Source organism: Nelumbo lutea, chromosome 4 (assembly GCF_056320005.1).
Source record: "Nelumbo lutea isolate HS-2025 chromosome 4, American lotus-T2T, whole genome shotgun sequence".
Taxonomy (NCBI): domain Eukaryota; kingdom Viridiplantae; phylum Streptophyta; class Magnoliopsida; order Proteales; family Nelumbonaceae; genus Nelumbo; species Nelumbo lutea.
The window spans coordinates 36,849,873-36,921,961 of NC_142687.1; the positions used below are offsets into that span (position 1 = coordinate 36,849,873).

Here is a 72,089-nt window from a genome sequence, read left to right on the forward strand (position 1 = left end):
TTTGAATTTTCAAATACTATTAACACCCCTAACGAGGAGGTTTAGAGCCGTTGCACTGATATCTTGACCGTTGATTAAGGCTTAATCAATGTTCACCACATGTCCTGTTCCATGTAGGCGGTTCCTAGCACTAACTTGCTGGTTACGTCATCAACCGGTGGTTTCACAAGGCACCATGTCATCACTCCTCAGCTTGGACGAGCTTGTAACCACGTTTCAATCCTTGATTCAACCACTAGTTGGCTTTCAATTCATCTACTGTCTAATTAATAGGACCGGATCCTTATATTTTGAAAATTATTAAAAGTTGGTTCAAAGATAGGTTGGGGATATTTAAAAGGATAGGTGTTAAAAAAAATTTGAAATTTCTCATTTACGTATTTACAATGACGTAACAGAACCTGATTTATGACATCATCAATATCATATTGATATTTGAAGACAACACGTACGAGACATAGGGAATGATCCTTGTGTCATTGAGGACCTATCACTACACTACTTGTCTTGCCTACCACTAAAAGTTAAAGTTATGGTGCATTCACTGTTAACATTCTTTGCCACCAGCATTGGTCAATAAATTGCTATTCTTCGGAATCGTTTAATAGTTTTTATAGGTTGTCCCAATGCTTTGGACTACTAACATATATCTAATTAGCTTTTTCTCTTGGAAATTTTCAAAAAGTTGTGAATAAATATTTTTTTTATGTTTTAAATAATTTTCATTGCAAAAAAAGAATTCTAATATGGATCTATTAAACTCGTTGATCTAAGAACAATATATGTTAATAATGATTTTTCTTTGAAAAAAAATCAAATTTGAAAAATAATTTATTTGATACAATGTTCTAAATATCAATCCAGGCCGAAATGTTTGATGGGGCATTCAGTCTCTATCATTGGATGCCTTGTTTTTAGGTTTTTTTTTTTTTTTCAAACCTGTTAAAGGGAATTGGAATAAGGCTTGTCTATCCCCTGAAACGAAGCTTAAAGTGGCATATTGGTGGGTTATCAATACAATACATATCGACCAATACATTGCGAAATTTCGATCCTTGATTTTATATATTTTAAATGACTTTCATGTTAAGGAAGAACTATAGTATAGATATTTCGATGATCTATAAAACTTATTCATCTTACAACAATTTAATGTTCTTGTAATGAGGTTTTAGTATATTGGCAATTCAAACGTTGTTTGATGTATTATTAGTAAAATTATTGTATATAATATCTACATGTTCTAGAGTAGAATCATTGTAATGTATCTTTTCATATAAACCATTAGAGTGTACATTTCTTACATGTTTATACCTTATTCATAATTGTCTCAACCTTAGATTTTAGTATTAACAACGCATTTGTGGGTTTTGTAAGAATTTATCCAATGTATCCAAACCAAGCTAGTATTTATATCCAATGTTTAGAAAAATGAGGCAATTGAGTCGTGACCTAGACCCTTGGCCAGTTTGGTCATACTCTAAAAACCACAACTTGTGAAAAACTTGCCAGTTTAACTAGAGAACTACTTTAATACTCATGTGAAACTTGAACCTTAGTCATATGTTTTAAAAAGCAAGGACCCCATCATCTATCCATCACATTCAAGTATAATGATAACAATTATAGAATATATTATAGGATAAATTTTTGAAACCTCCCCTGAAGTTTCGGACCATTGCTAAAACCTCCCCTAAGGTTTGGTAATTGCAATCACCTCTCCTGAACTTTGTGACACATTTGCAAGTACACCCCTTCTATTAGAATACTCTAAAAAGAAACATGAAAATGTCCAAAATACTCATAAAAGTACTATTAAGGCTAGTTTCTATAGAAAAAACAAAACAAGTTTAAAGTTGTAGATTTACCTTTGAGTGATTAATATAAAAGGCAAATTTGAAAAATAAATCAATTTCAAAAAAAGAGATCGGAAAGATGTAACTAACAATTCATATGTAGAGAAAATAAATGAAAGTAATTGTATGGATATTGTTTAAAGGATTCTGTCAAAAGAGTCTACTTATAACTATGTCTTGAAAATCATGAAAATTGATTGAAATTACTAAATTTCAAAAATTATCCATTTTATATATTATTTATTGACCTATAATGTATATATATACATCTTACCTTGTTTACTCCCATCCCTTTAAAAAGTTTTAAAGAAGGAAAAAAAAAAAAAAAAAAAAAAGGGATGTAGAAGGAGAAATAATGGACGTAAGACAAATTCATGCAGCCAGCAAGATAGTGGAATCTGCTGACATGCGCACGTGGGCTCCCGATGATCATGACATGGTTGACAACTTTTATATACTGCTTCTAATCTATTGGGCTATTGTGCGCCACTACCCCCACCAATTCCGTGTGGCCCTTTCTCTACACAATGGCTTCTACACAATGGCCCTTTCTGTTAAAATACAAAATCATTTTTTAACCAAATTAACACTATTATCCATTCATTTCCGCACGCCGCTACTACGAAGTTATCCTGGACTCATCTCCACCCTCCATGTGGCATACTGCCATTCATATTCATGGCCATCAACATGTTAACCGTCTGATCACTTTGAATATGGAAGATATCAAATGCGAAGCCCTTTAAACGGACGACCCACATTTGAGCTTTTGGTTGACGCCGAAACAGTTAGAAAACCGAAATACCGGTTATAACTGCCGTTATTTTCCCGCTTGTATTGTTAATTTTGTGCAATAAAAACCCAAAATTTTCATAAACACGGTTTGTACTGTTTATGAGTTTAACCAAAAGAGTTGCTTTCATAGGCCTCTGAGTGAAGACAATGAGAGCTAGATCCGTCTGCACGGGGCAGAGAAGGAGATATACAAAGCCAGAGAGAAGGCCCAAGGGAAACCCTAGCCCTTACTGGGACCTCGAATTTCTGCTGTAATGGACTCTAAACTGCTTCGGTTGATTTCTCATCAGTCCTTCTTCTCCACCGTGAACTCCGGCGATCTCGAGGCACTGAAGTTAACAGTAGAAGGGTCGGGTGGAAATGAAGGAGACGATCGAGCGGCCTGGATTTCCGCTTTAATGGCGTTGCGAAACGACGCGGGAGAAACAGCTATTTATATCGCGGCTGACAATAATTTAGTGGATATATTTAATTACTTGATCAAGTTCTGTGATCTCCAGACGGTGATGATCAGGTCAAAGTCGGATATGAATGCATTTCATGCTGCTGCTTGGCGGGGGAACTTGGGTACGTTACTTTTCTGAAAATTTGGTTCAATTGCTACGACTTGTGGATATGTTAATTCTTCGATTAATCAATTAATGATGTTCTGGTTAATGCGGCAAAGATTTAGAAAATTCAAACTTTTCCTTTTTTTTTTTTTTTGTCTTTTTGATTACCAAATTTAAATGTTTGATGTGAGACTGTTCGGAAATTTTGTATTTGATTTCTTAATGTGAGATTGTCTAACGCATATCTTTCTTCTCCTGATCTATTGGTTTTATGGGTCCTGAATTCCAATCTTACAATTGGATATCCTTGGATAGATTGCTATTTCCTAGAGTACCCTGTTTCCTAGAATTAGGATCCTCTTTGTTGCTTCACGATAGGAAGCCTGTTCATGATGCATGTATCAGCTAACTACACTAACAGCATATGATATATTCAGCCTAGTAAAACATGGGTGTGACTCTTCATTTATCAAAAAAAAAAAAAACATGGGTGTGACAATTCCCAACAAGCTGTTAGTACATACTCGTCTTTAAGAAATTCTCCCTGTTCAGCATTTAACTTGTGCTCTGGATTAATTGGAGTACAAAAAGATTAAGGAATAGAAGGAATTGCAGTTGGTTCGTTTGTCTTGTTTCAATAATCTTCCAAGAGAAATAAAGTCTACTAAGGTTAAGCCTAGTAGACTGAGAGGTCTATCTATTAGTGATCAGCATAAGTTACCCAGGATTAATGGAATTAGGTAGCACATACTAGCCTAATTTCTGTATATTATGTAAATTACACTGTACTTTATCTTCATTAATGAATAAATTTAATATTACATATCAAAAAAAAGAAAGAAAAACAAGTTATCCGTACAGCACTTCCCATGGGACCCATGTGATCACTCTGAATCCTATTTACAATTATTGTCTAGTATGTATGTGCATGGCTTCATAACAATAAAAAGGATTAAAAAAAAAAAACTATCAAAAGAAAAGGATTACAAAAACAACTTTTGTGCAACCTTGCAATGCACCAAATATCCTGTTACTATGCAAATCTAAGCACTCATTTGGGACATCTGACCCATTTCTCTAACAAAATTTTCTCCTTTTGACTTGACATTTATCAATCATCAAACTATGGTTGGATTGGACAGGAAACCATCTCCTAGAGAAACCATGCATGGGTACAAGTTCATGCCTTACCTACTCATTTTTGTGTATTCAAATATTCCTTTCTCCGCAAGTTCAGGCTCCTACCACAATATGAATCTGGCCTTCTTCAATAGGTTCCTAGTTTGTATGGTGACCTTACCATTCAAGAACCAAACTTATTGTTGTCAGGTAGTGTATCTAGATATCATAGAACACATACATGATTTCACATCAATAAGTTAAAACATTTAATAAAAAGAGCAATTACCCAATGTTTGAGCTGGCCATAGAGGTGTGTACTGGAACTTTATTTGTTTTTAATTTACGGAACTTAATTGGTTGGTACTCTGAAATCATGTAATTTCATGTAGTTTAAGAATTTTAAGGGACTTTTGGGAATTTGAAATTTTCTAGAATTTCTGGGAAGTTTGGAATTTTCAACATTTATAAATTTAGACCAGTTTCAGTTATTCCCTTTTGAAATTAACATTGTATTTCCATGAAATTATTGCATTTTGCTGAGTGTGCTGATATTCTGTAATTTTTAATTATGTTCTATTGGCTTATTAATTTTGATTGCTCAATGAAACATATGTTTACCATTGTTTGCCCCAGCAATTGTGAAAGAATTATTGAGCATGTGGCCAGAGCTTTGTAGATCATGCGATTCTTCAGACACTAGCCCTCTTTATTCAGCTGCCAAAAAGAACCACCTGGATGTAGTGAATGTCATACTTGATGCAGATGCAAGCTCAATAAGGATTGTGAGAAAAAATGGGAAAACCTCACTGCACAATGCTGCACGTTATGGTCCTCCCCAAATAGTAAAAACACTTATAGATAAAGATCCAGGAATTGTGTCTATTCAAGATAAGAAAGGACAGACTGCACTTCATATGGCTGTAAAAGGTCAGGATCCTTCTATAGTGGAAGAGATATTGTTTGCTGATCTTTCAATACTAAATGCACGTGACAAGAAGGGAAATACAGCTGTGCATATAGCCACAAGGAAATGCCGTCCTGAGGTATCCCTTTGCTTCTTTTTGTGAAAGATATATGCATTGCAAACCTAAGACGCATATGCATGGATATTTGAGATAGATATTGCAAACAAGGATATGACTTGATTTATAGATATCCAAGATTTGGATATGGATACATGTCTCATACTATTATGATGATACCTCACTTTTAGTTTTTTGTCCTTTTTCTAAGGCCAAGTAAAACTTTACATGCTTTTGTGAAGTTTTTTTATAGTATGTTTTCTTTTTCTGTTTATCATTTTGCAACTGTCCTTTGAATAAAATTGCCCTATAAATTCACGGGGTGCCTGGTGTCAATATCAATGTTGTATAAGCCTGCTTAGGTTTTGATGTGGGCATCAAAATGGTTCTAAAGTTGACTGTAGGAATTTTCTATTTTTTTCTTATCCTTTAAATTGTCATACGGATGATTTCATCATTTTACATTTTGATGTGGATTTGAATAATTGTAAGTCATTAATTAGGAAATTGGTAGTGTTGTTTCAAAATTTTCAAGTCATTGATCAATGGGTAAAAAGTTAAAATTGCTATATTTCCCTTATTTGGGTGTGCATTGGTAATTTCATAATTATAATGAACTGGTAGCCCAAACACACTAGTTACCTATATATGTATATGTTACCTTAACTCTTTAAGGCACAATAGAATAAGAAATTGGAATTTTTCTCAGATTGTGTTGTTTTCTTTTTCTAAATTGTTGCATTCATGAAGCTGAATTTTGATGGCAATAGTTTAAGGAACCCAGGGCTCTCTGGTATAGGGGGAGTGTTCAGGAATGAAGAAGGACTTGTTATTGGAGGAGACTCTCTTAGGGCTGAGATCCTTGCGTCTCTGGAAGGTGCACAAAGAGCAAGGGAATTGAACCTAAAAATTGGTTTTTGAAGGTGACTCAAAGGTGGTGGTGAGATGACTAAAGGAAGATAACTCTAGTATCTGGAACTAAAGCAATGAAAAGAAAAAATTTAAGTGGCTGACTAGGGACATTGAGGTGAAATACAGTTGAGTAAAGAGAACTGCTATCTCACTTGCTGATGGGTTAACCAAGCAAGGGGTGAATAGGGGATCTTTCTTTGGGCTCATTTCTAATTGTGTATCCTTTGTTTTGCTAAAATAGGGGGCTTAAGAAAGTTTACCTCCCCCTTTCTTGTAATTAAAGTTTCTTATTCTTAATAAATTCTGCCATTACTGATCAAAAAAATATTTATTGGAGTTTTAGATCTATCTATTAGGGATGCCAATTTTCTCTAATTTGATCTGTCTTCAACATCTAGAAGTTTCTTCTACTCATTTACTTCTATCGAGTTCCTAGAAAACCCTAGATTAGAACTTTAGTCTAGAATTCATCCACCTTAGGAATTTTAGAAAACACCGTGAAAATCTCTCTTTGTATCAAAATCCCTCTCTCGTTCACACACTCCCTTCAAGCCATTTTGTTTAACTGATCATATTTTTTAAAATATAAAAATATTTTTCTATCCCACATGATTCTGTGTATGTAGGATTTTTGTCAGTTTCTCTCTCTCTAAAATCTTTTTTTAAGTCTTAACCTTACCTCTCAATTCTAAACCATTCCTTAGACCTATCCCCATATTCCTAACCCCAAACCCTAGCTTTAAACCCTATCATTTCATTAGTTCTCTTCACCTTCTTCTTTTCTTTTTTACAATAGTCCCCTATTTTAAGCACCTGTCAAGTGTTTGAAGGAATCTGACATCAGATTCCCAGGTATTACAGTTATAAACTCCATGAATGTTTGATTCATGTATCATGTTAAGAATCACTTGCGTGGAATTGGTTAAGGTGCAACAGATAGACCATTCTGTAATCATTTGAGCAATCCTGTCACTTTGTATTAACACCTGTTAGTTGATTACCTTTTCAACATGCAAAATGATGCCTGATTTTATATTTATTATACCTTACTCGGAAACCTAAAATCACTTGATAATGCAACCCTGAAGATGGGTACCTTTGGTTCTATATATTGTGAAATCTTTCTATTATTTCAAGGATTTCATGTTTATTTCCATCTACATAAATCACCCTTTAATTGCATGATTGAAATACACTCTGTCAGATGCTGTATAGATCAAGTTATTAGGGGCATTGAAAATTCCCTATCACCATAGGGCCTTAGATTAAGGGTGCAAGTTGGGTCAGGTTAGGTTGGGTTGAGATCAATCCTAACCCAACCTGAGTTGTTGAACCCTTAATCCTAATCCTTACCCAATTCGATGACTGGGTTGGGTTGGGTTCAGGTTATCCCAATTTCTTTACTTATTTTTGCTCTTAAAAAAATCTCATTGCTTAGAATTGGGATTGACTTTTTGGGATGGGTTCAGGCTAATCCAGTCCAAGTTGCATCCCTACCTTAAGACTGTCTTTTTCCATTGGTATTTTGGGGGCTGATTATGCAAAGTAGTGTTTAATGTATTCCTTGAGGGTAAGCGAGGCATAACCTATTAAGAGGATGGAATACTTATCTTTCAGGTGAACTCCTAATCTTTCTGAGCCCCAAGATTGACCAACTTGGTTGCTGATTGACTACTTAAATAGGGTCTGGGGAGACCTTTTTAATGGCGCGCTACTTTAATAGCATAGGGTCCATTATTGTCCTTCCCTTTTTTTCTCATTTTTATCATTGATATTGTCTTTCCCAAATTTTGGTTTTATCCTTCCTTTTTTGGAGATTTTTTTAATTCTCTTTGTATTCTGGCTCTTTCTTTGAGACTCTGGCTTTTGATTCTTAGTTTCATTGACAAATCCTATATTATATTGATTTAAAAAGCCATCTGAGGTAACCCCTCTTCTAAAATCGTGAATGACTAGTCATTTGATTGACATGAATACCCCAGCACTGGTGATGGGCATTATGTAAATTGGTCTTTTTCTTGAACCGAACAATTTTCCTCTTACAATGTGGATTAACTGGAATGCTGATTATTTATGTATACAATTTTTCAACTAGATCATTGTCATCATGTAACTCTTGCCTGAATGATTTAACTTAACTGTTACATAACATATGTTGTTCTCCAATGATATTCTATCTATCGTGCATGTTTCCTGTAAATGGGGCTTGCAGCCGTTGTAAATTCAATTTGAACTTCAATATTTTGTAGGCCTCATTTTGATCTATCCTTTATACTAAGTAGGTGTTCTCTTTCAGATATTAAGCCTTCTCTTGAGCTATGACTCCATTGAGGTCAATGCCATTAATAAGCAGAACGAAACTGCACTGGATTTGGCAGAAAAACTCCAGTATGGAGAACCTTCATTGGCAATTAGGGAGGTTCTAGTAGAGGTTGGGGCTAAAAATGCCAGGAACGTAGGCCGAGTTGATGAAACTATGGAGCTGAAAAGAACTGTAAGTGATATAAAGCATGAGGTGCAGTCACAATTTATACAGAATGCAAAGACCAACAAAAGAGTGTCTGGAATTGCCAAAAAGCTGCGGAAGCTGCACAGAGAAGCAGTTCAGAACACCACCAATTCTGTGACAGTTGTTGCTGTTCTTTTTGCCTCCATTGCTTTCGTGGCTATATTCAATTTGCCTGGTCAATATTTTCGGGATGGATCAGATGTTGGGAAAGCTCGTATAGCTGACACTGTTGGATTTCGTGTATTTTGCCTGTTGAATGCTACATCTCTGTTCATTTCTCTAGCTGTTGTTGTGGTTCAGATTACTTTGATTGCCTGGGATACGCGATCTCAGAAGCAGGTTGTTTCAGTAGTAAACAAGCTAATGTGGGCAGCCTGTCTTACCACTTGTGGGTCTTTTCTCTCTCTGGCTTTTGTGGTTGTGGGGAAGAAACGCTCTTGGATGGCTATTACCATAACCTTGATAGGCGCTCCAATTCTTCTGGTAACTCTTGCTTTCATGTGCTACTTCGTTTTACGACAACATTTCAATATATTTGGCGACGACTCTCATAGACGAATTAGGAGGGCAAGTTTTAGTAAATCTTTCTCGTGGTCTCCGTTCTCTCCCTTTTCAGATCCTGATGCATTTAATTCTGACCATGAAAAGATCTATGCTTTGTAACTTTGTCTTGGCCGATTCAAGCACGTCAAAGGCTGGTCTCAGATGTTGTAAATATGTAGTATCTAGTGTTCCTCAGCGGCAGTGTCATTGGCTGATAACTAGCGCTTTTTACCTTAACCACATACCGAATTTTGGGTTTGAAGTTGTATAATGTAAGTCAGCCGGATGCGCTACAATCAGTTTGCTAGAAAGACAAATAAACAGTAGCATTGTGTAGATATTGTATATGCAAGTAATTTTAAATAAATATTCTAGTACTTGATCTTATGCGCTTCAGCTTGTAAATATTACACAGTTTCCCACTAATAGATTGTTTGCTGCAATAAATTTATAAATCAGTTCCCGACGCTTAATTTTTTACTGCATGTGAGATATAACAGTCGGTAGATATAGTTTACATTAACCTGGTATTGAATACTGTGTTGTTCCTTCCCAGCCCCCTTTCCCATCTCTTGGGTGCATCTTAGGGTTTGGTTTGGTGCTTGTTTTCTGTTTTCTGGAAATATCTATTACCAAAAACAAGATTGGCCCACTTGATTATGAATTAGTAACAAATGAACCATTGGCAGCGAATAATAATCGCTTGTAAGTTTTTCCCCTACTTATCAACCTTTTAAACTTTCATAATAACATGAATGCCTGTCGCACACATTCAAAGAGAAGAAAACCACAAATTATAGATAATAATGAATACTTTTAGATACATTTGTTAGGTGATGCGTGGGGAAGTAGTTCTCCCCCACGCATCACCTAACAAATGTATCTAAAAGTATTCATTGTGAAAATTGGTGCTTGCTACTTAGTAAAGTGACCAAATTTGCCAGCCAATCAGCCATGAAGTTGGCTTCTCTAAATACATGCATGAACGTGACTATGATCCCAAACATGAAACACCTAGCACACCTCATTGCACTCTTCTACAATTGGCTTAACATTCCTAGGGGATCTTCTCTTCCTCTTAAAACCACTAATTATAATACTGGAATCCCTCTCAACGATAATCCTGTAGCAAGAGAATTTTACAGCAACATGCACCTAATCCAATGCCGCCCAAACTTCAGCCGTGTTGATTGAGCAGGGCCCGATGTCCTTGCTTACCACAAATAGCACCTTGCATTCATCGTCTTGTTACAACTATTGAACATCTTCCATGGGAGGGTCTTCTGATCGACAATCTATTACTTATTTTGCAACTTCCCTCAAAATATGAAAATCTTAAATGACTGTACACTTCGCAATTGATTCCATTCACGTCATGTTTAAGTAGACTCCATTTGTTTTCTACCCTCCCCATTTTCTATCTCGTCTCCTTTTCCCTCGTAGTATCTTTTCCCATGCCTATATTATGTTTTGCATACTATTGCCAATAGAAATGACGGGGTAAGGACCCAAATGAAGAAACCAATAAAGGATGTAGGAAACCCATTATAGGACGTCTAAACCTAACCCTCCAAGACGATGCTACAAGGATATCCAAAGCAATCAGGGTTTGAAGAGAAAAAAGAAGTAATAGAACAAATCACAGATAAGACACCAAAATCAAAATTTCAGGATGAACAATGTACACAATTCCCTGAATGCTTTACTTTTTTTTTTTTTTTTTTTGAGATTGCTGTCAATGATAACAATACAACGAACTGCATACTCTACATTCAATTTTTCCTTCTTGCCCATATGGTCTCCAATAAAAAAAATAACAGAACCACACGAGCATACCGTCTGCAAAAGCAAAAGAATAGCCTGCCCAAGCTTTATCTTCAGTAATCCCAATTCCTACCAATCCCAACCTCCACAAATTCATCACAACAAACCACTAAGATATACAATTTTACAATTATACCAGACCTTGTCTGATTTGTGAACATAAAAATAATATGTGTAATTGCGTATTCCTCAAAAACGAGCTTGGTAGAATAACAAACTATAATCAGAGCAAAGATGAAGCATCGAGTCAATGTTGTAATTGTCCTGGCCCTCTCCATGATGATCTTGGAGGGTGGGTCATCTCTGGCATGGGTGAAGGTCGGTGAGTTTCTTCCAGAGACAATCTTTGCACCTCCTGCACATCAAATTGTTGTATCCCTTTATGTTCCAGACAAGAAAATGGCAAATCTATATAGGACAAACGAAAATTTGAACATTTGAAAAGTTCAGGTTGAAAGGATATTATCACGAATATCATAAAATACATGACTAAGATATACAATGTGCTGACGTAATTTGTCCAACCTGTGATAAGTTGGATGAAGAGGAATTATGAGACTGCAATCGTGGTTTTGTGTTTATGCGGTGTTGGTGTTGCATGTGTTCAAACTGCTGTAACCGTGATGGAAAATTGATTCCATTATGAATATTACTTGAATCCTGATTCTTGTCCCCATCCTCCATTATATGCGATCCACTCGGCATGTGATGTAAAATCTGTGAATATGGGTTTCCTGAAGATGTTCGCTTCAATTGCTCATCACTGAAGGAGTATAAAGGCACAGTTCTTAATCTAGTTCGCAGTATCTTGAAGGCTGAACTTTGCTGCAACGAATGAAGTTACGATTGAACAGAAGATTCCAAAAACTCAAACAATAAGGTCCAATGACAAGAAATATGCATATTAGTTGGTGTATGGGCAAAAATCAGGGCTTTGAAATTAATCTCTAAATAATTTTGCAAGCAGTATGGCAACACTGGTGAGAGAACCTATCACAATTAATGATATTTCAATAAGTTCACCTTCTCCATTCAAAGTAGCTTCGGTATTCAGAGGGTTACAAAATCATCTAAGTTTATACTTACAAGCAGGATATCCAGTTCCTCTCTACATAGGGAAATTAACCAAAAAACCCCTATCTTAATGTGCAGAAAAAATAATAATAATGTCCACCCCAGTTTCCTCAAGTTTTAGGCATACCTGGGGTAGCAACATAATAAGGCCATACAGGGCCTTCAACAACCATATGTGTCTTCCAGGTTCAAGAAGCTGCAACATCAAAAATTGGATGAAATAAGCTCCACCTTGTTTGGATAAAGAGAAAACAAAGGAAGAAGGAGAGGTTCCTTCAGAGCAGCCAAAGCAAGTACATAAATAAGACTGAGAAACAAAGGCAACATAACAGATAAATCAGATTCATCAATTAAACAACAAAAGATGGATCAAAATGATCAGGCTTTAATAGGAAATAGGGAATCTGGTATTAAACTGGATTTTGGTGCTAGCAGAATTTGTTAAAATTGAAGAGAGATTTGTTTGGATTAGATTTTTGGACTAATTTGGAGTTGTCGGTGGTGCTTCGTCACACAATCGATATTGTAAGACTGCTTTTTCTATTTAATAAAATTTCTTTTTATTTACTATCAGAAAAACAAGTTCTGAAGCCACTTGTCCCTAAAGTGTTCCCTTTAAAGACCTTCAAAGGCTGCGAGAATGCTTCCCATCTCTTTTTTGTGCCTTCTATTTTACCACTAAGTTCTGCAACTAAAGACTGTTTGCCAAAGATTTTCCCATTCCTCTCCTTCCTAATGGATAGCAAACAACAAAAGGTGTGAGATTCCAATAAATTCTGCCCCTACTGCTGAATCATAATTCAGATAAGCTAAACATTATAAAATCCTAATTGAGAAAAGCTATACTAACCAATAAGACTGGAACTGAAGCTTTCCCAATTTTGGGAAAAGAATTAATATCTTTTTCCTTTTTTCAATGATGACAAGTAAGCATTGGTAGTTATAAATTTTACAGTTTTCCAAATTCTAAAGAAACATTAATTACTTTAGTTGCAGATCCCACCTGCAATAATCTGAAATAAAGAAAAGAAAAACAGAAGAGAAGAAGATGGAAGAAGATGGAAGAGAGAAAAGTAGAGGAAGAAGAAGGGAAGGAAGAAAAGTGAGAGTTTTGACCCCTCTTCAGACCCCAATGATCTCTCTTATTCTTTTGTTGTAAAAAATATGGACAATTACATGAGTGCTCTTAGTAAGGCGTCCAACAATAAAGACAGCAATAAAAAACAATAAAAAAGAGAAACAGGCCCATAATTAAGGCCCACTACCTAACACGAGTCATAAACACAACTTAAAGAAAAAAAAAAGAAACTAAGGCCCATTCGGCCCATCATCTCTACAACTTTGTAAGAATCAGGCAGGAAATAGTTGTTGGAATTGCAGTTAATCAATTAATCATTAAATAGAGAATGCAACCAGACTTGGACAATATATTCCTTTAGCACTAAAAACTTGTACTGAATTGGAGGCAATACATCTGCTACACCAATAAGGAAGAAAATGTGGATTGAATAATGCAATAATAACATCTGATTAGGGCTATATCTCAATCTTGGCCCTAAGTTTTTGGTGTGGTGATGGTCTATCTTGTCTTTGGAGTATGGAGCCTTCTGGAATTGGTTGGTGTATCTAAAAAAATGCCAATTTTGATGGGGCCTCAAGAGACTTCTCTGCATTTAAGGAGGGACTAGAAGAGACCTGTGTAATGCACAAGCTGGTGTTAAAAAGATATCCTTGTTCTACAGGGGAATGAGTACATTCAGTTTCCTAATGAAAAAGAATATGAATTAGTTGTCGGTGAGTTTAAATAGACTCATTTTTTATTTTTGAAATTTTCCAAAAACTACAAAATTATAAAAGGGTTTGGAAGCAATGTGAGAATTCTGACATGGACAACTGTATCTTAAGTATATAGAATAGATTTTGTGTCGATTTGTTTTAGGTTTAGGTGGAACCAGGAATTTGTTGGGGGGGGGGGGGGGGGGGGGGGTGTGCTCAGTTTCCTCCCTGTTCCCATATATCTCCCTATATAAAATAGTCCTTTTTCTACATATTTCTATATCTTGTCACATTTTATTATTTGAAACAAGAATTCTCATTAAGTTAGACATCATGCATCAAGGCATACCTTATGCTCACCTCACTCAACTTCCACTTTAAAAAAAAATAGGTTACACATAATGGTGAAGATATTGCACTTTCAAACTAAGACTTCTGAACTTTTGAATTAGAGAAACAATTAGTAGCCCACCACAAACCTGCAATCTTAGATAAGCAAAGACTGGAGTCTCCAGCAAGCGGATCAGTTTGTCCAGCTGAACTAAGAATTTGACATTGATATCTTCCTCCACCAATGACTGAATCACACAACTCGCGTGCTGGTATGCCTGTCAATAAATATCATAAACATTTATGAAAAAGCAACAAGGTACTCAATGATTGGAGAGAATAGCCATGAGATCATACATACCTGAGCTAATAAGCAAAGACTTATTGTTGCCATTGGTGAATGACACCAAGAAGAATACAAAGAAACAAATAAATCTTTTCCAGCAGCATTCACCAGTGATTGCTTCAGAAGATCCCGCAAACCAGACAATTCAGATGAAGTAAGCAAAATCAAATTCAGAGCCTGAAAAGGCAAAGAAAATGTGTTATAAATGAACCATAAGAACCATTTTGTAGACTCCAACAGGGATACAAGAATAACCAAAAAAAAATTAAAACCTGAACCATGACAGAGGCAAAATCCAAGTCAGCTTCTCCCTCAAGAATTCTGGAGAGTTCCCTGTAGACTCTTTCAGCATCCAAAAGCACACAAAGTCGACGGATTATCAAAGCACCACGCCTGGAAAACAGAAACATGAAGCTTTCATAAAAGACCAGGATGTATGTTTAAATTTTCAAAACAGAATAAATAAAAAAAACAAAGCTGAAATCTCAAACTTCAGTAAAGAAATTTACCTCTCAAGAAGTGAAAGGTTGACCCGGAAGTTATGCATTAGAAAAACAACAAGTTGGCGGAAATGAGGTTCATCTCTTGCTATACATGCATGCACCTCAAGCACCAGGAGCACAACCTACACAATGGAAACAATTTAGATTTAAAGAGCAGGTGAAGACAAAACAAGTTCCAATACCCGCAACTCAAATTCATGAAATAATGGCAATGGACCACTTGAGTTTTTGAGTATATATTTCATGATACCAGAATGAAATGCACAAAATCAAAAAACAATGTTAAACAATGGCAAGGTAGTGTGCATCTTTACCTCTTTTATATTTTATAATAAAGCAAAGATTCATTTAAAACTGCATTAGCCAAGAAAATAATCATAGGTAGAAAAAAACAGTAAATGGATTAAATTTTGGTTAATAATTACTAATTCCACTTAAAGTTTGTCATTAATTTCAGAATGACAAATACTTAGAATTGGACCACAAAGACACCTAAATTTTCCCCACTGCTTCTATATTAAGCATCCAACTGCCCTCAAAATCCGCAAAAGATCAAATTGCTATTCTGTAACAATCTTAACAAAACAATAAAATCTGCAAAGGCCACTCCTGACTATCATGTCAATTTTACCAAAAGAAAACTTGTCAATCCTTACCAAAATAAGGGCAAAACAAACCAAAAAATAAAAGAAAAAAAAAACGTAATCAGATTTTAAATCAAAACTGCTGTTAAAATATATGCTTCTTTGAAATGTTGAACAACAATCAGTAACCATTGTGGAACATTGGAAACATCTGACACTCTGGACATTCTGGTCAAATGTCATGTATATTTGTGTTAAGCGAAAAATTCCTCCCTTCTAATAATGTCTCTGCTGTTGTGTTAGCTATTTGCACTCTTCTCAAGTTGTTTAGGTTTTCTGTATTAATTGGTTCCATCATTGCTAAAGGTGACACCTCCAGTACCTCATCCTCTCTCTGTTCATGGTTCCTCCACTCCATCTAAGCTCTAAACTAAGTTTTCTCTGTTCCTCCGGGATTTTGGACAGTTGGACTCATATTCCATGCTGCCATCACCATTAGTCTTTGATACCTCCCTGGCCACCTCCACTCCCCTCCATCAATGATCAGTTTCTTGTGGGATAGAACTTATTAGTATCTTATCTTTAGACCAGTTGGCCATGAATTGGTTCACCCATTAAACCATTTTCACCCTGGTTCAGCCAAGGTGAGCAGCAAGCCAATGAGTACAAAGCAGCTTACATCAATAGCATCCTAAAAAGCAGAAAAACATAGTTATAATCTGTTACAGATTACAACCCGGCCTTGGGCAGCCCCATTCAAGTACATCCCTCTCCACCCCAACTAATGGAATAGCTGACTCGTTAGCTAAGCAAGGGATGCATAGGGATCATCTTTTCTGGGCTCAGTTGTAATGTGGTGTTGTTTGGGAGGCTGCATCTCGCACCTCCCCTTGGGAAGTCTTTTGTATAACTTGATTATGATGTCCTATTAATAAAATATTTTTCTACTATTCATCAAAAAAAAAATTGAAACCTAGAGAATGAGTCAATCTCACCATAAGCCTGAATTGCCATGGGGTCTGATCCAGAGTCCTCATCCAGCAGATAATTGTTTGGAAATCACCCTCAATCTCCACACTCTTCAATTCCTACAGTACGCCAGTGCCATTAGCTTTAACACTTGCATTAGGGCTATCAATTCTTCCCTTAGGGAGTTCCCATGGCCAGCTAGACCCCAGTAACTAAGATTTATGTTGCCCTCATGGTCCCTCACCACTCCTCCCACTCCTGTCTCTCCCATATTACCAAGACAGCACCCATCAAAGTTTAGTTTATAACCCCAACTGTGGGGACCATTCCACTACCCTCTGAGGCCTGCTACTTTGAAACCTTGCAAAAATTTGCCACTCCCTCAACATATCATATCATTTAGATTGACACCTTTAAACTCATTACAAATCAATGCCCAATTTGCGGCACTTATCATTGTGAGTTCAATCAATTTCTCTTCAAAGATTCTAGCATTTATTTCACACCAAAGTCCCCATAAAGCTGCACCACACTTTTTTTAAGAGGCAACATCTATGATTCATTAATAACAAAAAGAGGGGGGATACACCACACATACACATTGCCACGGTATTTTCTGTCTTCAGATAGAGCAGCTTAGAGGCGATCACGGGCCAGTTCAGGCCAAGCCGGGCTTTGGGCCCAAGTCACAAATTAAATTTTATAAAATACACATAACATTTTATTATGACATATAACACCATCATCATCACTCATGCCTTATCCCAACTATATAGGATTGGCTACATGGCGTATAACATGTATAAAAATACAAGACAAATTTTATAATATTATATATTATATATTATATGTGGTATTTTATAATATTTATATATAAACATATATTTATAAAAAATAACATATATACAAGTATATATTTAATATATAAATAATATATTGCAGGCCCAGGCCAGGCTAGGCCTGAACACAAAAACCTAGGCCCAAACCCAGAAATTCCCAGACTGAAAATGATCACCCCCCTACTTATCAAAGAAAAATGATCACCCCTAGAGCAGCTCATCACATCTCAGTCAAACAAATCCACAACTTTAAAGGGTGCCACCCCAAGCTCTTCCAACCAAAGGGAGAATGTTGCCACTTACCACACCTAAGAGGCATGGGGACAATGCAAAAGGAGTAGTTTGCAGTTTCCCCACACGTCAAGCAAAGGGCGCACACACATGTGGTGAGAGAGATCAATTTTTCCACTTCCTTTTGGAGTCTTCCATAGGTGCTTATGATTTGATTGGCTGCCTCCCAACAAAACATCTTAATTTTGGGGGAATTACCAAATTAGGCTAAACTAAAACCCTTTAACAAGAAAGAAAGTGTCCTCATTTGGTGTGTAAAATGTCCTAAAAAAAGGCACAGGTGAAACTATCTTTAACAGTAGGGGTGACACCCTCTCATCAATACTCAAAGGATACGAGTTGACATCCTAAAGCATGCAAAGCAAAGGAACCAGCTCACCTATTTGATGGTCGTTTTAAGGGAGGGAACTCAGTTGACTATCCTAGTTGTCTATGTTGCTGATATAGTCGTGACTGATAATAACATGGCTAAAATTGATTCACTGAAGCTTCTTCTCAATATAGAGTTTGAGGTGAAAGATTTGGGTAAACTAAGATATTTTTGCACACTAAAGTTACTAGGTCACAACATGGTATCTTTATTTCCCAGAGGAAATATGTTCTTGACCTCCATAAGGAAATTGGAGAGTTGGGGGTTAAACCAACTGATACACCAACTGAATAGAATCACCAAGGTTCAAATATCGATATGGCCAATACGCCGGTAGGGGCGTATTGGCCTGTATATAAGCTGATTTCTCCTTTTTTTTTTTTGTTTTTTTTAACCTGGTTCAGAGGGGTCAGTTTAAGACCTGTCTACCCTCTGAACCGGGTTAAACCCCAAAACACCCCCTGTAGGGGCATATTGGGAAGCCCCCGATACGATATGTATCAGCCGATACAGCTCGATACATATTTAAATTTCAAACCTTGAGAATCACAGGATTAATGCAAAGAATGGAGAGTTTCTAAGAATAAGGTCATGTATCAAAGACTTGTGGGTAAACTACCTATGTATGACTCAACCTGGCATCTCACATGCAATCAGTGTTGTTACTCAATATATGCATGCTCCTAGGATTACAAAACGTGCAGCTATTGATAAGACACTTGCTTATTTGAAAAAGCATCATAGCAGAGGGATATTGTGAAGTAGTTACGGTCATGTTAAGATAAAAGTGTACACAGATGTAGATTGAGCTGTGTGTATCAATATTGAATTACATCTTGATAGTATCCTCTTATTGGTGGCAATCTTGCTTCTTAGAAGAACAAGAATTGAATTGTTGTTGCTCGTTCTAGTGTTGAAGTAGAATATAAATCTATAGCCCATGATGTATCTAAAGCATTATGGTTCAGTCTCTTCTTAAGGAGTTAGGTGTTGATTATGAAAGGCCACTAATGTTATATTATGATAATTAAGCAGCCATCAACATAACACATAATCCAATACAACATGACAGGACTAAAAATATTTTTTTTCAATCAATAACAAATTCATTATATTCATTGAAACATCAAACTAATTACAGCATGGAAGACAAACACTCTTACCTTCCGAATACAACTTAAACCCTCCAAAGAGGGAAAAGGAAAAAAGAAACAGTTAAGTTACAACGTAGCCCAAAACATTGCTTCCCTTTCTATTCCTTGTTTAGCAAACCCATCAGCTAAAGAATTAGCTGATCTCTTAACCCAGCCCATCCTGATTTCCATCCCCCACACCAGCCACCTGAATTTCCTCTTCTCATTTCTGTAGTTCCATAAGCCGCAGTTGTCTTTAATCAGCCACCCTATCACCAGCTCCATGTCCCCTTCAATTAAGAGTCTTCTAACATTCGTCTCTTTGGCTTTCTGAACTCCTTCCATAACTGCCAAGATCTCAGCTCTAAGGGAATCCCCGACACCAATTGGGCCTGAGAACAGGGCAGAGATGATCCCGTTCTCATCCCTAAAAACACCTCCAATCCCTGATTGTCCAGGATTCCCCCTACAGCTCCCATCAAAATTTAATTTTAAGAATCCAGCAGGTGGGGGAGTCCAAGACACCCTTATCATTGGTTTGATCTGTGTGCAATTTGCAATCTCCCCCCACTTTCTCAACATGTCTTCCATTGTGTAGTCTGTAAATAGCTCTAGTGATTTCAGCCACTGTACAGCCCTTATATGGATCACGGCAATCAATTCTTCAGCTCCTCTCCTTTTCCGAGAAGATCCTAGAATTTCTTTCTTCCCATAATGACCAGCATATTGCAGCCCTCAGCCCTCTCCACATAGTCCTTCCCCTTTTCATGTGCCACCTGAAAAAAGAAGGGGAAAAAAGGCTCAGCAAGTCTGATGGAGGGTTCCACCTGCCCCCAAAGAGAGAAAAAGCCCACTCCCAAATTGACTTCGAAACTAGCAAGACACCAGAAAGTGAAAACCAGTCTCCTCATTCGCTTTGCAAATAACACACTAGTGAGGTGACAAGCAAGTATTGGGTCTCTTCTTTTGGAGCAAATCCCCAATGTTGAATCTTTCCAAATAGATTTCCCAACAAAAATCACTAACCCTAGGAGGAATTGGTCTGCACCAAATCTCATTAACTGGGAAAGGGGAGGTTGCAGGACTGGTGGACTGGCAAAGGACTTTGAAGGAAGCACAGGAAAAAGAGCCCATGGGGGTAGGGGTCCAAATTCTAGAGTCCACCTTAGAAGGGTCTAAGAACACATTATCAAGAAGTTCAAGGAGGCTCGAAATACTATCAAGGTCTGAATCCCTCACAACCCTCCTCAGACCCAGGTTCCACCTAAACCCCGAACTGGAAGAGGAATGGGTGATGAAAGAAGAAACTGGCTCATGTTTAAGATCAGAAAGAGTATAAAAAGAAGGAAACTGGTCCTTAAGAGGAGCATTCCCGCCCAAATTTGTTCCCAAAATTTTATGGAATTACCTGAATTCAAATCATACCCGACAAGAGGGGAGAAAGCTGGAAGCAGATCATGAATGGCTTTCCAAGGTGAAGTGCTTGTGGTCCTTGCTCTGATTCCAGCATCCCATCCATTTTGCTCCAGCCCATGTATGCTTGCCACTATTCTAGCCCATAGCTTCTCCCGCTCCAAAGGAAACCTCCACAACCACTTCCCCAAAAGGGCTGAATTCCTTTTCCCAATGTTCCCAAGCCCCAAACCCCCAAAATTTTTACTCCTAGTCACCACCTTCCAGTTAGCTCTATTGTCCCTGTTCTCCTCTCCTGGCTCCCAAAGGAAATCTCTCATCAACCTCTCCAGCCTACTACAAACCTTCCCTGGAATCTTAAACACTAAAAGGAAGTAAATGGGTATATTTGCTAACATGGCCTTGATCAGTGTAATCCTACCACCCAAAGAAAGGTAATTCTTTTTCCAAGAGACAAGTCTTTTTTCAAATCTTTCCACCACCGGATTCCAAAAGCTCTCTCTCTTAGGATTATCACCTAGAGGCAACCTAGATAACTCAACGGCCACCCTGAGACTTCACACCCAAGTACTTCTACACTCTCCTACAGATTCACACCCACTACATAGCTCTTCCCAAAGTTCACCTTCAAATTTGACATTTGCTCAAATAGATGGATCACAATTTTTAGATTCCTGATGAAGCTCACGTTACCTCCTTCAGAAAACAGAATCGTATCATTAACAAACTATAAGTGAGTGAGTGGGATTTCCTCCCTTCCAACCCTCCAGCCTCGAATGAGAACAAAAAAGGAGATAAGGGGTCTCCCTATCTTATATCCCTAGTGGATGGGAAGAAATCTACCATTGTCCCATTCACTAGCACTGAATAATGACAATTCCGATCATAGCCCATGATCCATTTGCACCATCTAGCAAAGAACCCCATTTTGGACATAACTTTCCTTAAGAATTCCCAATCCACCATGTCATAAGCCTTCTCCATAGCCATCTTACAAACCACTCCCTTCCTTTTATCCTTCTTAAAACTCTCCACACTCTCATTAGCAATGAGGATTTGATCTCTAATCTGTCTTCCACTTACAAAGGCACCTTGATTGTGTTCAATTATGTCTGGCAATACCTTCTTCAGCCTCAAAGATAACACCTTTGTTATAATCTTGTACAGGTTGTTTACCAGACTGATTGGTCTGAAGTCCCTTGGATGTGAAGCTTCTTTCTTTTTGGGAATCAAAGCTATAAAAGTGGAATTCACCCCCGGATTAACAATTCCTCCCCTATGAAATTCCTCAACAACAATCAGAAGGTCCTCTTTCAAAATATCCCAACAGTCCTGATGAAAAAGCCATGGTGAACCCATCCGGCCCTGGAGCTTTTGTTCTGTCCATAGAAAACACAGCCTCCTTAATCTCTTCCAAGTCAAAGTTCCTTTCCAAACTCCTCCTATTATCCCCCCCCTACATCTGGCCAATCCAAACCTTCTACCCACACCCTTCCATTTACAGGCCTTCTTAGAATGGATTTAAAGTGTTCTACACATGCCCCAGCTATCTCCTCTTGTTGAGTTAACTCGATTCCATCCATAACCAATTTAGAGATGAAATTTCTCCTTCTTCCATCTACCCAAGAATGAAAGTACCTGGTATTCCTATCTCCCTCTTACAACCATTTACATCTAGATTTTTGCCTCCAACTTATTTCCTCCTAATGCAGGCAATCCTCTAACTGTCTTCTCAAGCCCTTTCTTAGTTCATTGTCTTCCTCTCCAAATTCTCCCCTTTCTTCTTTAGAGTCAAGGCTTTCAAGTTGGTCCATCAAATCTCTCTTTTTTCTTCTAACCTCCCAAACTCCAGGATATTCCACTCCTTGATCTTTATTTTCAAAAATTGTAGTTTCTTATGAAATCTCATCCCCTCCCATTCCACCAATGGGTTACACTCCTTCCGCCACTCCCTTACTCTATTGGTAAACCCGGGATGGAGTAACCACATTTTCAAATCTACATGGGGCCGGTCTTCCACTTCTCTCTTCCTTGCATAACAATATGGGTCAATGATCTGAGGTCACCCTAGGTAGAGCTCTAGATGTCAAGTTCCCCCAATGTTCTTCCCATTCTATAGAAAACAGGAACCTATCCAACTTAGAGCATATGGGACTAGCTTGGAGATTTGACCAAGTAAATGTCTTCTGGGCCAACGGTATCTCCTTAAGCTTAGAGGCATCCACAAACCTGTTAATATTTAAGTTGATACACATTTCATTACAAAAAGAATTGCATCTGAAGAAGTCTGCTTGCCATATGTAACCTCTGAAATGAAATTAGCTGATAACTTCACCAAGGAAGTTATAAATCCAAGTTAGATACAGATACAAGTTGGAAACCACCAATATCTATTCTAACTTGAGGAGTGTTGAGCTGTAATTCCCTATGTTTACATGCTGTTTTATGTTCTTTTTGGTCTCATATAGCTGCTATATAGCTTCTATTTTTTTTTCATAAATCTATATAGCTTCTATTTTTTGGTCTATTTTATATTAGCAACAAGGGCAGTATGGTCATTGTAGAGCATAACCTTTTTACTATAAATACTCGAGTAGGTATTTTTGCTCCCCTTTCATTCTCACCTTCTTCTCCAAGTTTGCTGTTTTTTGTTGTTTTCTTCTCTATTTTCTTTTGATTTATTAATTCAGAAATATTAATCCCTGCTGTTGCACTGAACAAGTGAACCAACCATAGATAAACAATGGAAATTTTAAATAAGCACTTCATCTAGTTTTCTTTTCAGTAACAGATCAAGAAATTTCATTGGAAAACGAAGATAATGCTCAGTTAAAGTTAGTTATGTACATATAACAAAAACCTCAAATAGCAGTCTCTCTCTATATACAGTCATCGTATGCCTCCAAGATCAGGCTGCCAATATAGGTCAGTCCCATTGGCCCCTTTCCTTGCAAGGGAATCAGAAAAAGAATTTGTATTCATAAGACACATTTAAACAAAATGTTCAGTATGGATGTCATGAATCTTGCTTCATGCAACAGCTATGGAACAAAGGAACCAACCAACTACAACATGTGGATCCCCTTATAAGCACTTCCTCTAGTTCTGGCATAAATAACGAATAGCAAGATTTTTTTTACCAATCAAGAAAGTGCATTCTCAATGTCAACAGAGGGAGGGCTGAAAAAAAAAACAAGATCAGGAAAGGGGAAAATACTGATACCATATGCAAAGTTGCATATTTAAAAAATAAACTAATCCATAATTTAGATGATCTTAAAGCACACCTTCATGGAACTTCCATAGACAAGAATGCATCAGGTAAAAACAATTACCTTATCAGAAGAATCTGATAGAGCTCCAAGAAGGGTGTCAAATATGTCATTCAAGAAGTTTAAGACCTGTATCAGGAACAAGAATGAATTTTAAACACTTCTCACATAAAAAAGTAAATAAATATATCATATGGCCTTCTTTATTGAAGACTTCAAGTTTCGCAAGGTAGTGAACAGCACATAACGCAACAGAAATCGACATTAAAACAATTTAATGAAAGCTTTAACTATCTAACAGATCATATTGATTTGTCTCACAAAAACTAGCCTATCTATCAATGTAAAACAAAAAGGTTTCCACATAGAAGCAACATATAATGATGATAATAAGCTGGAGCAAGTGTAGGAGTGTCAGAAATGACAGGAAGTATGAACATGATACCCAGATATGGATATGGGCACAGACACAAATATGGGAAACAGGGATATGATTCCATTTCCTAAAATCCTGGATATGGATAAGAGTAAGGGTGTCCTATATAGTATACTTATACCATGCATTTATATCCACTTTTTGAAGCTAAATGTTATCTCCTTATGCCTTGCCATATTTAATTAAGTTTATAACATTTTTATGGATAATTAAATTTATAGCATGTGAAGATCTTTTAAAATATAACTTGTTATGACAGACCATTTTACATATCTTAAAAGTGCTAATATTAATAAAGTACATCTAGAGTACAGGTATATGGTATCATAAGTATGAAGGTACTTAATTACCATGCACATATAGAAAAAAAGTGACAAGTGACAACTCACAATAGTATCTCATGTATACTACCATAGGTTGAGATCCACCTACAAGGCCAAATTCTTTTGATTTATCGGTAACAGCTCACTAAGAATTTATTGAACGCACATGAAAGAAAATGGTACAAGGAACCACAACAACACTACAACAGGAAACCCGAGATGCTAGTGCAATGCCATATCCCACAGTGCCAATCCTCACTGATTGACCTCTTCTCTAACTAGGGAATCTGCTACATAACTAGATGATCTTCCAGATTCCTAGGACTTATCCCTTCCCATGCACAATGAAACTCTAAGCCTTAGCTGCACTCTAAAGTTCCTCAAAGACAGTAGGCTTCTTAAGCTAGCTTCTTAAACACTACAGTCTTCAAAAAGTCTTCCAAGTCCTAACTAAACTTCCAAAAACCCTTCTTAAATTAAGCCCTTGTTTACTCTTTGAATAAGCTGTGTTTTTTGAGTAACAGGGTGAATTTTATTCATTCAACACCAAACTGCACACAAATGCGAGCAGAAGAAGAACAATACAACAATGACCCTCCCAAGAGAAGCCTTACTACAAGTAACAACAGAAACAAAAGCAACTTTAACTAGCATTTGACAAACAAGCTTTTGTGCTCAACTAGACTGTTCAATATGATATTGCCGTTGTTGCAGTTCTGCCAACTTTAACTAGCATTTGATATCAAAACAGAATCTTGAGACACATAAAGTTGCAACCAAGGAAATTCGGAATTTATCAGCAGCAACAGTAGCATGGGAGAATGGTGGAGCAATATCCATTTTTTTCTCTAGACCAATAGGACATGGAAACTCTACTAGGGCAGAGTTATTATAGTACTACTGAAATTAAGAATGGAAAAATCCAAAAAATATTGGAAATTAATGGTTGAAGTGGATCCAAAGGTGGTTGTGTGATGGCTGAAGAAAAATACTATAGGTGCTTGGAAATACAGGCACTCTAAAAGATTCAAAGAGCAAAAGCATCAAAAGTTAGTACCATGGTTTGCGATTTCAATACCAATGAACATTTCACCATGCAGAGATGGGGAAATTTTAGGAATATTTTACTAATTTCACTAACATATTTGAAAAATCTAAAGAAATCAAGGAAGTTTTCTAATAACATGGTACTTGTTTATAAAATTTCATGGAATTATTAGAAGTATAATTTCACTTTTAATGCTTGAAAACCAATATAAGAGAAAATTAAAAGACTTAAATAGACATCTCTATTTGTCTCCCTTCTGGTCTTTTAGTCATCATCTCTTCTTTTCTTTATCAGCATCTCCTCTTCCTTGTGCATGGCATTTTATTTGCCACCTTGACTTTTTTCCTTTTTATAGTAAAAGAGAATTTTAATAAAAATAAACGGTAGCAACATTACAACCACCAATAGGGTGCAGAGATTGCACCAACAAAGAAAAAAGCTATCAACTCCAAAGGATGACCACCTACATACCCGACACGCACTCCCCCTTCAAGAACAGAAACATACAAAATTCTTTAAACACAAAATTCCCGGGAATCGAGCCACGCAACCCCACCCCTACTCAACTCCAATTTCACTCCTCCCCCTCAAGAAGCTCCTCCTACTCACCCTCCTTGTTACAAATTCCCCATCCATGAACAAGTTTCTTCAAATTTTCTTCCCTTTTGTTCCTCTCAAATTCTTCAAAAGATCTCCCAACAAAAGCTTCTCCTAAGAAAAATAAGCCTAAGGATTTGCCAACACTAACATCCCTGTTGTTGACTTCTCGATCTCCATCCTTCCTTTTTCCTTCTTCTGTCCCTCTGAGGACAGCTCAAAAGTTCTTTCTACAACTCCACTACCACCTTCCCTAATCTTCTCTAAAACTCCACTGGCACCACCTCCCCTGCAGAAGAACCCAACACCTGCCCGTTCTTGCAACTAAAGTTTAGTTGCACAACCTCCTCTTCAGCACAAGCCCATTTCCAAATACTTTTTCCTTTGCACCCCTTCTTTTATACAATTTTTTTGTACTTGCTAGTTGGACCTGCACCAACTAGACCTTCTTTTAGCCACGAGAACACCTTAGTTACATGCACGATGTGAGATTTATTTGACCTCCTAGGAGTCTTTGAAGTCGATGGAGCAGAGTTGTAATCAACCTTCTCAGGATCCTTCCTTTGCCAACCCAAATCAACTCCGAGTTTGCCCATACAGATGTTTTGATTAGATTGAGAATCCTTTTTTAGTTGCTGATCAAAAAAAAAAAAAAAAGACTCCTCTTTTTTAGTTGTGTTCTTCTCTTGGTCTTTTGAATTATAGTGACTTAGTAAGTGAATTATACCACAGTAATAAAGCCAATCATCCCATCACTGAACCCCCATTTGTTCTTTTAGAAAACAAGTTTCAAAAAAAGTTTGATGATTTTAACAAAATATAAGAAATTTTCTACAATATTCTAAAATTTTAAATCTTAAATGTATAGTTTCTCAAGAAATTTTGAAATGTGACATGATGGCAACATATTGGGGACATTAAGATTCTTGGAAGATTTCACCAAATCTCATCAATATTGTAAACCATGGTCAGAAAACATTTCTATGCAACTTTCTTGCCTAAAAATGAGATTAGCCAGAGCTGACCCTTGTAAGAAAATTGAGAAAGTATACAAGGGGAAAGCCATTAAGGATTCTCATTGTCCCAACGATAGTGTCCAATGATAGTGATGAAAGGGATATATTTAAAAGTATCTCACTCCCATTGAAATTACTTTAACAAATGATAAAATGTATGGCATAAACTTGATAAAGGGAGAAAATAAGGTAGGTGATCCTACTGATGGCGAAGATAACAGTTCTAAGCAGGAAATGTTATGTAGGATTCTTTGGGATGTGCAAAAGACTAGAGTGTAAGGAGAGGGAGGTGCAAAGAGCAACAATGGGAGAGAGATCTTCAAAGCCTAAGGATCTGTGTTGGTTTGTAGTCGTCGTTGGAATTGGAATCAAAATCCCTTGGAATCAGAATTGGAGTGGTCTATTCCCATGGTCTGTTTGGTTCAGATAGGAATCTGAATCAGGATTGAAATAAGTTGGAATGGGATTTCATTCCCAAGAGAGGGGGAGGGAATGGCCATTCCCTCAAATGAGGAATGGGAATGGGATTCCGATTCCGATTCTGATTCCAAACCCTATTCCCGCAAACCAAATGGGCCATAAGTTTTGATTGTTTTCAACTACAAAAAAACATGGAGGTTATATGGAGTGAGTTTGTCGAAGACTTGAATAGTGATAAGTAGATATGGATGATGGAGAAGAAGGCTACTTTGATTAGGGAGGGGAATGGAGATCAGATTATTTATTAGAGGGGGACAAAGATCAGATGCCTATGGAACTATGGATGAAATAAGGAAAGAAAATAAAAAGATGAAGCTGAGCAAAGTAATCGATAGTAGCTAAGGTGATCACTGTGTGCTACTCAGAAGAATAAGAGACAGCTAGAAGAGTTTTTGAGATGTTGGAAGAAAAAGAAAGGAGAATGGAAGAAGAGGAAAAGAACAGAATACATGAGAAACCGTTTGAGTAAAGGGGGGTGAAAACATGTTTTGGGTTGCAGGAGGCCAATATTTGGTGGCAGTGATTTTGTTTTTTTAGAAGGGTGAGGTGATATCTTATCAACACTTAATTGTACCCTTCTTTTTTTTACTTTTCCAATGAAATTTCTATCTACTATAAAAAAAAATGCAAACATGTCACAGACTCACAGAGGTAAGATTTCTCACTAAATGGACACAGAGATCAGCTCATTATTTGGCCAATGCAGTAATGCTTTATCAAGGTAGGGGGTTCACAGGAACCAGATGTATTGGGGAGTTGTCTTCCAGGGAGATGGCATTAAGAATTGCAAGATAAACAAGAGATGACTGACACAAGCAGGTTAGCAGGGTAGATAGCAAATGATAGCCTGTCAAAAGGGGTGTTTGGACAATCTCGATTTTGTACCTAAATCATTTATTATAAAGTAATAAATTGTCATAATCAATCAAAAAAACTATGAATTTCTTTCAATGAAAAGTAATTCATACAATGAAAAGATGCCCCATTTGAAGAGATTACCTTGAGAAACAATTGTCAGGTTTTGCCCCACAAGTAGGAAACTAAAAAACAGGCAATTAGGATTTCCTCCAATAACAGAAAAAAGAAAATCAATTCCATTTATCAAGCCAGCATTTTGATGCCACTATATGGATTCAAGGCCTGCCTTTGTATGCTTACCCACCGGCCCACTAAAAGACTTTGATCGGTTCAGATTTTATTAGTTAGGAAAGAAGGTTTAATTTGGACCAATGGAGCAGTGTTTTACTATGAGTCAGATCCAACTAAAGCAAGGTAGCATCAGGGAACAGCAAATCATATCAACCAAGGGAGTATAAGGATTATCAATCAAAAATACCAACTCACTCTTAGTTTCTAGGCTTCATGATATCAGTCCCAAACAGAAATTCCAAATAAGCACAATTAAACCCTCAGACATAACTTTTTTTGATAAGCCTCGAAAACAAATTGATAGACTATATATTTAAGGTTTAAATTTTTAGAATATTATTAAAAAAATTTCAATATTTTGTTAAAATCTTTATAATTTTTTTAAAAATATATTCCTAAAAGAACCATGGGAAATTGGTGATTAGATAATTGGCTTACTATTTTCATATTATTCACTTACCAAGTCACTATAACTCAACAGAAAAAGTAAAATGCATATAACTACAAAACAGTGTTCTCAAATTAATCAAAACATATAGTAACAAAAAAGGAAAAAATAAAATGGCAAGTAATTGACATATTAATGAAGAGAAGATAGCTAAAAGAATAAAAGGCAAGCAAAGAGAAAGATATTGGTAAAGTCTCCCAATTTCCTCTATTTGAATTATACAGTTCTTTACCGTGGTTTCTTTGAAACTTAAATGTGCAATTATGTTTATTCTAATGATTCTTTGAAGGTTTAATAATTTGTTGTGAGGATTATTTAATTGTTATTTTACAGTTGCTGTTAGTGTGCTGTCAGCTTAAGATGCTGTCAGCCAGTTAGTTTCTTTCTTTCTTATTAGTTTGTTACTAGGGAGTGCCACCAGGGGCATACTTGTAATCTCCCATTCCTTTTATATTAAGTTAATATAAATAACTAAACTGGCAGCCGCCAGAAGAGGTTTTTTTGTGTCTCAATCTTCTCTTCTCTTCTCTTCTCTTCTCTTCTCTTTCTCTCTCTCCATGAATGATTACATGGTATCAGAGGAAGGTTCTGGGCTATAAAAATCTGTTTCTCCCATCTGAACCTGCTTAGTCCTCTTTCTTCTTTGATTTCTTGGATGTGGAAGACAGAGAAACCCTAGCAGGCCACTTGCGGCTTCTTCCTTTGGGTTCTTCCTTGGTCGTAACATCAAGGAAACACTAGCAGAAGAAGGGCGATGCAGTAAAGACTCCCTTCCACATCTGTTCAATGCTGTAAAGTTAATTTCTGGGTTGACACCTTCATACAGGTGCTGGACAGGGTATGTGTTCTTGTGTTTTTCTATGGCCAATGGTGTGAAGGCCTTACTTTTTTGGTTTTATACCTTCATTTAGATGCCAGACTGCTAGTATACTATTCTAACGGCTGGTGCTATTACTGGGCTGTTTTAATGGCTGAACCATCACTGAGTTGATTTCAGCAGTTTTTGTTTTTTCCACATTCCAGAAGTAAATTTCTTGGGGGTTGGTATTCTGATTGTGGCTGTTGTGTAGTTGTGTGGGATTTGGTCTGATTCAGCTATGATTCAACTTCATCGGGGGTTACACCAACCCGTAGCACAGCTGGTATGGGAAGTGAAAACATGATGTTTCCCATGCCCATTACCCCTTTAAATTGTCTAAACTACCTGGAGTGGGCTAAAAGTGTAAAACTTTATGTAACAGCAAGGGGAAAAGCTAGTTACATAAATGGAAGGGTGAAAGAACCCAAGAGTGAGACAACTGAACATGTTAGGTGGGACCAAGAAAACAGTATGGTGATGTCTTGGCTCCTTGCAGACATGGAACCTGATGTGAAGAACTTTATGTGGGCAAACACCGCTAATGAGATTTGGGAACAAGCCAAAACCACCTATTCTGAGTAAAGGCATTACGCCAAGGTTTACCAGTTGCAAGTTGAATCCTCAACCTGTAAACAGGGAAATTGTAGTTTGTCTACCTATTATTCAGCCTTTACTTCCGTATGGAAAGAATTGGATCATTATCAGGCTATAGAGTGGAAACATGATGGTGATGCTAAGGCCTACAGGAAGCTGGCTTCTCGGTAGCATGTGTTTGCCTTATTGTTGGGACTGAACCCTACCTATGAACCCTTGAGAGTTCAGATCTTAGAAAGAGTTGCCGTCAGTTCACAAGGTATATGCCCTTGTTCAATCTGAAGAAAGTAGGCGGAGTGTGATAGTTACAACCGAGGGGAGCAACAAGTTGCATTGGCTGCAATGAGTAATAACATGGGGAAGAAAAGTGACACCAAGAAGACTGATGATAAAGACAAGTTGTTTCGTACCCACTGTCAGCGCTCACGACATACACGTGACACATGTTGGGACATTCACGGGAAGCCCAAGTGGGCAGTGAAGAACCAAGAACAGGGTAAAGGGCAAGGTCAGAAGAAGATGAACACAGCACATAATGCAGCACATGCGGCAACCCAAGATACTCAGGTTGCTGGTACTACCTGAGACCACCTTACTAATTCTGACCCCAAGGAAGATATCATGAATTCCTTCAGATACCACTTGGAGTCATATGGTAGGGCTTTGCGACAGATGGATAGTTCAGTCACTGCTACTCCTACTTCATTTGCATCTACATCAGGTAATGCGGCTTCCTCATTCCATGTCACTACTACCATTGGTTCCCCTTGGATCATTGACTCAGGGGCCTCTAACCACATGACCGGTAATTCGAACTTGTTTCAGACTTATAGCCTTTGTTAGGAAGGGATAAAGTGAGGTTTGCAAATGGATCATTCTCCTCCATTGCAGGCCAAGGATCAATATCTCTTCCCCATGGCCTTAACCTAAATTGTGTATTGCATGTCCCTCAACTTCTTATAAATTTGCTTTCAATCAGTAGTATCACAAACTCTTTAAACTATAGTGTAACCTTTTTTTCCTGGTTCATGTGTTTTTTAGGATCTAACTTCTGGGAGGACGATTGGTAGAGGGAGCCTAGTGAATGGTCTCTACATTCTCGACAACAAAGCTAGTCTCTCGGTGTCATCCTCAGAGTCATATAGTCAATCAAATAAGAGTCAATTTTTTTTGTGGCATAGTCGGTTAGGTCATGTTTCTTTTGAAATAGTAAAATCTTTGTTTCCAGTTTTATTTAAGTCATGTTCAATGTTAGAGTTCCAATGTCAAACGTGTCAATTGAGCAAACAATGTAGAACAACTTTTCACTCAAATAATAAAAGATCAAGTGTTTCTTTTCATGTTGTGTATTCTGATGTATGGGGGCCTACTACTATAATCTCTGAGGGCGATTGATCGATGACTTATCTCGCTATACATGGGTTTTTCCTATGCATAGTAGAGACAAAGTTCCAAAGATTGTGAAAGACTTCCAGAGGATGGTGTTTACACAATTCCATGTTGAAATACAGATCTTCCAATCAGACAATGCAAAGGAATATTTCTATGGTGAGCTCAATGAGTTCTTTGCCTCCCACGGATCTATTCATAGGAGCTCATGCGCAAGAACACCACAACAAAATGGTCTTGCAGAAAGAAAAAATAGGCACCTCCTTGAGGTAGCTCGCGAGATGATGTTACACATGAATGTTCCAAAAAGGTTTTGGATGGATGCTATACTTGCAGCTGCTTATGTCATCAATCGCATGCCCTCCAGAGTGCTGAACTATATGGCCCCTCATCAGTTGTTGTTCCCTCAATCCCCTTTATTTTCCATTCCCATGAAAGTTTTTGGTTGTCGTGCCTCTGTCCATGATTTGTCTCCGTCTCGAGGTAAGTTAGACCCTCGGTCTATTCCTTGTATCTTTTTGGGGTATCCCTCCTCTCAAAAAAGGGTATCAGTGCTTTGATCCCGTTAGTCATAAGTTTTTTGTGTCCATGGATGTGTCCTTCTTAGAGTTTGAACTGTTCTTCCCTGCTTCTCCTCAAGGGGAGAGTAGTAGTGTGGAAGAGGAGAAGCAGGTTCAGGTCCGCCAAGTCTCTCTTCCTTCTACTCCGAACCTTGCTTCCTTTCATGTCTTCCAACGTACACGCCATAGAGATCAGCAATGTGATAGAGATGTGGAGCAGCCAAACATTGAGCAACTGACACTGTTAGACTCCTCGGAGGTAAGTCCAAACCCTATTGCACCTACTGATACTCCTACTCCTACTGTAGATGACCTTGACATTCCTATTGCTCAAAGAAAGGGAATCAAGTCATGCACTACCAAACACCCTATTACCCAGTATGTCTCTTATGATCACATTTCCCCCTCGTACCAAGCCTTTCTATCTACAGTTGATTGCATCCCTGTTCCCATAAATGTTGCAGAAGCCTTAAAATGCCCTGAATGGACAGATGTTATGAAGGAAAAGATTAATGCCCTCCATGAAAATCAAACTTGGGAATTGGTGGATCTTCCAAGGGGGAAAGACCTAGTGGGGTGTAAGTGGGTGTTTACAGTTAAACACAAGGCAGACATGACAGTTGAAAGGTACAAAGCAAGATTAGTAGGCCAAAGGATACACTCAAGTGTATGAGGTTGACTATGATGGGACTTTTGCTCCAGTAGCTAAGATGAACTCAATTAGGGTCCTCTTGTCATTAGTTGCTAACCTTGACTAGGAATTGCATTAATTGGACATAAAGAATGCTTTTTTAAATGGTGGCCTAAAGGAGGAAGTATACATGGTTCAACCCCCTAAATTTTGTGCCAAGGGAAGTGAAAATAAGGTGTGCAAGTTGAGAATGTCTCTTTATGGTTTAAAACAATCTCCCAGAGCTTGGTTCAGTAAGTTTCGCATGGTAGTTCAGCAAGTAGGCTTCAAACAATGTCAGTCTAATCACACACTCTTTGTGAAGAGATGTCAAGAATAGGTTGTTGTATTGATAGTGTATGTGGATGATATCATCATTACAGAAAATTGGAGTTCAAAAATACAAAAATTGAAACAATTCCTTGCATCTAAATTTGAAGTGAAAGATTTAGGTCCCTTGCAGTATTTCCTTGGAATTGAAGTCGCCCGCTCAAAAAGGGGTATCTTCATTTCTCAAAAGAAAATACACCCTTGATCTATTACAAGACACAGGCAAATTAGGTGCAAGGCCAGCAGATACTCCCACGGATGTTGATCACAAGTTGGGTGACTGTGAAGGTGAACCTCTAAAAGATGTGAAACAGTTCCAAAGGTTAGTGGGAAAGTTGATTTGTTTGTCCATGACCCATCCAGACATTGCCTATTCAGTTGGGGTTCTAGGCCAATTCATGCACTCTCGTAAGAAACCACACATGGAGACAGTAGAGAGAGTTCTTAAATACTTAAGAAAGTATCCCAAAACAGGTCTACTATTCAGTAAACATAATCACCTAAAGGTGGAAGTCTTTATAGATATTGATTGGGCAGGTGTTGTGGATGATAGAGAGTCCACAAGTGGGTATTGCACATTTGTGGGAGGAAACCTAGTGACCTGGAAAAGCAAGAAACAAAGTGTGGTAGCAAGGTCAAGTGTTGAAGCTGAATATAGAGCTATGGCACATGGGGCAGCTGAAGTCCTTTGGCTAAAAAATCTTCTAGGGGAGCTTGGAGTTGTTGTTCATAATCCTACGTCTCTTTACTATGACTAGACCTGTTCATGGGCCAGGTGGCCCGACGGGCCGGCCCAGCCCCCAGACGGGCTTGAACGTGGTTATAGGCCCGCAGGCTTAAATTCAGGCCAAAAAGCCAGGCCCGTAATAAATTCGAGCCGGGCTCGGGTTTTGTCAAAATAGCCCGGCCCGGCCTGACCTAATATTAGACTTAAAGTGAGTAATGTGATTATGTCCATTTGAATAAATTTTTTGATTTAAGAATGTAAAATTGTGTTTTAAAATATAAACGAAAGGGGAAAAAACCCATCTTGTAGGCCCATTGTTCATTTAAATAAGAAAAAAAAAACTATCTGAATTTTTAATTCTAATTTGAATAGGGAAATTTGTTTTTTTTTTATTAGGTCGGGCTTCGGGCTTCGGGGTTTTTATCAGGGCCGGGCTCGGGCCCAAGTTATAGGCTCGTTGGTCGGGCCGGGCTCGGGATCGGGCGTAGCATATTTCTCTTAATGACAAGTGAAAGCCTGGCCCAAGCCCAGCCCATGAACAGGTCTAACTATGACAACAAAGCAGCCATAAACATCGCCAGCAACCATGATGTCCTCACAAAAGGACTTCCATACTCGCGGCACAATGAGTTATGTGACAAGCTGGGCATGATAGACATATTCAACCCAACTTGAGGGGGAGTCGGCCCATGAACAGGTCTAACTATGACAACAAGGCAGCCATAAACATCGCCAGCAACCATGATGTCCTCACAAAAGGACTTCCATACTCGCGGCACAATGAGTTATGTGACAAGCTGGGCATGATAGACATATTCAACCCAACTTGAGGGGGAGTGTTGTGAGGATTATTTAATTGTTATTTTACAGTTGTTAGTGTGCTATCAACTTAAGATGCTATCAGCCAGTTAGTTTCTTTCTTTCTTATTAGTTTGTTACTAGGGAGTGCCACTAGGGGCATACTTGTAATCTCCCATTCCTTTTATATTAAGTTAATATAAATAACTAAACTGGCAGCCGCCAGAAGAGGTTTTTTTGTGTCTCTCAATCATATCTTCCTCTTCTCCTCTTTCCTCTCTTCTCTTCTCTTCTCTATCTCTCTCTCTCTCTCTCTCGTCTCTCTCTCTCCATGAATGATTACATAATTAATTCCATGTTTCTAGAAACCTTTCCTGATTTTTTAAATTTTACGAAATTAGAAAAATATCTCTGAAATTTCTCTATCTCTACATGGCAAAATGTCCATCATATTGAAATTGTGAGCATTAATAGAAAGAAACTATAAATCAACTCTAAGAACCATTCAAGTATGATAATAGATTTTGTAATTGGCAATAGTAGCTTATGGCAGATTTAATAATTAGGCTGACATGTAAGAATATGGTCCACATCCAGTCCACCCCACCCAGAAACCCCAGATAGCTGGAATCAGCATTGTGTAATGGCCTTTTCAGATGACCCATGCATGAATCACTTTGGTGCAATATGTGGGACTTGCAAGTATTTCTATCTGATCATTTGATAAAGGCTTGTAAACCTCATATGATTAGGTCTTCGAAGGAATATGTAGGGACAACAAGGGACTGTATAGTCTCAGTTGTGCTTTGGCTTGATTATAGACACACAGATGACCAGATTGACCTACTACATTGAAGAAACCCCAGATAGCTGGAATCAGCATTGTGTAATGGCCTTTTCAGATGACCCATGCATGAATCACTTTGGTGCAATATGTGGGACTTGCAAGTATTTCTATCTGATCATTTGATAAAGGCTTGTAAACCTCATATGATTAGGTCTTCGAAGGAATATGTAGGGACAACAAGGGACTGTATAGTCTCAGTTGTGCTTTGGCTTGATTATAGACACACAGATGACCAGATTGACCTACTACATTGAAGAAAATAAAATCTCTTGTGCCATTTATTCTACCCATAAAAGATAAAATACATAGCATGTTAGACAGTCTTGTATGCCCTTAGCTTCAATCGGATTTGATGTACTTTTGTTATTTAGTGGAAATTAATTAAAGTGCATGTTTGATTCATATTGTTTGGTATAATTCTGTGTAAGACCCTAAAACAGGACACTTATAGAAACTTGTGTTAGTTTTAAATGTTCACAGCCATTAGATAAGTCTGGGGAGATTTATCCTGCCAAGGTTGATACTGGTGTGCCACCAAGTGTTGGGATGGCTTGTTTCGGCCATCAGGGTAAGACCCAAGGCACATGCAGTATGGGATTGCTTGAACCCTTGAACCGGACCAGATTTTCAATATTGCCCTAGACCTTGGAGACAGATGGGCAAAACTGGAAAGTTACACCTGACTCCTAGACTCAATTATGACACATCACTAGGTGTCGGATCGGGCTGTCTTTAATGTGTCAATCAGTGAGATCCTTAGTGGGGGTCAAAACCTGGACATGTTGGGGCAATCTGAGAATTCGTCTGAGTGAGTGGTCATAGTGACAGGATCAGCCCCTTTGTCGGACAATGGTAATGATCGGAAATGCACTCTCTCTGATGGAAACCAAACTGCCGGCAGTTGATTTCAATCGTTGGAATTTTGTTTTGCAAAATAATATATATATATATATATATATATATATATATATATATGTATATGTACTGTTTCAAAAGATTTGCAAAAGGTTTTAATTCCCAGGATCCATGTGAATAGAGAGTGTGGCACTGTTCCTTGCAACCGAGAGAAAGGTCTTCTTTTATCGGGCAGTGCTTGATCATTAAGGGCTGAGAGGTTAAGTGTAAGACCATTTAGGATAATATCTGATGGGTTAATCTTGCACCTGCCCACAGTCCCTAGGTTTTTATAAGATGGCTTGGCCCAGGGACCACTTAATGTAAGTGTTGAGCCCATAGGGTCCATGTGATGGGCTCAAGGGGGTCACTGAGTCTTTCAGTGAATTCGGCTGGGCCTTGTAATAAAGGCTGGGCCGAACCCATGTGGCTGGTGTGTAGATCAATGCTTGGGTCCCACGCCATACAAAGAAGCCCAACTGGGCAGCAGGTTGGAAACTAGTTAAACACTGAACACTTAATGAGCCAAAAGCCCATTTCGAACTAGGCTGATATGATCACCAGTTCATAGGGCAAATCTGATATTAGTGTTAGTAAAAGGATTGGGTCTTTGACCTTATCCACTCTAAGAGACCAAATTCAAATTAGATTTGAATCTGGTAACCTCCTGATAAGATCAGGAGTTAACTAACTTAATCTGCAGATAGGATTAAGATTAACCTCTATCCAAATACTGATTTGGATTGGGATAACTCCCAAAAATATTGGGAGGTTTCTTAATCAAGAAGAAAGAGGAGAAAACCCTAGCAGAAATATCAGATTTCGAACTAAGGGGTTGGAGGAAGCAAGAAACACATCCTGCAATCTGATATTTTTGATCTCTCACAGACTCCAGAGAGAAGAGACAATTATGCCCTCTTCGTCCCTGGACTTCTCCTTCAGTCGCCGCCACTACCTGTTGGAAGATTGGATCTTTGCAGCAACAGGAAGTCAAGAAAGCAGTTCTTGACAATAGTCTTGCAAGAAAGACACTAGGATTCGGTGTTCAATGTTTCCAGAGGGTTCTTGTGAAGAATCCAGTGTGTAGGACGCACCCTGCTGGTTCCGTTCCATCCACAGTTGTGTCATCTTCAGTAGGAGCGGATCTTGGTTACTTCTTTGGGCGTGAACACCAACTTTGGGAGATATTATTTCTTCGGATCAGGTATAATCCTTCATGTTTCCTTTTGGCTCAAATCTGGTTTGTTTATGGTTCAAGTAGGATCCTTGAATAATGTATTCTAAATTTAGGGAATATGATTCCCAGTTGAAAGAATGTAGGAAATTTTTTTGAAATTCGCCCCCCATTCCGCACCTTTCTTGGTGTCCATTAGATGGATCCTACCATTCTTTCATAGCAATCAAACCAACCATAATTTTCTAGACAATATATTTTACCTCCATTCACTATTCACTATCTCCTCTCAAGGTAGGAATGAAGATGTCATAGTATCACATTTTTACTAGCAGTGAAGAAGAGACTACAGATTATCCACACGACTCTAGAAACAGTTCAAAATGCAAAAGATGATACCAAATCTAAGCATGCATTAATACTAATAATATCTTAGAAAATCTTCCATGAATTACCTCAGCACGATGTCTATTTAAAAGTGTTGCAATCCAATTCAATGCCTCAATTCGAGTAGCCTCCCATTCACTAGATAGTTCACTGGGGAAAAGGAAACAACTCAGTATTCACAAGCTAAGCCATCTTATCTTGTGCAAATGCCAAGGACAATGAAAATTTCAATAAACTAGCAATAACAATATGAAACAGGAACCCCTCTTTACAGCTCCTGTATGAAGCCCACAAATTATGGGGACATCAATAACCTTTAAAACCTATCTGTTATCCCAGGTGACAAAAACCGCACCTCCTTGCAATGGAAAGAATTGCTCTTATATCAAATCCATCAGCTGGATCAGCATTTATTGCACGAAGCTCATCATTAGTTTCACAAGCAGCCTGACAAACAAATATATGCAATGTGCAGCTGTATGAGATGCTTGATAAAAACTTTCATACCATATGCAGCTGGGTATAACAACCCAAACTCATCACTTGGGTTTTAAGAGAAGAAAAGCCTACCACTCTTATCCTCTCCTCTTTGTCAGATATGCAGGGTAAAATGGCTCCCAAAATATTAGCATAGTGAGGAACAAGCTGATCTCCACCAAGTTTCACAAATTCATTTATCTGCATGATCAAGCAGATGTACTAAAAATGATCTTCAAGCTGACGTAAAACCTAAATGACCATTTACTTATTTAACATTAACTAGCAATCTAGCAATAGCATGCCCAACAACTTGTTAATTCTTTACTAAGAGAAAAACAGTCAGAAAACCACATGAAACAATAAAGGCGGCAGATAGCACAAAGATAAAGGATCAACTGCTTTCTGTGATTTAGTAACATGTCAAGCTCCCTAAACAATCACAATAAAATAATATAAGTGTCAAGCTCCTTACCCACGTGACAGCTGTCAGCCGAGTAAATTCGTCTGGAGAAGCTGCTCTCTGCACCAATATTTCAGCCATTCGACCATAATCTACAGACTTCAAAGTAGCACTGCTCAAGTCAGAAAATTAAAAACTAAACAACCATTAAATGAATTTATTTTCTTTTCCTTCTGTTTTCTACTAACTAATAAAATAATCAATAAAGAACTCCCCCTGCCACATCAACAAAATGTCTTACTGGAGAATTCTTAATCTCTTGGAGAAACTCTGAAAGTGCTGAATCAGCTTGTTGCCGAATTTCATGGCTGGAATCACTTAACATGTTGAACAAACCTGAAAGTTTGCAAAGCTAGTAAAATTACCAATAAAACTCCAAACTTGCTTGGGAAGCTTTCATATTTTGTAATGTATGAATATTTACCATCAAGAAAATCTGGAAGAAAACCAAGCATGTCAATATCTGGAACACTATCCAATACAGTAATCCATCCTACCAAAAACTGGCGTACATAAGGATTTAAGACATTCATGCGTTCCCTTAGCAGTGGTATAAATTCTTCAATGCTGAGACAGAACATCAACAAAATAAAAACATAATGAATTTATACAACCAAAGTTCTACCCTCCTGCCAAATTTTGAACTTTAAATAAATACTGGAACATATAGTGGATTAAAGATAGTGCACCTGAATTGATCACTTTCAGTTACAATATCCTGTTTATCCATAGGAATAAAATTAGAATTCACACACGCATTTCCAGAATTTGATAAGTGCAAGTCAGATTGTGATGGAATGAAGTAATTTACCTTTACAAGCCGATCTAAAAGATGAGCAGCACTTTGCACATTGGCATCTGAGTCTGCTGATAGCTTACATAGTGCATCAAATATTTGATTGAAAAATACAATGAAATCTCCTCTTACAACCTGCATAACAGCTAGAGACAATGGTTTAGTGCAGGAGTAAAAATTAGAATATATCACAAAGAACATCAACAGAAAGAAGAACCTATTAAGTAAAATCCGACCAATCCACTCTCACCTTCGCAATGTTGTATAGAGCTTCACAAGCATAATACCGAACTCTGCCATCTTGGTCAGAGAAGGAATTAAGGACAGGTGGCACAATTTGCTGATACCAAAAGAAAGGAATTATAAGCAGCACAAACTGAGAAGAGAACATTATCAAACATGTAAGCCTCATATTTTTATTTTAACATTACATTCCAAGTGGAAATGATTAAAGATTGGATATTTTCATTCACCATCACAAACTAGTGAGTCTTACTTCACAGATACAATTCTCAAATCAACATAATTACATCTACGATTCCACCTGACTTGGCTGGAAAATAAGTGGCTTGACAAGTTTTTTACAGTTCATTCTACAGATAGGCTTAGAACTACTCTCAAGAAAGCTAAACAAAGCACTACTATTCTTTGAAGCGATCAAAGTTTGCAATCCCACAGAAACTGACATAAGATACAAAGAAGTAAGCGTGTGATGTAGGGACAAAGTTTAAGAAATGGGAAGCCAAAACCATTAATTTTCTTGGTCTATAGAGGTATTTATGCCATTTCACAACGGACAAGTAATTGGGTTTTCAAAAATCCACATGAATCCAAACAAGATCAAGCCTAATATGTTGTTGTTGGGTTGGGGGCTCAAAGCCCATATACTTTAAGCTTATCCAAACAAGTCATATAATTTAAAATTATCCGGCTCAAGCACCAAAGACTAAATATTTCATATCAAATCTTGTTGAGAAAATCTCCCCCTCCTTTTTAATACCATACTCACTTTCACCTTAAAAAATAAACAAATAAAAATATTTCACATCAAATCAATCAAAATTTTGATTACATTTTAGAGATTTCATAAAGATTGATAAGAATGATTTAGTTATATTTGAACTTTTTTTGTTAGCAAGTATTTCCAAATTTAATTGCATTTATTAGGAAAATAATTATCATGTAATGTTAAACAAATATGGTGCTCATTCATAAATAGCACTGTAAACACTCTTTTGGGATTGGGAGAACTAATGGAATTTGAATTGTTCTTACAAAAAAGAAATCAAATCTAACTAAATATAAAGGATCTTTTCCACCTCTATCAAATCTTCAATTGATTGATATTACCTCTTTAAGATGCAATTGAATTTCATTGAGGAGATCTCCTACTTTTCCATAATTGTTAAGGCTCAGTTTGGAAAGATTACAAATACAAATATGTACAGTGAAAATACATACAAAATAATACAAAATATGAAGTTTTGCACTCTACATATTTGTATTTGTACTCCTTCCAAACTGAACTTAAGGAACTATGTTGAGGCTACGCAACAACGGAGTGCCTTGTCACTTGAGGTGACTAGGCACCAGCCTAAGCATAACCTAGGAAATGATATTTTACATAAAATTTGGTTGATTTTAACCTGTTTCCCTGGTTATTGTAGGGTAGCAATTACCACTCTGCCCCGTTAAAAGAGAGAGAGAGAGAGAAGAACAATAAACACATTATAAGAAGGTTAGATACAGCTGACTTATAGAGGCCCCTTGCTTAGCCAAAATATCGGCCAAACCATTTGCACGTCTAGGCACCCAATCTTTATATTTCCGTTCTGTAACAAACATTTGATCTGTCTTAGTTCATTTCTATAGCCCTACGCTGCTTTTTCATCATTTTTCAGCCACCCAGTTACAACCTTGGAGTCACCCTTAACAATCAAGCTATACAAATTCAATTCTTTAGCCCATTGTAGACCCTGGAGTACAGCTTGGAGCTCAGCCCTTGTAAAGCCTTGTCTCTAAAGACCCCTAGGCCCTACCACTCCTGACAGGCCAGGATTTCCCACACTGCTTCCATTAAAATTTGGTTTAATATATCCACTCTCAGGCAGTGTTCATTATTTATGGACTTGTATCTTTCTTGAAGATGTTCCAGACACTTGTTCCCACCATCTCCACAAGTCGTCATGTGAACAATCATTCAAGGATTAACACCACCCTAGCCATTATACGTTCAGAGACCACTTCAAAACTTCTTTGCTCCTCCCTAAAACTTCTTGCACTCCTTTCCCCCCATATTGTTCACACAGTCGCTGCCCTAGTGCATCTCCATAGCATGCTTCCCCTTTTCCTTGGTTGTGTAAGGGTTTCTAGAGAATATAAGCTTGCCATATTCAAAGGCACCCTCCACCTACAACCAAAGAGAGAGAAACCTTACCCACACACAACAAAGGAACAAGAAATTAGAAAACAAAAGCAAGTCTCACCATTAGCCTTACAAAGAGTGCACCAATTTGGGAACAAATAATTGTTTGGTCTTATTTTTGAAACATGTCCATAGTATTGATCTTTTCATGATATACTTCCAGCACAATGCCCCAACTTTTGGGGGAATAGGATTGCCCCATACTGCTTTGATAGGGGAAAACAATTGAGGGGAAAGGAGAGGACCAGGGGCTTTGAAAAATGAAACACAGGTGAGAGAACCCATAGGATGAGGAGACCAAATTCTTCAATCTGGTTTTGAGGGGTCCGAACAAACTAGTTTCAGGGTTTCCCAACATGTTAACCAAACAAGCAATTTCATCATCCCTTAGCCCTCTTTGAAAACCCAAATCCCATTCATATCCCATAGGTGAAAAAGAAGATGTGGAGGATAAAAAATTTTAAAAATGGTTCTTTTTTGAAGTAGGAAAGGAATTGATCCTAGAATTGAACCACCTACCCATAAATCTTCCAAAAAAAGAATTTTGTCCCAAAATGTGCATCATACCTGACAAAGTTTCGGAATTACAGAAGAACTGCATGTATTGCGTTCCAAGGAGAGGCCAATGTAGCCCTATGTGATACACCAGCATCTCAACCATTACCTGTCATTCCATGATCACCTTGCCCCATAACTTCTCCCTTTCAATAGGCAGCCTCCATAACCATTTTCCCAATAATGATAAATTCTTCATTCCCAATTCTCCACGCCCAACTCCACCTTGTTCTTTATTCCTGCATACTACCTCCCATTTACCAAGTGATCTTTCTTTTTCATTTCTTAGTTCCCAAAAAAAAAAAATCTCTTATTAGACGCTTTATCACCTTTGCAACTTTCTATGGGATCCTAAACATTGAAAGGTAATAAATAGGAAGATTTGCCAGTGTGGATTTTATTAAGGCTATTGCACCCCCTAAGGAGATATAATCCTTTTCCAGACTGCCAACTTCTTCACCCTCTCTAATATAGGATTCCAACTCCAACAACTAACCTCCTCTGAGTTAACTCCTAAGAGAAGACCCAAAATAACTCATAGGCCACTTACTGATAGGTTGCAGCAAAAAGTAGCTAAATCCCCCCTGCCCCCCCCCACACACACACATACACACATTTATTCCCATGATGCAACTTTTAGCAAAATTTATCTTAAGATTCAACACCTTCTCAAAAAGTTCCAACACCAACCTCAAGTTTCTTACCTGGTAGTTATCAACATCCTCACAAAAAAATTATTATATCATCAACAAACTGAAGGTGTGGAACTATAACTCTCACAAGTTGTTTCAATACCTAGTACTCTTTTTAGGTTTTTTACAAAATTGCTTTAAATGGTCGATTTTAGGCCTGCCTACCCCCTGAAACTGGTCAAAATCCAAAGCACCCCTTATTTGGGGTTTTGGGGGGCCTGCCAATATGATATGATACGCCTGATAGTCTGATACAGGGCATATCATGTCACCTTTATCACAATTTTATCCAGAACAGGATTTAGGGGTCAATCTGAATCAGTAGGAATCCAATTCAATTCAACTCATATGATCTAAACCATGAATCACACCAACTTAACAACAGAGGAAATATTTATTGTATTCAGGATGGGGTTACTTAGAAGTAATTCGCATTTTAGGAAAGGATAAAACAAATAATGTATATGAAAGATATAAAAAATACATAAATAACAATATTATGACAGCACTCAAATTGGTTAGTGCTTGAGTAATGTGAATTGGGGAGTTAAACCTTTTGGATTAACCACGGCATAGGCATAACAGATATAGTTTGTCATAAATAACCAAGCATGGTAGTGATTGTCACTAGTATAATAAGGCCTTTCCTAGAAAGCCAGACTGATTTTTAGTAATATTAATTATCAGCACTTGAAACTTTGTATTTATCAATATGTTTTGATGTTATAGCTCTAAGAATTAATAGAATAGTTGCATGATCTATCAGCTCATGACTCCTGTTTTTATTTTTTTGGTAGAAGCTTATGAGTCTTCCAAGGTTATTCATTTGACACATTATATCCAGTTCCACTGACTAATATTTGTACCAAAGTTAAGGAAGACTTTCCGTCATTCATGCATAATATTTGGGCTTTTGTTCTCCAAGCTGGTCTACATAGAACGTGTAGGTTCAGAATTAGCAGGTCATAACCAAATGTCTGTAAATTAACCATAAAGCTCTTAACATGGTGGCCATAAGAACCAGTACATTTCCCGTCTTATATTCCTTACCTCAAGATGCTGAGAGGCTTCTGAAGTCAAGGCAACTGTTGCAGCAGCAAGTCCTATTAATCCTCCCTGAAACAACATACAAATGCTCAATAAAAAATTAACGATTAGGATAATTACATGATCAAAAGCATTGGATGTCTAAGTCAGCACGAGCACGAAGAATTACAACATAGATATAAAATATGTCGTGCCAGTCATTGACGAACCTTCCGGTGGTTCGCCTGTGGCGAATACGTGAAATCGTTGATCAGCATATTGATCACAGCTGTAATTCGGTCATGATCGCCGGCAGCAGCGAGTTGCTTCACAATCCCTTCAACCTGAAAAATTCGTTTCACATCCACGAAGAACAACCCAGTAACCTTAAGCAGTCAAAACCCTAGAAATTTAAAACAAACGGGAAATGGTACAAAATTTGCATTAAGAGATACAAACCTCAAGCGCGGCATTTTTGCGCTTCTCGTAAAGCTTGTCGGCCAAGTTACGAAGCACGGCCGCCGGAATTACCGACAAAGCGTCCGACATGGCGCATAAAATTGTTCAGAAACTCAAAGTCGTTTCCGAATCTTCTCCTCCTCGAATCGGAACATTGCTATGAATTTCAAACCAGATCAATTGTCGAAGAAATGCAGCCTGACGCGCCCTAAACGAAGTATCAAATGGAAGATCGCAAGAACAGACGGCAAATCTAACAAAACTGAAACAAAAAACCTAGGTCTCTCCAATCCTTGAATGAAAGTTTAGTCTCGACAGCTCCTTTTTTTTTTCCTTTTTTTTAATTTTTAATTTTATTTTTCTTCCGGTTTCTCTCTCTCGCTCGGTTTCTCACCGTCTCTGCGTTTACCGTTGGTCGTCTCGGCCACAGCGTTTAATCTCGGCAGAGCTGGATTGATCTGTATTTACGGAAAATGCCACTATGTTTTTAACAAAAATGACGAAAATGCCATCATTACGACCAGCTCGCACAAACCGGCTGTTTGCTCGGAGATAGGTTTTGAACCCCGCAGAACGGTTGTCTCCATCCTCTAGCTTTTGAATATTTTGGAAGGGAATGCTTGTCCTTTATGCATAATTACTAAAATAGCCTTCCAAAGGTTGTCAGTCCATCATTTGTCCAAAACTTTTGGATCTACATGGTGCATATATAGAAACCAGATTGAACCGGATGAGTGGATGACCCTGAAATTCTTTGAATCACGTCTCGTTGTGCTTAAGCCAGCGGCCAGCCTGACCCGGTTTGGTTTTGCTTGGTTCAGTAATTAAGACGCTCATCTGTCAAAAGAGATCGAGCCTGCTTGACTGATGTGATTTTTTGGATTGATGGAATTGGGAAGGCAAGGAATGGGTGGTCGATTTGAACCTGGGATCGAAGACGCAGTCGGAGGGAAGGTGGGTGAGCCGGTGAGGTTGGGGCAGGTGACGATGTCAAGAACGGGCTTGGGCCAAAAACTATAGGCTTGAGTAAGGGCTTGCATCAGGCCCACAAATTCTCAGGCCTATTTCAGGCCCAGCCCCGTCTGCATAGCTCATTATATATATTAGGGAGGATGTGAAGCATGAGATTTATCAAAGAAAGTGAAATAACTGAAACTTAGAAGTAAGAAAAGAATGCAATATTGTTTAAAATAATTAAATCTTTATTTTAATAATTTGTTACAGAGGTCTTTTACTAATTTAGTAATTTAGTAATTTCAAATAACTATATTAATATATTTAACAAAAATAATAAATTATTGCTAGTAACTTAATAAAATAATTATTTTTCCATTTTATTTATTAGTGTTTTATTTTATTTCTTTTACTTTATTAATGATTAAATGTTTTAATTTTTTGTAAATATCTTTTATATATTTAAAATACTTAAAGGTCGGTAAATATATAAAATTAAGCTATAGTCATAATTAAATTAATCTAAGCCCAACCCACCCAAGTTGCATGCATTGTAGCATTCGTAATTGGACTGAACCAAACCAAGTGCAACTCATCAATGCATTCTTTTTTGGTTTTTAACCTTATTTAGATAATATTGAAGACAAAGGAGCTACGAATGATGCGCTACCCCCATTGTGTGTGGGTATGGTGTAGATCTAAGCTAAACCTAACTTATAAGAAAATATTTGTTTGAGCCCAAGGTCATCCACAAGTAGAATGAGTCTTATGACATTATTTTAATTATTTTTAAAATTTTTATATGGAACGCAAATGGTTTATTTTATTATTTTTCATAATTTTTTACTTGTTATTGTCAATTTTAATTATCCTATTAACATTAATTATATTTAAATAGAATTAAATTGTATATTAGTTTTTAATTTATGTATTACTAATTTTTATTAATTTCTTAACTTATAATGGTTGCTAGATAAAAAGTTGCTAAATTTTAATATTTTTATTAACTTTAGTAATTTTTATTAATTATAGTTATTAGGTTTCAAATTATTATTATTATTATTATTATTATTATTATTATTATTATTATTATTATTATACTACTACTATTTATTAGTATTATATTATTATTGTTGTTGTTGTTGTCGTTGTTGTTGTTGTTGTATGTTGCATATCACGTTACAGATTTTTAGACGAACTGGGCTTTTTCGAAAATGGGTCAACACAAATGATCAAATGGGTTCTACATTTTAAATTTTCATTATTTTTTTATTTTTATATCATATTTAATGGGTCCTCTATTTTATATAAGTCTCTTGTGTAGTATGGGAACTATGCACAATAAAGGTATAAACTCATAAAAACCATTAATTTAAACAATATTATATTTAGGGGTGAAAAAGAAGAAGCGAAAAAACCAATCAAAACCGAAACGGAAATCTAGTTAACCAAACCAGTTAGTTCAGTTTTGCTTTAGTATTTTTAAAAAATCAAAGGTATCAGTTTAGCTTCGACTAACCAATATAGAAAATTGGTGGTTAGCTGAACCAACCGGTATACATACATACATACATACATACATACATATATATATTATTTAAAATATAATATTTTATATATATTTATAGTTTATTATACATATATTTATAATACATATTGTAAATATAAAAAAACCTAAAAACCAATGAAACAAACTGATAGTTAACAGATTACTGATTGACTTTGGTTTAGTTTGGTTCTGGTTACTAGTTATAATTAATTAATTAATTAATTAAAAATGCATTAATACAAAGTTATCTAGTAAAATGAAAAGAATAAACAAAGCAAAATACAACATTTGAACATGGATTCTATTTGCAATATATCAGACACATGTTTAAATCATAATATTATTAAAACTATCAATTAATATTTTTTATATTTAAATTTCTTATTTTTATTAATGTTTATTAAGTTTGATTTTTAAGTAGAACCGAAATGTTTTTAAATTTTACTAAGTTTTGTTAATATTTATTAGCTTTAAGCAATGTTCAAAGTATCAAAAATGCTATGCGTATCGGAAAGGCAAATTTAAGAGACATATTGAGATACGCCTTGGATATGCATGGATGCAGACCAAAAATTAAGATACGTATGGAAACATATGGAAATGCTATAAATACTCTAATAAATCATAAATAAACATCAATATCACTAAATATAAGACATAAATGAGCTACTTATGCATAAAAATAGCACGCTTTAGTAGGTTTTATGAAAAAAAAAACATATTAGAATCAATAAACGAGAAGTTGGGAGTAGAAACATACTATCTAATTATGGACATAATAGATCAAGTAATTATTTTGCATGTTTTATTTTAAAAATTAAATTAAAATTAAGAAAAGTAAATATGTAACAAAAAATTGAATGGATTTATAGACATAATAGATGAAATAATTATTTTGCACATTTTATTCTAAAAATTAAAAAAAATATATCAATGTTTTAAAACACAAAGGCATTCCACTACCTAGAGGCGTGAAGCATAGTTCAAAATGTAAAAGGTGTAAGCTTCCTTAAGAGGAGGAAGGAGGAGGGGGAATAGTTGTTAAAAGAGGGGTCTTGTCAAAGCGGAGCAAGACCCCCTACCCCTTCGACTGGGGGGCTTCGCCCCCTAGACCCCCTGTACCCCTTTTCATAACCTTGAAAAACTTGTTGAATCTTGCAAATTTGTAGATGTTTTGGCAATTTTTTTACAATATTTGAGTCTTTAAAAAAGTTAAAAATATTTTTGAAGGGTTAGGGAAAGAAAGAGGACTTTTGAAATGGGTTTAGAAGCCCTCTTTCAAAGGGAGTTTTATTTGCATTTCCGCCACAATAAAATCATACTATATCAATCGATACACTACCATATTGATGTAGCACGATCCAGTCACTCCTAGTTGGCACTTACGTGGCTCCTGGAAGGTACCTGAGATGAAGAAGAAGAAGAATCCCTGGGGAGTTTACCTGGTGGGGATACTCCGATGCTTAAGTCATTACTCTATAGGAGAAGCAAAAAGGGAGACGAAGGCTAAGAGTGCAGATAACACATTCTCACTATACTCAAGAGATTAGAGGTTTCAAGAATAAGTTTCTCTTCTGCCCCTGAGGGCTTTTATAGGGGCACTCACGTCAGGTTGGGCATAACCGCCACTGGGCTCCTGCCACAGTCGTTACCTGCTAGGACTGCGCAAGTGGCCATTGTGGCGTACATTTCACCTGGGTGAGTGACACGCTTCCAAAGTGATATGGCGCAGTCTGACCAGTACGGTCTGTCAGTCAGAAGCTTCCTGAGGAGCGCTCGCGTGGCTCATTCGTGAGCTATTTTGTAGCGAGCTTGGAACACTCCAGGATTACCCTTAGTGGAATTGGTCCTCAGGATGACTTGTCTGCTTGGGAGCTTGGACGAGCTAATAACTTTAGCTCACAAGCTAAAGTTGCCTCGGAGTATCTCTTCAAAGGTAGCTCAGGGAGCCTGGGGCTCGCATTGCGGTGAGCTTCTCCTTTCGTAAGCTACAATGTAGCGAGTTGCTTCATGGGCCCGTCACTTGGTTGTACCAGGCTATAATGCTGAGCTGTTGCTTGTGCTGAGTCAGTGTCCATGTGTCACCGTTTCATAGGTTGGGTCAAATTGTCTTCCATCAATTGCCCCCCACTCCTCGGGGTGAGAGCATTGTCTTAGTGCGGGGAGTTTATGAAGCGCAATGAACTGATTTGACCGAAATTCAAACTTGATTGACTACTCACATTAAATGCATTCGCAGAAATCAAGAGATTTTCTGACTTTCCTAACTTTTTAGATTTTAAAAATGTGTTGAAGTGGCTCTTAACTCTAAACCTTAATCATGGAAGACATGTTGCTAATCACCTTTAGTTTTTTAGAAGGCATGCGGTCAGTGCGCCCACGGGCCGTTGGATCTGCTTTGAACTGGGCCGTCAATTTGGAAGAGTAGAGACTATAAATAGGGGGCCTTCTGGGCTTCATTTTCTCCCATGCCATCTTGCTGTCTTTGGATTCTGAGGTTGCGCACTTCATCTGGTCTACTCGAATCCCTCAATTTGCTCTATTCCGTCTCTTCTGGTGAGTCTCAATCATTGTCAACCATGTCTGGGTACCCATACCACACCTACCACCGGGGTGATAACCAGGACGACGATGCTCCCTCAAGCTCGGGGGGAGCCTGGGAGTAGATCCCGAAGGCTTGGGAGGCCTCCGGCGATGTAGCATCTACTTCTAGGGGGAGGGAGCTTGACACTTTTGGCCCTTCCTCCATGATAGTGGAGAGACTCAGGTCACTAATCCGCTACTTTCACCTCCATGGGGACTTAGTCTACAGCCTCCCTACTGGCAACTTCCCTTGGGAGCATGGTCCCAATGACATAATAATCTTCTAGGAATAGCTCGAGGCTGGCTTGCATTTCTCCCTGCACCCCTTGATAGTGGAGGTGCTAAATCACTTTAACGTCACCATTGATCAGCTTCATCCCAACACCATTCGAAACATGGTTGGGACTATATCTTTGTGTTACGAGTATTGTCTTCCTTTGGACCTTGATATTTTTGCCTCTATAAAAAATGTTGCTCCTGGGGTTCCTCCAGAGAGGCACTTTTACTACCTCTCTCCCCATCGCGGCTATAAGCTCTTATATGAGCTACCGAATAAGATTCCCACCTGGAAGAGGGATTACTTTGTGGTCCGCAACCCTAAGGGGTGGCCCTTCCCAACTTCTTGGAGGGGCACCATCCAGAACCCCGAGGCTGAGCTAGACCCCGAAACTCGGAAAATGATGCTGTCTTGGGCATCGGTAGGCTTTCTCTGCTCGGAATACTTGGCCGAGAGAAGCTCGTGCAGGCCGGCCTAAGCCCGGGTGGGTTGTCTTTTTAGGTCACATGGTTTCTATAACAACATCGTACTCACATTCGCATGCATATATTTCATTCTTACTGAATTAACACTAATGTTCTTTTGGCAGCCATCATGTCTAGTACTGATTCACGCCACCTTCTCTCGAGCAACCAGAGGCGCCAAGCAAAGAGGACGCGCCCCGAGTGGACTCCCCCCTCAGGAGGTACTGAGTTCGGGTCTGCCGAGCCGGTTTTATCCTCCCTTTCGCCTGAGATTCTGGCACCCCCATCCGAGGGAACTGGTGAGGTTGGTTTCGGAGGGGACGAGCTCCCTTAGCAGGGGGAAGCTCCCTGTAACCCCCTCCAGCCACGCCCTTATCCCCGGTTCCTAGTAGGAAACTGGGAAGGTGTGAATGACTACCTCATGGCTCATCGGAGGAGCCGAAAGGCGATTAATAATGACGAGGTCGCTCACTGGGGGAATATGGAGCCCGGGGACCTCGCCGCGTTCGCCTCTGCCCACTGCATGGTGGTAAGTGACTCCTTTCCTTTTTCTTCTCTCATTTTTCTCCCTTTCACTGTCCTCTGATCTTATCTTCTGTTGGTAGGTGAATTCCGCCATCCATGCCATGGCTATCCAGATGCGCGTCCATCGTGGTGATGCCCTCGACCAGTGGGCTACTAATAAGAAGCTCTATGGTGAGCTCGACCGAATTCGAGGCAAGCTCGACCGGATTCGGGGTGAGCTCCATCACACTCGCAAGGGGAGCGGGTCTCAAGAGTTGCTCATCCACGACCAGGAGGCTCAGATTACCCGGCTTTCTGAAGAGAGCACGCGTTATAGGGAGGAGTCATCGAGGGTGGCGGCGAAGAGGGAGCTCCTCAAGCAACAGGTGCGGGACTTGGAGTTCACTCTTCTAGATCGGACTCAAAACTTTGATCAGATGGTGGAGGTTAAACGAGAGAAAGCGGTCTGGGATTTTAGAGACTCCCAGGAATACCACGACCTCCAAGCGGAATATGGTTCAAGTTCGTACCGCTCTAGCTTTAAGCTCTGCCGGTGGCTGGTTTGGAAAAATTTCTCCAGGCTCAACCTCGACGGCATCACTATGAAGGGTCTGTCTCCTGAGGCAGCGGACCAAGCAGAGGAAGAGGAGCCTGACTCCTCAGAGGATGAGGATGAGGAGGCGGATCCCTGAGGCGGTGTTTCTTTAGACTTCTGGTGGCTCCCGGGTGCCATAAACCTAGTCTTTCAAAGGTCTTTGGTTGGGCGGTTGTGCCCTGTGATAGTCAAACTTTCCCGAGCTGTTTAGCTTGGTTATTGCATTGTCATTTCTCTTTTTTTTTTTTTTGCTTTTTTTTTGAAATGATAATGAAAGTTCTCCCTTTTTTCTTCCAAGTATGATGTGCTCTCTTTATCTTTGCTAAGGCGATCTCAACACCCAAACTATTAGAGCTACATACCCGAAGTGGGACTCCTCGATAATCATTATCTTGAACTGTTCATTAAATTGTTTAAGGCATCTCTATGGTGCACGGAAAAGCGATTACCATGTGTGCCCAAACTATATGCTCGTCGGTTATTCTCTAGTTTGATCATTGTACTAGAACAAGCTATGCTTGGTGGGGTTTAAGACCGAGCTGCTTACACTCCTCACTTAAAGTTTGCCCATGTCATGGAGACAACTGGGTCTGATTGCGCCGAGATCGCGTTAGCTTGGCATTTTGGCCCTTAGGCTCTAGGAGTGACTTATAGTGCATTTTTGAAGTTCGCTCGTGCCTCAAAGGCGACCAGGTCTTATTGCGCCGAGATCGTGTTAGCTCGGCATTTCAGCCCTTAGGCTTTGGGAGTGGCTCGTGACCTACTCAGTTGTTACAGATAGTATTGTCTTAAATTGACGATATTCCATGCTCGAGGTATTTGTTTCCCTTCGAGGGTCTCGACTCGTACGTTCCTTCCCCGAGTACTCGTTTCACTCGGTAAGGTCCTTCCCAGTTAGACCCAAGCTTGTCAGCGCCGGGCTCAGGTACCATAACCTTTCGAAGAACTAGGTCGCTGACGTGGAGGTTCCGCTTCTTGACCTTGGCGTTATAGTACCGAGCTACTCTTTGCTGATAGGTTGCAGTCCAGATATACGCGAGGTCCCTTACTTCATCGAGTAGATTGAGGTTGGTACGGATCTCATCTTCATTCGTCAGATCATTGTATGCTTCTAGTCGCAGCGTAGGGACTTCGATCTCCGCGGGGATAACTGCTTCGGTACTGTAAGTAAGGTTGAAGGGTGTTTCTCCCATGGCGGTCTTCTCCGTGGTCCAGTAGGCCCATAGGATGCTAGGTAACTCATCTGCCCACTTCAGCCCGGTCCAGTCGTGCCTTCAATCCACGGAGGATGGCTTTGTTCGTGACTTCTGCCTGACCGTTTGCTTGAGGGTGCGACTGAAGTAAAATTCTATCAGATTCCCATGTCTTGGCACCAGTCTTGGAATTTGATGTCCTCAAAATGCTTGCCGTTGTCAGAAGTCAATACCTGAGGTAAACCCAAAGCGGCACACAATGTTCTTCCAAAAGAAGTTTTGGACGTTCTGGGTTGTGATCGTTACAAGGGGTTTAGCTTCTACCCACTTGGTGAAGTAATCCACTGCTACTACTAAGAACTTCCTCCCACCCATTGCTGGCAGGAATGGCTTGAGTAGATCAATGCCCCATTGTGCGAAGGGCCATGGGCTGGTGAGATACTTGAGATCGGCAGCAGGTTGGTGGTGAATATTGGCGTGCTTCTGGCATTTGTTGCATTTTTTAAGAAGCTCAATAGCGTCTGCCTTCATTGTTGGCCAATAATACCCCTGTCAAAGTGCCTTATGGGCGAGGGCCCTGCCCCCCAAGTGTCCGTCGCACAATCCCTCGTGAGGGGAGCGTGTAAGATCTCTGGTATAGTCGTTCATCTATCATGACATATTTGGCTACTTGGCGTTGCACCCTTCTAGTTGCATTGTGATCTGCAAGGAGGGTCCCATGTAGAAAGAAGCTCACGAGCAGGTCAATCCAGCTCAGTTTTGCTTGAATGATGGGAGCGACCTCCTCTACCCCCCAGGAATGCTAGGCTGAGCCAAGTCCTCTATGTACACGGTTCTCATGGTGATGTCATTGGCGCTGGCTAATATGGACAGGGCATTGGCCTCAGTGTTCTCCGACCTTTGGATTTGCCAGACAAAGTGTGACTAGAAGTTGAGCAGGGCCTCTTTGACTTTGGCTAGGTAGGCGATGTGCTTTGCTTTTACTTCTCTAGCTAGGGCTAGTCCAGATATCAACGCCTCGTACTCCGCTTCATTTTTAGATGCCGCAAACTCGAAGCGTAGCGCGTACTTCAGTTTTGTGCCACTTGGGCCGTGCAGAACTATTCCAGCTCCGCTGCCCTATTGGTTCGAGGAGCCATCTACGTGAAGGATCCAGGGCTCCTCATCCCAACTCGCACTTGGCCGAACTAGGAGAGATGCCACACTAGCTGCTACCTCACGGGGTTCGGACTCGACTGGCCTGGGAGCTTCGGGCTCACCCGATCTGGGAGCCTCGTGTTCAACCGGCTTGGGGACTTCGGAAATGAATGTGTATTCGGCTATGAAATCTACTAAGGCTTGGGCCTTAATGGCAGTTCGCGGCTTGTACTGGAGGTTGTACTCGTTGAGCTCAACGACCCATTTCGTCAACCGACCAGAGACCTCGGGCTTGAGTAAGACTTGCCTCAGAGGCTTGTCGGTGAGACCAATAACAGTGTGAGCCTAGAAGTACGGGCGGAGCTTCCGAGCTGCAATTACCAGTGTGTATGCCAGCTTTTCTAAATCTGGGTGTCTCGTCTCTGCTCCCTGCAATACTTTATGAACGTAGTAGATGGGCCGTTAAACCCAATCTACTTCTTTTATTAGTACCGAACTAACCACTTCATCGCTTGCCGAGAGGTACAGTTCTAAAATATCACCCTCCTCGAGCTGGGTTAAGATCGGCACACTAGCGAGGTATTTCTTGAGCTCGTCAAACGCGAGCTGACAGTTTTGGGTCCATTTGAACCTTTTGCTTTTGATTGCCTTAAAGAATGGCAAACATCAGTCCGCCGATTTGGACATGAAGTGGCTCAGGGCAGCTATGCAGCCATTCAACCTCTGAACCTCCTTCGACTTCCAGGGTGGTCTCATATCTAAGATGGCCTTAATTTTGTCCGGGTTGGCCTCAATGCCGCGCCGGTTAACGATGTATCCTAGGAAATTGCCCGAGGTCACACTGATTTGGGTTCAGTCTCATATTAAACTTACGCAAAATTTCAAAAACAGAATGCAAATCTTGTATTAATTCGTGTGAAAATTGAGTTTTGACGGCCATGTCGTCTACATAGCATTCTACTTTTCTGCCAATTAGTGGCGCAAACAACTTATTTACAAGCCTTTGAAAGGTTGCCCCTGCGTTTTTCAACCCGAAGGGCATAACCTTGTAACAGTATAGACCGAACTCCGTGATGAAGGCAGTCTTTTCTTCGTCCGTCGGGTCCATCTTGATTTGGTTGTAGCCCGAATAGGCGTCCAAGAAACTTAGCAACTTGTGCCCTGAGGTCATGTCCACCAAGCGGTCAATTATGGGGAGTGGGAAACAGTCTTTTGGGCAATCCTGATTTAGGTCAGTGTAGTCGACGCACATGTGCCACTTTCCGTTGGCCTTCTTTACCAGGACGGGGTTGGCTACCCAACTAGGGTAGTGGACTTCTCTTATGAAGTCAGCTGCGAGGAGCTTCTCGACCTCCTCATCTACCGCTTTCCACCGCTCCAGGGCTAGGTTGTGTTTCTTCTGTCTAACGGGCCTAACTACAGGATCAGTATTCAGCTTGTGAGTCATAAGGTCGGGGTCTATACCAGGCATCTCTACTGCAGACATGCAAAAATATCTAAATTTTGAAGTAAGAAGCTTATTTGTTTGGACCGCAAACGCTTTTGGACGGAAGCACCGATCTGAAGCTTCGAGCCGGATCGGCTGCTGAGGGTGGTGACGTAGCACTTGCGGGACTCGAGCTGGTCGCCCTGCGCTACCCCCACATCGAAGTCTGTTGGGAACTTCATAGCCAAATGGTAAGTGGAGACCACCGCCCATAGGACATCGGTGATTGGCCGACTTATTATGGCATTGTAGGGGGAGGGGGTCGCGACCACCAAAAAGTCGTGTTTGAATCTGACCACGCAAGGCCATGTGCCGACTTCCACATGTACTGTTATTTTCCCAAGGGGATAGACTTCTTCTCCACTGAAGCCCACCAAAGGAGTGTCCGCAGACTTTAGGTCGCTTCTCTGCAGCTGAAGCTGGTCGAACGCAACTTTGAAGAGGATGTCGGTTGAGTTGCCCGAGTCGACGAGTATGCGCCTAACCTCGAAGTCGTTGATTCTTAGCTTTATTACGATTGCGTCATCGAGGGGGTAGTGGACACCTTGCACGTCATCTTTTGTGAAGAAAATTGGCTCTTCTGTCCTCGGTCGCTTTGGAGGATTCTGCTCTTCCCGAGCGGCCTCACGAACTGACGTCCGAGCTGCTGCCGAAGTACAACCTGTGATGATCGAGCCTCCCACTATCATGTGGATGGTCCCCCAAACCGGCCTCTCTTCCGGAGGCTGCCTCTATGGCTGTTCGGCCGGCCTGCTGCTGGACTCGGGAGAATCCTTACCGTGCTCCCCTTGCCGACCTATTTTATTATTACTATTACTATTATTATTATGATTATTATGTACAAAATTTCTTAAATACCCGCGACAGATGAGCTCCTCAATCTTGTTGCGGAGGTTTTTACAATTTTCGGCACTATAACCATGATCTCTATGAAAGCTGTAGTATAGATTCTTATTTCTTTTATTGGGATTCCCCCTCAAACAAGGTGGCCACTTCACATATGGGGCGTCCTTGATCGCCATCAGGATTTCGGCCCCGCTTTGCGTTCAGTGGGGTGTAATCAGTTCGATCCGCCATAGGAGCTTGGAACGACTGACCCGACTTTGCTCCATGAGCTGCATCTTTTTTTCTTTCGAGTGTCCCCTTGGCTGGAAGGCTCTCTTTCCCTTTTCCTCTTCTTGGGCATGCCCTCGCTCTTCTGGTTGATCTCTTCATCCGTGGCTATAAACCTGTCCGCAAGCTTAAGAAACTCCGTTATGGTCATCGGTTCGTTGACGACCATGTGCCATTTGAACTCTTTATGTGTCACGCCTTTCTTGGCTGTTGCAAGGCGCACGACGGGGTCCAAGCGCGATATCTGCATGCACGCATTGTTGAGCTGCTTGATATAGCCCGGATGAACTCTCCCTCTCTTTGCACTATGTTGAGGAGGCTTTCTTCAGTTCGCGGGCACCGCTTACTGGTGACAAAGTGGGATGTGAAGGCTTGCGCAAACTGCGCCCAACTTTTTATCGATCTAGGTGCCAGGTTCCGGTACCACGTACGGCCTGCTCCTCTAAAAGTGGTGGAGAAGGTCACACACATGCATGACTTGCTAGCTCTTGCTAGGTGCATCTACGATTGGAAGGCATCCACGTGATCATTTGGGTCGAATGACCTGTCGTGCTTGTCAAGAGGGGGGAGCTTAAAGTCTTTAGGCTTTGGGACTGCCAGAAGCCCAGGATATAGAGGGGGTTGAACTAAAATGATGGGAGCCGTGACTTCGCTCAAGCTCGCTTCTTCTTTGCCTCCAAGCCCGGATAGGTCGTGGGTGGTAGATCGACGAGCTCGGCGGTGGTGTCTCTGTTTCTTGGCGGGCTCGGCATTTGTACTGCTCACTTTCATGCTGTCCGGGATGGTGTGTGTAGGAAATAGCTCGGGCTGCTGGTGATGACTGCAGATAGAGGGATCCTCCTTAGAGCCTACAGCCAGAATCTTGAACTGGTTCTCTAAGAATGGGGCATCAGGCTTGGAGGGCTGAGACGATGTGGACTTGGCGAACTGGGGTCCTTCCGACCTGACCTCCCATGGCGAGGCCGGAGTGGTCGACCTTTCCTGTCTGTTGCAAGAGGAGGCTTGGCTCCTTGGAGGGTTCTAGGGGGGCCTTTCCTAGGCAAAAAAGGTGCTCCTCTTGACGATGGGGCCTGGCCCGCTGTAAGGCTGGGTGCCGAGGTGGGAGTTGCAATTGCTGAAGCTAAGGTTGTGGCAGCTGGGCAAATTGCTGCTGATACTGGTACTGGGAGACCTGGTGTAGCAAGTGCTATTGATAGATCTGAAACTGTTGCATTTGAGCCTGCATGGCCGCATGCACTGCACCAAATCTTCTAGCTAGTTCGGGCTAGCCGCTAGGGGCACAACCGAGGGTTCAGTGAAGGTTGTTCCAACTATGGTAGGGAGTGGAGCAACGACGGGTGCTGCCGTGAGAGGCACGTTCAAACTAGCGATCACGTCCGCTGAGAGGGGGACGGTGAATTGTCCGATACAGACAGTAGGAGCCTGGGGTTGTTCCTTGGAGTTATTCATCTCCGTGCTTCGCCCGATACTACTTGAGGACGCCATGCGTGTTGAGTTTTTGGAGAGTAAAAAAGATGTGAAAGTTTAGAGAAAGGCTTTTCGAAGCGTTTCCCACAGACGAGCGCCAAATGATGTAGCACGATCCGATAACTCCTACCTGGCACTCATGTGGCTCCTGGAAGGTACCTGAGATGAAGAAGAAGAAGAATCCCCAGGCAGTTTACCCGGTGGGGATACTCTGATGCTTAAGTCAGTACTCTGTAGGAGAAGCAAAAAGGGAGACGAAGGCTAAGAGTGCAGATAGTGCATTCTCACTATACTCAAGAGATTAGAGGTTTCAAGAAGAAGTTTCCCTTCTGCCTTGAGGGCTTTTATAGGGGCACTCACGTCAGGTCGGGCATGACTGCCACTGGACTCCTACCACAGCCGTTACCTGCAAGGGCTGCGCAAGTGGCCATTGTGGCGTATGTCTCGCCCGGGTGAGTGACATGCTTCCAAAGTGGCAGGCACGCCTTTGCCTATTGAGAGACATGGATGTAGATTGCCGAAAGGATTGGGGCTGTGCCGTTAGTAAGGGATATGGCGCAGTCTGACCGGTACGGTCTGTAAGTCAGAAGCTTCCTGAGGAGCGCTCAACGGCTCATTCGCGAGCTGTTTTGTAGCGAGCTTGGAACACTCCAAGATTACTCTTAGTGGAATTGGTCATCGGGAGGACTTGTCTGCTTGGGAGCTTAGACGAGCTAATAACTTTATCTCACGAGCTAAAGTTGCCTCGGAGTATCTCTTCAAAGGTAGCTCAGGGCTCGCGTTGCGGCGAGCTACAATGTAGAGAGCTGCTTCGTAGGCCCATCACTTGGTTGTACCAGGCTACAACGCTGAGCTGTCGCTTGTGCTGAGTCAGTGTCCATGTGTCACTGTTTCATAGGTTGGGTCAAATCGTCCTCCATCACATATCAATAGCGTATCGGCTGATACAGTGCCAAAATGCATCGATACTCAATGATATAGGCTCAATACGACAAATATATACGGCACATTCAATTTGGTACCATGTACTATGCTGAAAATTTGTTGGAACGATACGTGATGAAATTTTGAACCTTGGTTTTAAGTAGAATTGAAATGTTTTCCTATTTATATTATTTGACTTATTAATATTTTACTTTATTATGTTATATTATTATTCCCTCTCTCCTCTCTCTCTGTAATAGTGTACAATTTTATTGATCTAATCAAAATGGAAAATGATTACTTTTTTATATTTTTAAAACAAAAGAAAATAGGAAAATGCAAAAAATGGAGAGAATAGATAAATAGCTTATCTCAAATGAGAGACATGTCGTACCATCCAACTTTATTTTATTTTATTTTATTTACACACACGCACACACACACACACACACACACACACACACCAAGACTGTTCGTCTACGTCGCCATGCCTCTCCTTGACTTTCTCTCATCTCCTCTTCCCACCACTCCTATTAAGCCATGTTACCATTCCCAACTCAACTACTTAAAAATATTCCTAAAATTTCTCTCATAAGATATCTCCTATAAGTCATTAGGAACAAACCATGTTACCCCACTCCTCAATCAATTCCTAAAATCTCTCCCTCCAATCTATATCCACTCTCTCTCATTTAAGATATTCATATTAATAAATAAATAAGGATAGTATTTAATCCAACCAATATTCAATGAGTATTAAATAGTGTTATTACCAAAAGTTAATAAGTAATTAGTAAACTATCAACAATTAAATATTCTTATTAGCATGGTAAATTACAAAAAAATTAATAAATGCTATTATTAATTAACTCATCATGACATTTTAAAGTATTTTGGAATAAATACTGTTATATTCATGTTAATTAACAACATTTTGTAGAAATTGAAAACTCTTTAACTAATTCTATAAAATCGATAAGTGAGAATTTTAACAATTACCAAAAAATATAGAAAATTTTTGAAAGTTTATTTAAAATGTATTAAATAATTATTGATTTTTTTTGGAATATTTTGGAAATTTGAGGAAAATTTATTACATTTGATAGATTTTGGAAAATTAAACTATTGAAAAATTATGTACTCTTCATTGTAAATTATTGAAAATTATTAAAGATAAATGAGTATGGGTAAAGGGAAAACTGTAATTTGAACCAATAATTGCACAAGTTATTAAGATAAATTAGTATAATATTGGAAAAAAGGGAATTATTAATTAGTTTATATTAGAAAACATAAGATAAATTAGTGTAATTTGTAAACAAACCATTTAAAAAGAAAATAAATTATTTAATGACAATTTTAAAATAAATTTGAATAGATTTTCAAAATTACAGAAATGTAAAAAATTTTCCAAAGCTTTCATAAAATTACATTTTTTTATAATTTAGTATACTTTTAGAAATTTATCATGTGGCTGATACTCAATATATCATTTTGATCATTTTTGTCATCAAATTGAATATTGGATTAACGGGGAGTGCGTGCCTTGCCTTGAACCCGCCTAACACTAGGGATAGGGTGGGGAAATTTTGAGGATTCCCCATCCTTGATCAGGAGTGGGTGCCTTGCCCTAAACTTGCATGACACTAAGGACGAGGCGGGGAAATTCGATGATTCGTCATCCCTAACGGGAAGTGGGTGCCTTGTCCTCCTAAACCATCTATAATTCCTATTTATCCTCTTCCCCTTTTTAATAATATTCATATTGCTAATAATTCTATACTTTTACAAAATTCATAATGAAACTATGTAGTAACAAAATAAATATAATTTCATGAACTATTCAATTTAAATGTTACTCAAACATTAAAAATAAATAATTATTTAAATATTTCAATAACTAAATATCTTAAATAACAAAACACTAAAAATAGCTAAATAATTATATAACAAAATATTTAATATTACGTAATAACATTGAAATAAATAAATTTCAAATAATGAAAAAATTTAAACATTCTACATATTTTTTAAATATTTAAATAACGAAATATAACATGACTAAATTTTAAATCATTAAAATAACGAAATTATGTAATAAATTTTAAAAATTTCTTAAAAGTAGAAAAACATAATATTTTTCATAATATTCATATTAATAATCATTTAGTATTTTACAAAATTAATGACAAAGTATGTAATAATAGTACTAATTAAATTTTGTGTATTATTAAATTCAATAAATAATTAATATTTTAACAATTTAAATAACACTATTATTTAAATAACTAAATAATATTGTAAATAAATAATTTCACTTATATCAATTAATAATTATAGAAAATAACTTTAAAAAAATAATATTTATTAGTAATAATTTTACAATAATAGTGTACATTCATTATATATTTATATATACACTAAAATTAATAGTCATTTTATTTTCAGTAATTATTTATTGTATTTTTTATAAATATATTTTCAATAATTATGTATAAATCTATTTTTTGTTTTGTTTTTTAACAGTAAATTGTCAATAGTTATTAGAGATTAAACATGTATCATTTAACTTTTAAAATTTAATTTATCGGATTTATTATATTTTTGTTATAAAATTACTATTAGTAATTATGTATTTTTATCATTTATTGATTAATATTTATTAGAGATTAAACTATTATGTGAGATTACACTATTTATTGACTAATTTAATATATTTTAAGTATTTATTATATTTTTGTAATTATTGTAATTTTATTAGATATCTATTGTATTTTCATTATAAATTATTTTTAATAGTTGTGTATTTTTGCTTTAAATTTTTAATAATTATAGGAGATTAAGCTATTGTTATTTATTAGAGATTAGACTATTAATTTAGCTGAAATTAGGAGTGTTCAAGGATTGATTCAATTTGGTTCTAGGCTGTTTCACCAACCCAATTGACCTGGTTAGGTTGGGAGTTTGTCACCCGCAACGATTGACCATTAGTAAAAATTTACCAACTCGGGTTGTATCAATTTGGGTCTATTTTTGGTTTGGTTTGTTTGTTCAAAAGATTTAAACTTAAACTTAAAATTTATATTTAATAAATTATAGTAGTATTATTAAAAAAATAAAATTATGATATAAAACATTTTGGACTAAGAAATATGAGAATTTCCTTTTTTTGTATTAAAAATTCATTTTTAAAATATAAAATATTAATATGTTAGATTAAGAAATATTAATATTTTATATTTTAGACTAAGTCTTTTATATATAAAATATATAAAATATTACATATATAATATTTTATATTAAATGACATAATTTTATTTTATACATTATATAATATAAAATATTATAATTAATACATATTGTAAGTGTCATATTATAAAATTTATATATAAAATATATACCATAGCATAAAATAACATATATACATATGTATACATTATGTATAAAATACAAGTATTTAAATATATGTAGTCTTAGTTGTACTTGAAGTATTAGGCCCAAGAGTGACCTTGAAATTTGCAAACCTATAGCAACCCCTGACATGGGCTATACGTGAACACAAAACCTAGGCCTAAGCCCGGATCCAGGTTGGGCTTGTGTGGACTGAGCTGAAATGATCACCCCTAGCATCCATGTATATTCAAAACGTACATCTCTAAGTATTGCCTTTCTATACTCTTTTGGGAGAACTTTGCTCAAAAAACAAAATTGAGGTGAATGAAAGAAGGGTGTTAATTGAGCTCTAAGTCCAAAAGTCCCTTACCTTGAACATGTCGTACCTTTTTATAGCTGAAGGTCCGTGTTCTAGTCGAACTGGGCATTTGGGGTTGTCGAGATGAGGTTGTCTATCGAGATCTTCAAGGGGCTCCCTCTTCCTTGGTTGGGTCTATGTCCTTGTCCATGTGGGACACTCCTTCCTGGTTGTGCTTTCCCGCTACACAACTAATGTTGACATGGCCTGAAGAGAGCGGTCACAGAGCCTGCTACGTGGTGCCCTTAGACTAGCTCGGTAATCACCTAAACACCACTCCCCTAGTTCCGAAGTCAAGGAGTGTAGTCCTTGAGCTGGCTGTTCAGGGTGAGACTGGCCTAATGGGCAAACTAGGCGATTCAATGGTCGTGTCACCAATGGATTGAAAAACTAGGCTATGCAGGCTTGCATTCATGATTTGTTTTTCTTTATTTGTAGTTAAATCATCAAAAGTGCATTCTCCCTTATCCAAGTCAACTGGATTAATCCTTTCATGTACCTCAAATGAACTAGAAGTAGAATGTTGGTTGTCACCTTTGTGTTCAAAAATCAGCCTACGAGGACCAATCTCCATAATCTTTGATACAACACAAATAGGATTACTTTTAACAATTAATATTTAATTTGAGAAAGCAAATAGCTTCTAAATTAAATTTGTAAGTAGATAGGATTAAGGTTATATTTAGAAGAAAATAAATGCAAGAAGATAATTATAATAATAAGAAAAATTTAAAACTTTACACAAATTAAGGTGAATATAAGCAATGTTCAATGAGGATTATAGGTTAAGTACCATTAAGACAGTGAGGGTCAGAGATAAAAGCTTGAGAAAGGTTATTTTGCTCACTAATGACTAAAGGCACAAGTATTGAACATTGAGGATTCCAGATAAGAATCATTGAAATGATGAGAGGTCAGATTAAGTATTATTAAAGAACAGTGGAAGTCAGAACAAAAGACAAACAAGTGAAAAACTCCTTTCACATGTTCATCTAACAAATTAGAGGTACTAGGTACAATACAAAAAAGGGGGTTTTATCCGTTATTCCACCTTAGAAATTGAAATGGCCAATGTCCTTATACAGTTATACAGGTGCATTGGCCATTAGACCGGGATGGGGCACTTTGGAATGTTTTATTGTCCACATCCGGCCCCAACGGGAAGCATAATTATCAATGGCCTTGGCTGACGAAAGGAAACCGAGGTTTATTCAAAAGCTTTGTTTCACTCCGTTGAATTTAACCATAATTCTGATCGGGCCGCTGTTTGACTCTTGTCATTGGGGGACAATACCCTACCATGCCATGTCAGTCCCATGGCCCATCCATTATCCTACCCCTTAGCTCGCCATACGTGGCCAAATCCACCAAGTTACCCCTAAGCGGCATGTGAACTGAAGGAGGGGTGCGTTATCTGCCAAACTCATAAGGGGCACTTCGGAATGTTTCGATGTTGACATCCGACCATAACGGGATGCATAATTGCTGATGGCTTTGGCCGATAGAATGAAACAGAGGTTTATCCAAAAGCCCTGTTTTCCTCCGTTGAGTCTAACCGTAATTCCGATTAGATTGCCATTTGACCCTTGCCATTGGGGGACAATACCTTAACATGTCGTGTTGGTCCTGCAGTCCATCCATTACCCTACCAATTACCGCACCACACGTGGCCAAATCAACCAAGTTGCCCCTGAGCGGCATGTAGACCGAGGGAGGGGTGCGTTGGCCTCCAAGCTGGGACGAAGCACTTCAAAATGTACTATTGTTCACGTCTGGCACAAATGGGATGCATAATTGTCGACTACCTTGGACGACGGAGTGAAATAGAGCTTTACTCGAAACCTTTATTTCGCTTCATCGAGCCTAACCTTAACTATAATCGAGCCACCGTTCAACCCCTAACATTAGAGGACAATGCCCTATCACGCTATGTCAGTAGCGCGACCCATCCATTACCTTACCCTGTAGCAAACGTGGCCAGATCCACTAAGTTGCCCCTGAGCAACATGTGGACTAAGGGAGGGGTGCATTGGCCTCCAAATCGGGATGAGGCATTGGTGTGTTTGAAAGCACGTTGTTAAACACTCAGGAACACCAGTTTAATTATTTATAATTTTTTTTCCGATTCTCAAACACTAACTAACGCAGTAAAGGGAAGAGAATGGATCGTATCCAAAGGGAAGCGAGGAAAAAATTAATTTGTATTTAGATCCGGACAAGAGAATATAATCGAGAATTGCAAAAAAATAAGAAAATAAAATCTACTATTGCTGAAAGTAAATGTTTCAAATTTAAACAAGATAATAAGTAAAAATCAGAATTTAATAGTATGGGAATCAACAAAGGAAATAAAAGACAAATAAAAAAATGATCCAGAATCCGGATTTGCTGGTGGTAGCTACAGATTGACCAGATAGCTTGTAGAAACCCCTCCTAACAAGAACAAAGCGTCTGTCCTTTCTACAACCCTCGAACCCTTCAAGGCACCTTAGCCTTGAACCGAACAAATTCAGATTTGCAAAATAGAGAAACGAAAAAGAATTAAATCTAAAAGGTTGCAGAAATAAAAATAACAAAAATAAAATAAAGAAAAAAAAAAGAATGGTTGATTAGATCCAATGGCGGTAGTTGCAGAATGGTTGAACAACTTGCAGGAACCCCTCTTGACAAGATCTGGGCATCCTCCCCTTCTACAACCCTTGAATTCCTCAAGAAACTTTAGCCTTGTTAACTGAGTGAATTGACCAACCCCTTGTACAGGGCCCCTGGGTCACTTTTATAGAGAAGGATGGACACAACCGAGAATAAAGAGAAAGAGGGGGGTGGCAGTTGGGTTTTAGCAAAAATACGGGTGCCCTAGGGTTTAGAATGGAGGGTTATGATGGTTCTAGGGTGATCCTAAGGTTGAGAAGAAAAGGAGAAGGCACCCAATATTATGTAAGGTTGAGATTTAATGGCTAAATGTTGAATGGTGAAGATTAGAAGTTAGGTGGCTCCTAGGATTACAATGCTAAAAAGAGAGTGCCTTAGAATGGATGGTGGAGATTAGAAGGGATGGAAGGTGAGAATTTAACAGTTAAGGGTGACTAGAGTTTGTTAAGAGTGAAAAGAATGGATTAAAAGGCGCCCTAGGGTTTGCTAAGGTGTGGGGAGCATGCTAATACAGTAGGAGGGGCGCCAAACTAGGTTTAACAGCTAGGAGGCGCCCTCCTGCTTTTAATTTTTCAGAAAAATATCCCCTCTCTCAGCTAAACTTCACACCAGATTCCCAAAATCAACATTTTAGTTATGAAAACTTCACAATTTTTCTCAGAATTTGCATAAAGACCCTTAGAAACCACAATATTGTATTTAACTGGAAAAATGACACATTTTGACTATTTTAAAATAAAAAATACCACTGAATTGATATTCTTAAGGCATGAAAATGTAGAATTATTAGGCACACCGTAATGTACTATTGTTCACATCTGATGCAAACGGAACGCATAATTACCGATGACCTTGGCTGATGAAGTGAAGTGGAGCTTTAACCAAAACCTCCATTTCGCTCTGTCGAGCATTCGACTCTTTCCATTGGAGGACAATACTCTACCATGTTGTGCCAGTCCTACGGCCCATCAATAACCCTACCCCTTGGCGTGTTACATGTGGCCAAATCCACCAAGTTTCCCTTGAGCAGCATGTGGATCGAAGGAGGGGTGTGTTGGCTGCAAAATCGAGAATATCCCAATGTTCACATCTGGTTTGACTTGGATGCATAATTGTTGACGACGTTGCTAATGGAGTGAAACAGAACTTTACCAAAAACCTCTGTTTCACTCCGTCGAGTCTAATCATAACTCCAATTGGGTCGTCGTTTGACCCTTACATTTAGAGGACATTACCCTACCACGCCACGTTAGTCCTACGGCCCATCCATTACCCTACCCCTTAGGGTACCACACGTGGCCAAATTCACCAAGTTCCCCCTAAGCGGCACGTGGATCGAGGGAGGGGTTTGTTGGCCACCAAATCGGGACAAGGGGAATGTACCATTGCTCACATATAGTACAAACGAGATGCATAATTGCCGATGGCCTTGGCTGATAGAGCGAAACAAATGTTTATCCAAAAGCTACGTTTCCTTCTGTCGAGCCTAACCTTAACTCCAATCGGACTGCCGTTTGATCCCTACCATTGGAGGACAAAACCCTACCATGCCATACCGGTCTCACAATCCATCCAAAACCCTACCCCTTGTGGTGTCACACGTAGCCAAATCCACTTGCCCCTTAATCGGAACGTGGGCCAAAGGAGGGGTGCGTTGGCCGCCAAATTGAGACAGGGCACTTAGGAATGTTCCATTATTCACATTCGGCCCCATCGAGATGCATAATTGTCGACGGCCTTCTGATGAAGTGAAATAGAGGTTTATCCAAAAGCTTTATTTCGCTCCATCAACCCTAATTGTAACTCTGACCGGGCTGCCATTTGACCCTTGCCATTGGGGGACAATACCCTACCATGCCATGTCAGTCCTATAGCCCATCCATTACCCTACCCCGTAGCATGCCACACCCAAATCCACCAAGTTGGCCCTGAGTGGCATGTAGATCGAAGGAGGGGAGCGTTGGTTGCCAAATCGAGATGATCCACTATGGAATTGCCCAATGTTCACATCTAACCCCAACAAAACGCATAATTGTCGACGGCCTTGGCTAATAGAGCGAAATAGAGATTTATTCAAAAGCTCCATTTCGCTCTCGAGCCTTACTGAAACTCCGATCGGGCCCGCCATTCGACCCTTGCCATTAGAGGACAATACCCTACCACATCGTGCCAATCCTGTGGCCCATCCATAACCCTACCCCTTGTCGAGCTGCATGTGCCCAAATCCACCAAGTGGCCCATTGAGTGGCATGTAGACCGAAGGAGGGGTGTGTTGCCCGCCAAATCAAGACGAACCACTCCACAAAGTCTCATGATTCACATTCGACCTAAATTTGACACCTAATTGCTGAAGGCCTTGGCTAACGGAGCGAAATGGAGGTTTACCCATAACTTTTGTTTCACTTCATCAAGCCTACTCATAACTCCGATCAGTCTGGTATTCTACCCATGGCCCCAGGGGACAATACCCCTACCACATCGTTCCGGTCCCGAGGCCCATCCCTAACTCTAGCTAGTAATGCACCACAAATGGGCAAATCCACTACATTGCCCCTAAGTTGCATGTGGACTAAAGGAGGGGTGTGTTGGTCACCAAATCGGGCCAAGCCACTCCGCAAAGTCCCATGATTCACACTTTGCCTGAATGAGATGCCTAATTGCTGGTGACTTTGGCTAACGGAGCAAAATAGAGGTTTACTGTTGAGCCTACCTTTAACCCCGATCAAGTCGCCATTCGACCCATGGCATTGGGGAACAATACTTTACTACATGGCTAAAGGTACAAGGTGCATCCCAAAATGAAAACCCCAGTGCACCACATGTGGCCAATGGAGCATACAAATGGGTGTGAAGCTTCTCTTACTGATATACTAGCAACCACATCAAAACCACACAATCAACTAGATGCCAGACATTGTACAAATGTCTAAATGGTACATTAAGAAATGAAGTATGCTGATGTAATCAACAAACATACATTCCACCCACATATAGAAAAGTCTAGAGAAAAGCTCCTCCCCCTCCAACCCGCGTGACAACACCTAAACCAACAAAATGTGGGGAGGACCACAACAACAACAACCAATCCTTAAGTCCAATCACACCTGTCTAAAACTAAATTCGTAACATGTATGTGAGGAATACAAAGATTAACAAAAAAATAACCAACTATCAAAATTTTCAAACACCTTCGACAACCCCTCCTGTGCTGATCTCAAACACTTGATTTGCATACGACAATTATCTATAGAATGTTGTGGATCACCAACGTGCTCCAAAATATCACCATTACTACTGGGAGATGTAACATCATCTAACTATCCTATAGGAACTGCCCACTCAAAGAATTTTCATCCGCTAGGTCTAATGGAACGGTTTTCATATACCTCGCCTTCATTGAATGTGTTATCCTACAAGTGTGTGAGTACGTGTAAGTTGCAATAAATTTGATTATTGAGACTTCTGAAGACAAAGTTACACTACTAAAAATTTACCTCAAATTTAACCAGACAACTGGAGAATAGCTTCTGTGGGTTTATGGGGTGTTGTAGATATACGAAGGATACACAGTAACAATACTTTGTTTCGTACCTCAAATTCACAAGGGAGGGATTGCCTCCACTCCATTGGTTGCTCATTGTATATATGTGAATTTTTTTAAGCCAAACAAATGGGCTTAATTTACATGATAGTCTCTAAATAATATGGGCCTCCATGGGCCCAAGGCTCAAGACTACATAAATATGTCTTGATGGCCTAAGGATCCAAGTGTATTAAGTCCAATTTGGCCCATCTCCTATTGTAATAGGGTGGTCCCATTGGCAAGACCATTAACTCCTACATAAGTGGTGGCAGCCTTAACCCTTGGTTATAAATAGCCTTGCCTAGGAAGAAAGGTCATTTTCTTTCCCTTTGGAGAATCACACTGCAAGAAATTCTCAAACACCAACACTGAAGATAGTAAGCAACCACAAGCTCCTGCAATCTCTAAAAACTACAAGATCAAGAGAGAGGAAGGAAGGGAAAAGCTTTTTCGTTCTCTACAACACTTGGATTCAAGCTCTCCAAAGAAGATCAAGCCACCACAAAAGGGCCCTTCTTAGAGAAGCATCATTCATAGCCGATCAAGCACAAAGCCCAGATTGAAGAAATCTACATCAAATCTCCCAAAGCACCAAAATCAAGGAAATCTACATCAACACTTCAAGAAGTACGAGAAACACGCCAATGACCCTCGTCTTCACCAAATTCGACCGTTAATCAGAGGTTGCTCATGTCATTGAGTAAAAATCAAAGAGAGTTCATTCCCTTGTTTATTTTTCTTTATTACAAATTTATTTTTGTAATTGGTCTCCATATTTTGTGCTAATTGAAATACACAAAATTTGTGTCGACAAATTTCTGGTATGCTTGGTGGGACGCTCTCTTCAACACTTCAAGAAGTACTAGAAACACGCCAATGACCCTTGTCTTCACCAAATTCGACAGTTAATAAGAGGTTGCTCATGTCATTGAATAAAAATCAAAGAGAGTTCATTCCCTTGTTTATTTTTCTTTATTACAAATTTATTTTTGTAATTTGTCTCCATATTTTGTGCTAATTGAAATACACGAAATTTGTGTCGACAAATTTTTGGTACGCCCGGTGGGATGCCCTCTTCCTCTCATCTTTCAAGTCAACATCTGCAACAGTCATCCGATGGCTACCAAGAAGGCTGCAACTTCCTTCAACAAGTCCTCTGACACTTTCTTTTCTTCCTACAACTATCCTATCACACATGCCATGGCAAAATCCAACAAAGTGCAGCTACCGTCTCCAGCGGAGCTTCCTACACGGAAAATCACCAAGGTGACTACTCTGTAGAAGGAAAGCCTCTTCAACTCTCCACACATTGATGTGAATGGAAATAAACACTTTCTCCCAGATGACCAATCCAGCACTGCATCGAGGATGGAGTCTCACTCCTCTCCATCACACAACTCCTACTCTGCTTCTAGTGGCATTGTACCAGTGATGATGACAAAAGTCGCGACGATGGAAGAGTGACTCCAGAAGATGGCTAAAGCCATTGGCAACCTCAAGAGCTCCAATGTTGACAAAAGCCATGACTTGGAGATCTAGATATCCAAGCATGGGAATCCCCAACTAAGTGATCCTCGTGAAAAGAAAGATGGAAAGAAAGAAGTCAAGAAGGACCTTATGACCTCCTCCTCCAAAGGAAAGGAAATCATGAACACTACCACTGCACCAGTTAAGGATTTCGGCAAGAAGAAGAAGACAAAGATCAAAGTGAAGTCTTTTGTGAACCAAAGCCAAGAGAAATCTAGGCTACTTTGGAGGAACTAAAAGAGAAGGAGTATCCATTCCCTGACTTTGATGTTCCAAAAATGCTCAACCAGCTACTTCAATCAAAGTTGATTGAGTTTCCACCACCCAAGCGACTTTAAGATCAAGGACGTGTGACAGACCCCAAGTATTGCCAGTATCATCGGATGATAAGTCATCCAATTGAAAAGTGTTTTGTCCTAAAAGAAAAAATGCTTCATCTCGCAGAACATGGAAAGATCGAGTTAGATCTTGGAGACAATTTTGCTGCTACTAATGTCATCATGGTGACCTTTGGGTCCTTTGACCTAGTACCATTGCAACCTTCCACGGGTTCTTCCTCCTCTGCTCAAGCTACAACAAATGTCCAGACCCCAAGGAACTCTGCACCCACAAAAGGGAAGTCAACACCACAACCCAACTCAATGGATTCTCCTCAAATGATGGAGACTAGGGGCAAG

At 38.9% G+C, this 72,089-nt stretch overlaps 2 protein-coding genes across 2 annotated transcripts; one reads left to right on the forward strand and one right to left on the reverse strand.

The window, feature by feature from the left end:
• The first annotated feature begins 2,631 nt into the window (after window positions 1–2,631).
• Window positions 2,632–9,697, forward strand: LOC148855227 (ankyrin repeat-containing protein At2g01680-like). Its single transcript, XM_088984212.1, has 3 exons — window positions 2,632–3,218; window positions 4,958–5,367; window positions 8,555–9,697. Exons 1-3 carry the CDS (start codon window positions 2,906–2,908, stop codon window positions 9,428–9,430), a joined length of 1,599 nt encoding a protein of 532 aa, XP_088840338.1. The 5' UTR covers window positions 2,632–2,905; the 3' UTR covers window positions 9,431–9,697.
• A 1,295-nt stretch (window positions 9,698–10,992) lies between these two features.
• LOC148855228 (protein VAC14 homolog) lies at window positions 10,993–46,225 on the reverse strand. The gene is made up of 20 exons (XM_088984213.1): window positions 45,654–46,225; window positions 45,425–45,538; window positions 45,219–45,284; window positions 40,747–40,836; window positions 40,512–40,631; window positions 40,390–40,418; window positions 40,125–40,267; window positions 39,942–40,036; window positions 39,713–39,799; window positions 39,331–39,438; window positions 39,116–39,207; window positions 38,829–38,910; window positions 24,098–24,163; window positions 15,170–15,285; window positions 14,933–15,053; window positions 14,676–14,837; window positions 14,464–14,592; window positions 12,336–12,404; window positions 11,660–11,959; window positions 10,993–11,489 (listed from the first exon to the last, which is right to left on the reverse strand). Exons 1-20 carry the CDS (start codon window positions 45,741–45,743, stop codon window positions 11,382–11,384), a joined length of 2,187 nt encoding a protein of 728 aa, XP_088840339.1. The 5' UTR covers window positions 45,744–46,225; the 3' UTR covers window positions 10,993–11,381.
• Between the last annotated feature and the right edge of the window lie 25,864 nt (window positions 46,226–72,089).

What these genes read in the sequence shown, in the direction of transcription:
- LOC148855227 (XM_088984212.1), top strand. Translation starts at nt 2,906, where the DNA reads ATGGACTCTAAACTGCTTCGGTTGATTTCTCATCAGTCCTTCTTCTCC. An exon ending in TGCTTGGCGGGGGAACTTGG is followed by an intron (nt 3,219 to 4,957) that starts GTACGTTACTTT and finishes TGTTTGCCCCAG; the next exon opens with CAATTGTGAAAGAATTATTG. An exon ending in CAAGGAAATGCCGTCCTGAG is followed by an intron (nt 5,368 to 8,554) that starts GTATCCCTTTGC and finishes GTTCTCTTTCAG; the next exon opens with ATATTAAGCCTTCTCTTGAG.
- LOC148855228 (XM_088984213.1), bottom strand. Translation starts at nt 45,743, where the DNA reads ATGTCGGACGCTTTGTCGGTAATTCCGGCGGCCGTGCTTCGTAACTTG. An exon ending in TTGCCTCTGTCATGGTTCAG is followed by an intron (nt 14,838 to 14,932) that starts GTTTTAATTTTT and finishes TTGCCTTTTCAG; the next exon opens with GCTCTGAATTTGATTTTGCT. An exon ending in TTGCTTATCTAAGATTGCAG is followed by an intron (nt 12,405 to 14,463) that starts GTTTGTGGTGGG and finishes TTGATGTTGCAG; the next exon opens with CTTCTTGAACCTGGAAGACA.